Source organism: Magnolia sinica, chromosome 1 (assembly GCF_029962835.1).
Source record: "Magnolia sinica isolate HGM2019 chromosome 1, MsV1, whole genome shotgun sequence".
NCBI classification, from domain to species: Eukaryota; Viridiplantae; Streptophyta; class Magnoliopsida; order Magnoliales; family Magnoliaceae; genus Magnolia; species Magnolia sinica.
This window is the reverse complement of record NC_080573.1, coordinates 126,268,824-126,340,912: the sequence shown is the minus strand read 5'-3', so window position 1 is coordinate 126,340,912 and position 72,089 is coordinate 126,268,824. Positions and strand designations below refer to the sequence as shown.

General features: G+C 39.2%; 3 protein-coding genes across 5 annotated transcripts; 1 reads left to right on the top strand and 2 right to left on the bottom strand.

Moving 5' to 3' along the window:
* The first annotated feature begins 12,581 nt into the window (after positions 1-12,581).
* On the top strand, positions 12,582-26,836 carry LOC131257635 (probable lactoylglutathione lyase, chloroplastic). 2 transcript variants are annotated; one of them, XM_058258417.1, is made up of 9 exons: positions 12,585-12,855; positions 14,876-15,080; positions 15,179-15,303; positions 15,525-15,589; positions 17,018-17,230; positions 17,371-17,418; positions 22,651-22,758; positions 23,008-23,148; positions 26,368-26,836. In XM_058258417.1, the coding sequence occupies exons 1-9, from the start codon at positions 12,690-12,692 to the stop codon at positions 26,407-26,409; spliced, it is 1,113 nt and encodes a 370-aa protein (XP_058114400.1). In that variant the 5' UTR covers positions 12,585-12,689; the 3' UTR covers positions 26,410-26,836. The 2 variants fall into 2 exon arrangements, with proteins under 2 accessions (XP_058114405.1, XP_058114400.1); XM_058258422.1 differs by lacking the exon at positions 23,008-23,148 and having other exon boundaries at positions 12,582-12,855.
* A 1,408-nt stretch (positions 26,837-28,244) lies between these two features.
* Positions 28,245-34,234, bottom strand: LOC131257648 (VAN3-binding protein). The gene is made up of 8 exons (XM_058258429.1): positions 33,962-34,234; positions 33,284-33,370; positions 32,528-32,596; positions 30,536-30,908; positions 29,911-30,075; positions 29,260-29,309; positions 28,611-28,668; positions 28,245-28,529 (listed from the first exon to the last, which is right to left on the bottom strand). The coding sequence occupies exons 1-8, from the start codon at positions 34,232-34,234 to the stop codon at positions 28,318-28,320; spliced, it is 1,287 nt and encodes a 428-aa protein (XP_058114412.1). The 3' UTR covers positions 28,245-28,317.
* Positions 34,235-49,107: 14,873 nt separating this feature from the next.
* LOC131257621 (uncharacterized) lies at positions 49,108-67,759 on the bottom strand. 2 transcript variants are annotated; one of them, XM_058258404.1, is made up of 4 exons: positions 67,544-67,759; positions 67,331-67,465; positions 66,997-67,170; positions 49,108-49,596 (listed from the first exon to the last, which is right to left on the bottom strand). In XM_058258404.1, exons 1-4 carry the CDS (start codon positions 67,685-67,687, stop codon positions 49,513-49,515), a joined length of 537 nt encoding a protein of 178 aa, XP_058114387.1. In that variant the 5' UTR covers positions 67,688-67,759; the 3' UTR covers positions 49,108-49,512. The 2 variants fall into 2 exon arrangements, with proteins under 2 accessions (XP_058114387.1, XP_058114392.1); XM_058258409.1 differs by lacking the exon at positions 66,997-67,170.
* Between the last annotated feature and the right edge of the window lie 4,330 nt (positions 67,760-72,089).

Here is a 72,089-nt window from a genome sequence, read left to right as displayed (position 1 = left end):
TCGTTTTGAGGCATTTCGCGGTCAATTTCCTTCACTCCACGGTCATTTGTACGCATTTCGCGGTCAAATCGCTTCAAACCATGATCATTCCCATGCATTTCACGGTCGTCCCAAACAATTCCGTGTTGATTCACGGTCGTTTTGAGGCATTTCGCGGTCAATTCCATTCACTCCACGGTCATTTGCATGCATTTCGCGGTCAAATCGCTTCAAACCATGATCATTCCCATGCATTTCTCGGTCCCAAACAATTCCGTGTTGATTCACGGTCGTTTTGAGGTATTTCGTGGTCAATTCTCTTCACTTCACGGTCATTTGCATGCATTTCGCAGTCAAATCGCTTCAAACCATGATCATTCCCATGCATTTGACGGTCATTCCAAACAATTCCGTGTTGATTCACGGTCCTTTCGAGGCATTTCGCGGTCAATTCCCTTCACTTCACGGTCATTTACATACATTTCGCGGTCAAATCGCTTCAAACCATGATCATTCCCATGCATTTTGCGGTCATCCCAAACAATTCCGTGTTGATTCACGGTCATTTCGAGGCATTTCGCGATCAATTCCCTTTACTTCACCGTCATTTGCATGCATTTCGCGCTCAAATCGCTTCAAACCATGATCATTCTCATGCATTTCACGGTCATTCCAAACAATTTCGTGTTGATTCACGATCGTTTCGAGGCATTTCGCGGTCAATTCCCTTCACTTCACAGTCAATTGCATGCATTTCGTGGTCAATTCGCTTCAAACCATGATCATTCCAATGCATTTCACGGTCGTCCCAAACAATTCCGTGTTGATTCACGGTCGTTTTGAGTCATTTCGCGGTCAATTCCCTTCCCTTCACAGTCAGTTGCATGCATTTCGCGGTCAATTCACTTCAAACCATGATCATTCCCATGCATTTCACGGTCGTCCCAAACAATTCCGTGTTGATTCGCGGTCGTTTTGAGGCATTTCGCGGTCAATTCCCTTCACTCCACGGTCATTTGCATGCATTTTGCTGTCAAATCGCTTCAAACCATGATCATTCCCATGCATTTCGCAGTCATCCCAAACAATTTCGTGTTGATTCACGGTCGTTTCGAGGCATTTTGCGGTCAATTCCCTTCACTTCACGGTCATTTACATGCATTTCGCGGTCAAATCGCTTCAAACCATGATCATTCATGCATTTCACGGTCGTCCCAAACAATTCCGTGTTGATCCACGGTCATTTTGAGGCATTTCGCGGTCAATTCCCTTCACTTCACAGTCAGTTGCATGCATTTCGCGCTCAAATCGCTTCAAATCATGATCATTCCCATGCATTTCACGGTCGTCCCAAACAATTTCGTGTTGATTCACGGTCGTTTCGAGGCATTTCACGGTCAATTCCCTTCACTTCACGGTCATTTGCATGCATTTCGCGCTCAAATTGCTTCAAACCATGATCATTCTCATGCACTTCACGGCCATCCCAAACTATTTCATGTTGATTCACAGTCGTTTCGAGGCATTTCGTGGTCAATTCCCTTCACTTCACGGTCAGTTGCATGAATAGATTGGATGGAAAATAAATGTTATGGTGGGCCCTACAAATGTTTCCACGGTGAAAATCAAATTTCTGCTGCTCTTTGTGGTGTGGTCCAGTTGCTCTTTGGATATGATTTTTTTTGCTTGGATAATGCTCCGAAATGATCTCGAAATATGGATGAACGTTGTGGATATAATAAATACGTAACTGTGGGGCCCATGTAACTTTGATATCTTTTGAACCGTTCGTACAACTCGGAGTTCGAGGAGTGTTAGCGCTCGTCTTCGAGCACCACCTATCCGCTTGAAGGAACAAGCAGGGGCATTTTTGACCTTTGGCAAGCCATCCGTACAGCTGGGGCGTATTCTCGCAAAGGAAAACGAGGTGGGCTTAGTCTCCTAAATGGGCCATAAATGGGTCGTACAGTCACAAATTTCCCAAACACAAATATCAGCTTGATCCAAAACTATTGTGGTCCTAAGGAGCTTTCAATTGTGGATGTTCAATCACCACTATTTCATATGGTGTGGTCCACCTTTGACTTGGATCTGCTTTATTCTTTTGAATCATACACTAGAATGAACTTGAAAAATGGATGAACAGTACGGATATAAAGCCATTACATCAAGGTGGGCCCATGCCGGTCCACCGCATCCCGTCCTCACTATGCTATAGCATACTCGGGAACCATGTGGGGCCCACCGATAATGTGTATATATATAATCGATGTTGTCCATCTATTTTTTCATACCATTTTACTCAGTGATCCCAAAACTGAAGCATATCTAAAGCTTAAGTGGACCATACCACAAGAAACAGTGGGGATAACAACGTCCACCATTGAAACCATCCTGTGGCTTAAAGTGATGTTTATCTATCACCCAACCTGGAGAAATTTGCGACAGTGGACCCCACCTTTTATCCAATGGTTTTTTTGATACAATACAAACTTAACTTGTCAATCTTAAACCTGCTTATAAGGATAATGAATTTGAGGATGAAAACACCCCCGCTTTTTAAGTAAGTCAGTTTATAGGTACGGATTTGATGGCCTTTTATAGCTACGAATGATAACCGTAGCCATATATAACATAAATCTGTAGCTGTAGACCTGAATCAGGGCGCGCTCAAAGAATTGGCTAAGCCCCCGCCACTTACTGCCCTGTTCGAAGGGGCCACGCTGGCTGTGGCCCCCTATGGCTACGCAGTATAACCGTAACCATAGGTACCTTGCTATCCAAACAAAACAAATAGTTTTTCTTTTTTTGGGGTTAGCTTGTTAGTACACACCTATGTCAGTACACACACTCTATGTTAGCCATCCTCGTTAGGGATCGATGCCAAGACCTCAAGTGTTGAAATGAGGTATCTCCACTCAATTTGCCAGTTGAGCTATGGATTTGGGTGTTAAAAAAAAAAAACAAAAACAAAACAAAACGAATAGTCACATAAAAGAAAGTCTATTTTCGTTTTCTACTATTTGGCATTGAATTCATGGTTTCTAAACATGGCCTAATGGAAAGAAGGTAAAAATAATAATAAATAAAATAAAAAGTTGCAGTTCTTTAAGATGAGATAGTGTTGTTGGCTTTCCAGAACAGCCGAGTGACCTTCATTTTCATGGCTCGTTGGATATTAAGGCGCTAACTTTCATTTGAAGATGGCTTTTATTGCCTGATTTTCTATAGAAAAGAATTCAACTCGTGAGAACCTCTTGTATTTGAGAAAATGGCTGATGTATTACCATTTGAATTAGTATCAAAACAAGAATGTATGGTTATCTTGTCAATATTATGAATCTTTTTTTCTACCGGCTCAACTATGTCTGTAAGAAAATTTTGGCTATATGATGAAAACTTATCTTAGTGAATAGTGATTATTACTTCAACTTTGGAATGCCTTTTAGAATTGAGCGAGACAACTTAGGACTTGAGCGAGACAACGTAGAAATTAAGCGAGGGAACCTTGAATTGAGCGAGGCAAAATACAAAGTGAACGAGGCAACCTAGGAATTGAGCAAGGCAAACTACAAATTGAGCAAGGCAAAGTAGAAATTCAGTGGAGCAAATTGGGAAATAAGCGAGGCAACCTAGGTATTGAGCGAGGCAACGTAGAAATTTAGCGAGGCAAACTACAAATAGAGCAAGGCAACCTAGGAATTGAGTGAGGCAAACTACAAATTGAGCGAGGCAATCTAAAAATTCAGCGAGGCAACCTAGAAATTTAGCGAGGCAACTTAGGAATCGAACAAGGCAAACTACAAATTTAGCGAGGCAACCTAGGAATTGAGCGAGGCAACATAAGAATTGAGCGAGGAAACCTAGATATGCAGCGAGGAAACTTAGAAATTGAGCGAGGCAACCTAGAAATTGAGTGGGGCAAACATGAAATTCAGCAGAGCAAACATGAAATTCAATGGGGTAACCTAGAAATTCAGCGGGGGAATCTTGAAATTCAGCGAGGCAACCTAGAAATTGAGCGAGGCAACCGAAAAATTCAGCGAGGGAAACTTGAAATTCAGCGGGGCAAACATGAAATTCAGTGGAAAAACTGAAAATTGAGCAAGGTAAACACGAAATTCAGCGGGGGAAACATGAAATTGAGCGAGACAAACATGAATTTCAGTCCGAATTCTTTCTCTAATCACGATAGCCTTGCGAGGGTTGATCCGAGGGATGGGTTGATTGCAAAAGGGCCGATTAAAACTATATTGGGTTATCTTGCTGGTATAATAATTTCAGGAACATTAAGAAAACCCAAACAAATAGTTAGTGAGATGGACTGTGGGCATCAAACAAATAGACTACCATCTTCGCTAGCTTTCATAAACACTTTCTTTAGTTGAGCTGGGCAAGCATGAAATTAAGCAGGACAAATCATGAAATTCAATGAAGGAAACATGAAATTCAGCGAGAAAAACTGAAAATTGAGCGGGGCAAACATTAAATTTAGTAGGGGAAACGTGAAATTCAAAGAGGCAAACTAGAAAATTAGTAGGGCAAACATGAAGTTAAGTGGGGCAAACTACTAACTCAGTGGGGCAAACATCAAATTCAACGGGGCAAACTAGAAAATCAGCGAGGCAAACTTGAGCCCAACAATCTAAATGTATCCAATGTTCAAATTGACCACATTACATGAATTGACGTGAGACCCACATAGCTTTCAATAGAAAGGAGTTCCTACCCTAGGTTGTTGTGAGCAATCTGCATCCCTTTGGATTATAGGGAATTCATATAACCCTAGGTTACAAGCAACTTGTATAACTTTTAGATAATTGAGTTTGCATATGGCTCAATTGAGTTTCAAAACTCCCTATTTAAGTAACTTAGTTAGAGTCAAACAGTCCTACTAGGGCATTTTATAAAGCCCGCTATAATATTCGTGTTTTATTTAAGTTGTTCATTCATTTTGAAAATCATTTTAGAACACAAGCTTAAAAAGAAAGTAGATAAAAAACACAAGTAAATCACACCCACATCACAAGAATCAGTAATGATGATGATATTGCTGTTGAAATCTTCTTAGAGGCCGTCGTAATATATATTTGTCATTAAACCTATTCATAAAATAATGTAAACCTGGTTAAAAGGAAAATATAAAAATATCAGCTTGGTCCAAAACTCCTTGAGCCCTTGAAAGAGGTTTTTGGCAAGTTGTGTTTAAGCCCCACCATGTGGCGTGATCTACTTTAGCACTAGAGCTTCTTCATTTATTTTATCATCAAAACCTTCTTAGAAATTGAGCAAGGCAACCTAGGAATTGAGTGAGGGAACCTAGAAATTGAGTGAGGGAACCTTGAAATTCAGCAAGGCAACTTAGAACTTGCAACAGGCAATGTAGAAATTGAGCCTGGGTTTGGGGTTACAACAGAATATTCGTCATCTTTTCAAACCACCATTTTAGTGCATACCTAGAGCTTAGGTCTGGGATTACAGTAGAATATTCGTCACCTGCAAAAATGAATTGAAAAACATATCAAACATAAAATTCACAAGATAATCATAATGTACAAAATCAGAAATAATCGAAAACAATGTAGTGTTTCATGAATTTGAACAAGCTTCATATGAAATCAATATAAAAATTGAGCGAGGAAATACTAGAAATTGAGCAAGACAAACTATAAAAATAAGTGAGGCAAACTATAATTTGAGCAGGGCAAACTGAAAATTGAGCGAGACAAACTAGATATTGAGCAGGGCAAACTAGATATTCAGAGGAGCAAACTAAAAATTGAGCGGGGCAAAATGAATTTAAGTGGGGCAAACATGAAATTAAGTAGGGTAAACTAAAAATTGAGCGGGGGAAACAAGAAAATCAACGGGGCAAACATGAAATTGAGCGGGGCAAACATGAAATTGAGCGGGGGAAAAGATGCCAACATTCAGTTTGAATGCAATGGATCAAGATAGCTGCTGTGTATATAGAATACCTCGTAGACCTGATGCAATGGATAAAATAGTGTCGATATGGGAGAGTTTGGATTGTAAGTAACTTAATATAAGCTACATATGCGTTAAGTAGCTTATCTTGGTTCCTACTTCTCAAACTGAAGCGATTAAGTAACTTTAAGTAAAAAAGTAACATATAATTGATCTTAAAATCAGTAGGGCAAACATGAAATTGAGCGGGGCAAACTAGAAATTGAGCGGGGCAAACTAGAAATTTAGTGGGGCAAGCTAGAAATTCAGTGGGGCAAACATGAATTTTAGCAAGGCAAACGCAGGACAAAATATAAAAACAGTGGGGTAAACATGAAATTGAGCGGGGCAAATTAGAAAATCAATGGGGCAAACTGGAAATTGAGCCAGGTAAATTGAAAATTGAGCAGGGCAATTATAAAATTGAGCGGGGCAAACATGAAATTGAGCGGGGCAAACTAGAAATTGAGTGGGGCAAACTTGAATTTCAGTGGGGTAAACTATAAATTCAGTGGGGCAAACTAGATAATTGAGTGGGGCAAAGTAGATATTCAGCGAGGTAAATTGATGATTCAGCGGGGGACACTAGAAAAACAACATGACAAATTGAAAATTGAGCGAGGTAAACTAAAAATTTAGTGGGGTAAACTAGAAATTTAGTGGGGCAAACTAGAAATTAAGCAGGGTAAATATGAAATTGAGCGGGGCAAACTTAACGGATAATTTCATGGCTTGATTCCAAACATCTAAACTTATCCAATGTTCAAATGGACCACACAACATGAAAATTTTGAATTGAACTTCTACTGTTGATCAAATCTTAGGGGCCACGAAAGTTTTGGATCAAGCTTATAATTGTGTTTTCTATTAATCCATGTTTGTATGATCTTATGAACAGGTTTGATAACAAACAAACATCACTGTTGGGCCTACCATGGTTTCGTGCTTGGAAATCATTATGCCCACAGTTTCCCGTGGTATGATCCACTTGATCTTTTGATATGCTTCAATTTGAGGCTAAACCCCTTAAATTAGATGGAAAAACGGATGGACGGCGTGGATATACTGCATACATTCAATGTGGGCCCTATTGAGTTTACTCAGTACGATGGGAGCGTACTGATTAACTCAGTACGCAATCCAATTACGCTTGCTACTCCCCACAATGATGTTTTATTTGTAATACATCATGTTCATCGGAGTGTGGACACTACACATATCAACATGTCACATGGTTGCTATATCAGAGCTGTCCATCAGATGAGTCCCGCTCTGCGGATACCCTAGCCCAAACGTATGGTGGGTTCATTGGAAAAGTATGATCAGAAACTCCAGTTTCTTATTCATTGCAATGCATTTCACTTCCATCATCTACAAACACAAAAGATGGGGTGGTTCACTCAAGTTGTCACGGTCTTGAGCAGGGCAAACATGAATTGAGCGGGGCAAACATGGAATTGAGCAGGGCAAACATGAAATTGAGCGGGGCAAGCATGAAATTGAGCAAGGCAAACTAGACAATCAGTGGGGCAAATATGAATTTGAGTGGGGCAAACTGGAAAATCAAAGGGGCAAACTAGAAAATCAGCGGGGCAAACATGAAATTGAGCAAGGCAAACTAAAAAATCAACAGGGCAAACTTAATAGATAATTTCATGGCTTGAGCCCAAAAATCTAAACGTATCCAATGTTCAAATAGACCACGCTGCATGAAAATTTTGAATTGAACTTCTATTGTTGATCATTTCTTAGGGGCCACGGAAGTTTTGGATCAAGCTTATAATTGTGTTTTCTATTAATCCATGTCTGTATGATCTTATGAACAGGTTTGATAACAAACAAACATCACTGTTGGGCCCACTATGGTTTCAACGGTGGAAATCATTATGGCCACTGTTTCCCGTAGTTTGTCCACTTGATATTTTGATATGGTTCAATTTGGGGCTAAACCCCTTATATTGGATGGAAAAACAGATGGACGGCGTGGATATACTACATACATTCAATGTGTACCCAATTGAGTTTACTTAGTATTATGAGAGCATACTAACTTAGTACGCAATCCGATTACGCTTGATATGCCCTACAACGATGTTTTATTTGTAATACATCATGTTCATTGGATTATGTAATACCCCTCCGTTTTCATCGGATTATGTATACACCAAAAGCCCATATGCAAGCTTAAAATATACCCGTGGTATGTGCTTTATTTACTGGACCAATCATTTTCAAAAGAAGACAAAATGCTGATGTATATGGAGGATGCAATCCAATGTTGTTAAGGAAGCGGGCCCCACAATGATGTTTTATCTTTCTTATTGGAAACGGAGTGAGGAAAGGGGTGAAAGAAACGAAAGCAACAGTGAAAAGGGGTGAAAGCAACGGAATCAGCAGTGGAAGGGGCGCAATGAAAAGAGGTGTATTTTCGTCCTAAATTTAAGTGTCCGCACGTGCAGGTCTAAGTGCTTATATGGATCAAGGCTTCAAAGATACGAATGACTTCATGTGGTGCTCACTAAATTCAGCGATGCTGTCTATCATGGAATTGCGTGAGGCAAGTATGAAAATTGAGCAAGACAAACATGAAAGTTCAACGAGACAAGCTAGAAATTGAACTGGGCAATCATGAAAATTGAGCAAGGCAAACTAAAAATGGTGCAAGGGAAGCATGAAAATTCAACGAGGCAAGCTAGAAATTGAGAGAGGGAACCTAGACATTGAGCGGGGCAAACATGAAATTGAATGGGGCAAACATGAAATTTAGCAGGGGAAACATGAAATTCAGCAGGGCAAACTTGATTTTCAGCGGGGGAAACATGAAATTCAGCAGGGCAAAACTGAAAATTGAGCGGGGCAAACATGAAATTCAGCGGGAAAAACTGAAAAATGAGCGAGGCAAACATGAAATTCAGCGGGGCAAACTAGGAATTGAGCAGGGCAAACATGAAATTCAGCGGGGCAAACTAGACAATCAGCGGGGCAAACATGAAATTGAGTAGGGCGAACTGGAAAATCAGCGGGGCAAACTAGAAAATCAGTAGGGCAAACATAAAAATTGAGCGGGGGAAACATGAAATTCAGCGGGATAAACTATAAAATTAGTGGGGCAAACTTAACAGATAATTTCATGGCTTGAGCCCAAAAACCTAAACGCATCCAATGTTCAAATGAACCACACCACATGAAAATTTTGAATTGAACTTCTACCGTTGATCATTTCTTAGGGGCCATAGTTTTGATAACAAACAAACATCAATGTTGGGCCTACTATGGTTTCAACGGTGGAAATCATTATCCCCACTGTTTCCCATGCTATGATCCACTTGATCTTTTGATATGCTTTAATTTGGGGCTCAACCCCTTAAATTAGATGGAAAAACGGCGTGCATATACTACATACATTCAATGTGGGCCCATTTGAGTTTAAAATATACCTGTGGCGCTTGCTATTTTCACTTGACCGACCATTTTCAGAAGAAGACAAAATGCTGATAAGGAATGGGGGGCCCAGAAAATGGTTTTTTTTTTTTGTCTTTCTTATCGGAAACGGAGCGAGGAAAGGGGGTGAAAGCAACGATAGTGAAAGCAGCAGTGGAAAGAGAGAGGAAAAGCAACAATAGTGAAAAGAAGGGGTATTTTCATCCTGAATTTCGCTGTCAGCACGTGGAGGTCTAAGTTTGCAAGTGAAGTTTGTTTTGCTAAAAAAAACCATTAGATAAGGTGAGGTCCACAGTCGCAAATTTCTCTCCAACCTGTAATAAGGTTGCATAGACATGAATGAAGGGAAAAAATAAATAGCAGCTTATGGGCCTTAGGTTCAACAGTAAGAATTTAATTCACATTGTTTCCTATATTGTGGTCCACTTGAGATTTTTATACACTTCAATTCGGTACCGTGCCCTAAAATGAGCTGATAAAACGGATGGATAGTGTAGATAAGACACATACATTGCGATGGCCCCTTAGACTTTACCCAATACGCAATCAACTTCCGTTCTCTCTAAAATCGACGTCCATCCACAACGTCGTACTGAGTAGCTATGGTGTGGATATGCCTCTACGTCTTTTTTAAAGTGTCCTCACTTCACTTTATTAATAATAGCACGTAGCATACTTTTACGTTGGTTTAGTTGATCTAGACCGTCCAAACCGTATTACCCTTTACGGATAGAGAATTCAATTAAAAATAAAAATAAAATCCACATATCATCTGATCCACACCATCAATTTTGCAACCATAAAAAAACTGTTAAAATTGAATAGTCAACGATCGGGATTCAAATAAAAAAATCAGATGCTTAAGGGTCTGTTTGGATGCCTGTAAGTTGGGTAAGTGGGAAGTGACTTACAGGGAAGTCACTTACAGGTGGTGTTTGGGGGAGAAAATTCACCTGTAAGTAACTTATAGCCTGTAAGTCACTTATAGGAAAATCTACCAAAAAACTGTAGGGCGATGGGGGTGAGAAGTCACTTCCCTGTAAGCCACTTACAGGCTCAACGGTCGGATTTTAAAAAAGAGAGGAAGATGGAGAAACGCGCTCTCCCTCTCTGCAATCTCTCGCCTTCCGTCTTTGCAATCTCTCTCCGTCTGCAATGAGCACCCTCCCTCTCTGCAAGCTCTCTGTCTGCAACGAGCACCCTTCCTCTCTGCAATCTCTCTCTGTCTGCAACGCTGCCCTCTCTCTCTACTCCTCCCCAAAACGGTAGGGTTTGATCACAATGTTACTTTTCTACTTTGAAAACGGGAGCAGATTAGGTGTTACTCGTACGCATGCTCACCTGTGCACGTGCGCACGTGCGTTCCTTTCCACACGTGTCATGGGACTCTAATCCGAACGGTTCATGTGATGAAACATCCCACTAAAACGTAGGGACTAATTTTCACCCTGATCTAAAACTCCGGTGGGCCATAGAAAAGTAATATAAAAATCAAGGGAGGAAACTGTTTCTTTTTTCATAGCCCATGAAAGTTTTGGATCAATGTAAAAGTTGGGTCCTGTGGGTTTCATGGGATGCTTCGTCACGTGGACCATTCAGATTTTGGACTAATATCACGTATCACGAGTTCTCGAAAAGTTCTGACAAGAACCCGTGGCAACTACGCGGCTGAGCATTTTGATGGCAGGGGATTGCGTACTGAGTAAACTTGTGGGATCCACCCCATCCATCCATCTTAATAGTAAACTCCATAGATGCTTTAAAGTAAGACATGTCCAGTGGTATATATACAAGAGATTTGGTCGTATAGACCTAATGTATTACCAACTTTTTTTTATTGGACGGAAAAAAACCTTAAGCATCAAAGTAAACCTTTGTTCATATGCACGAACCTAGAAAGATGAAAATATTCCTATTTTTTCCAGCTGCTTACCCTAACGAGTAAGGATATTTTCGTCAAAAAACCAATGTCCGCACCCTCAAATTTGTCTTTGGTGAGATAAGTTTTCGGCTGGTGAAAAAAAAAAAAAAAAAGCGTTGTAGGAACTCATCTACAATGCTAATTTTTTCTATATACAATGGTACAATGTACACTCATTAGATGGCTCGTTTGTTTGATGGAGGTTACCTTCATTCATGATCCATTCATAGTGCACCAAAGATATGATCTAGATCACTAAAAGGTGGGTGCACTTGCATCATATGCGACTTACATACTATGTTGCTGCTGTCGTTTGAGAACAAACTGCCAATTTACCTTAAAAAAGTCATGTGTTTTTTTCAAGTAAAAAACACTACGGAACGAGTGTATGCTCATTTTAGGATGATCCAAATCTCATGTGAACCCCACAACAGAAACTGTTGTGACTAGTTTAATGAACCCATGGGCTGTTTGCCTATTTCTAATAGTGTGGTCCACCTAAGATGGATTCTTTTTATACATTTATTTATTAATGTATTAAGGTGGGCCACATATGAATTCTTTTTATGCATTTATTTATTAATATATTAAGGTGGGCTGCACAGATCTTATCCTAAAATGCTCCCTTGAATTCTTTTAATGCATTTATTTTTTAATTTTTATTTAATTATTTTCATGCATTTGGATTCTAAAAATTGGACATCAATGAATATTCTGATTTTGTTATATATGGACCATTTATGCTTAATGGTATGTATTTCATTCACTTTTATGATCCACTTGATAATTAGTTTGGCCTGAGAATTAGCTTATATATTCATTTTGATGGGCTTAGTAAAATTACATATTTCATCTCATGCATTTTTATATATTCATAACACTTTGAAACAATTTCCTAATTCAAGTTCTGCTTGATGTGAATATATAATATTTTACTTATAAGTAACTTACAAGTTACCTAAACAAAAAACACTAACTTACTTATTAGTGACTTACAACTTACATCTAAACAGATTACCTGTAAGTAACTTTCACATGTAAGTAAGTCACTTACAACTTTAAAGAACTTACAGGCATCCAAACAGGCCCTAAGGCGTTCAATCAGCTAACTTTATGGCTAACCTCTCTATCGACGAAGAATCTCCTGATTTTTGTACATGATGAGTTGATTTACGTGTATGCGGCGCGTATGGTTTTCTACTTTGTACGGAAACGGTAACAAAAAAACTCACACTAAAGGGTGGCTCATTCTCCTTCCATTGGATTCCATTACCTGAAAGCAACAGGCGAGTGAGAAGAAATCAAAGCTCCCCTCTCTCTGAGGATATAAACGGCAGTAGCAGAGAGAGAGAGAGAGAGAGAGAGAGTGAGAGAGTGTGTGATGGCTAGTGCTTTTCCCAGTCCCATGACTTCTTTCTCTCTACAGTTCTCATCATTCCGCCCTCTTTCAATCTCCTCTTTCGCATTCTCAGCATCCTCTCGATTCGGCGTCTCTATCACAGCCTCAAACCCTTCTCGATGTCTCTCTCTCTTCCATCTCGGCAGTGGTTAGTTCATCTCTCCTTTTCTCCATCTCTATCTCTGCCCCAAAACTCTATCTACAAAACCTCAGATTTCCCCTCCTTTATGGAGAATTTGACAATAGAAATCCACACACACAGCCCCATCCACTCATCCGAAAGCAATGCTAAACGATTGACGAATAACAAAGTACAAGTGTCGTCCACGTGTTGAGCAGATGTGGCTGATTTTTGCACAAGGTGATTCTTGTGATGGGCCAACCTATTGGACGGGTTGGATATTGTATGCATATAAAAGGATGGGTGGTATTTACTGGGTGATGATTACTTACTGTCAGTTAGGATCCCAACGGTTTAAAGAGCCTAGCTTGATGCTTTCCATCAGTCGTGGGGTGTTTGGTGTATTGGTTCAGTTCTTAACAATTGTGTTCGAGTCATGGAAGGGGTGACCCATGTAAAGGGCAACCTGGACCAGAGTGCCACAGTGTAGAAAGGGCTACCTGGACAACCAGAGTGCAGCCGCCAAGTGGAAAGGGCTACCTGGATAATTAGAGTGCAGCCACCATGCCCTGGAAAAGAGGCTAGAGTGAGTGCCGCCACAGAGTGGGTCGCCACGGATGTCGGCTGCGGACCGTGGTGGACTGCTATGATCCCAACGGTTTAAAGAGCCTAGCTTGATGCGTTCCATCAGTCATGGGGCTTTTGGTTAGGTTCTTAACATGATTTCCCTCCGGATTGTGGCCATAGGAAAGATTGCATGAAAGTCACTTACTTTATACAAAAGGTGCAGAATTTTGGTCCTGTCAAGGTACTCATACACCTCAACTTGAATCCAAGTTTTCATACAGTCAATTGTGACCGTCTAATGTGACTTCAAGCCCTTCCAATAGCTTGGCCCCACCATGAGGATCACCTACTGCAAAAATCAGCCCTATTTGCTTGTTAGGATGGGGCCAACCTATTGGACGGATTGGACGTCACACACGCATGAAAGATTGGAAATTATCCACTAGGTGGACCATAACTTATACTCCACCTTCATGGGGATGTTAGTGATGTTCCCAAAGCTTCTAAATGACACATGGGATGCCTAATCATCAATTTGAACCATCCACTCTTTCATACAACTAGGGACAAGAATCACACTAATTGGTTGATCTTAAACATCATATTGGACAGTCAAGATTGAATGGAGAAACAAAATAGTTTCAATTGTCGTTTTGAAACATCCATCTGAGTAATGCTTATGATTAGAAAGAGCACTTTGGTTTGATGATTCTGACCATGTGATCTATGAATCTTAAACAACGGGCGGTTCTAACAAATCAGCCTCATTCGAAGGGTTAGAGTCATCCAATTGAGCTGGCTCCCAATGGTACTATTGAATGAACCATCCTAATTGATGATTGAGTGTCCCTGTCCCATGTGGCATTCAAAAGGTTAGGAGATGTTTTTAATATCTCCACAAAGGTGGGGACATTTCCAAAACCCTACTTATATGTATGTCAGTATGTGTGTGTGCGCATAGAGGAATGGAGGGAGGGATTCTTTAGCAAAACCCTATATATGTGCATGTGACAGGATCAAATCATTCCTCTATGGTGTGGACCCACTCGATGAGCAGAAATGGCTGATTTTTGCACTAGTTGGCCTTCATTTTGTGGCCAATCTATTGGGAAGGTTGGATACTTGGATTTCAAATGCACTTAATCTATTGCATATGATAACACTGGCTTTGACCCATTGATAACCTATATGGATGGGCAGGTCGCCTTGGGTGGGGTTCAACTGGAGCTGACCCATTTACTTAAACGGTTCACGTTTCTGGCCCAATCCCAATCCCAATCCATTTTTCTTAAATGAGTCAAATTTCTAGCCTGATCCCGACCTACCACCTGTTTAGCTTGGCCCGAACCCACCTCAAAAGTGGGTTGGGCCAGTTAATCTGCAGGCTGACCTGACCCTTTGCCAGCCCTAATTAGCAACTGCGTTTAAGGTAGGTAGTAAGTGCATGTCTTGCTTTGACATATTTTTGGTTTCTATTCAGCTATTCCACAGGCACAGTTATTTGGGGCAAAAGCTTCTAAGTTGATAAGAACAGTAGGAAACTGTATAGAGGCTGGTGCAACCTGGAATACAGTACAGGCAAGCACAACCATCAGTGAAGAAGATGGCCTAGAGTGGGTGAAAAAGGATAGAAGGAGACTGCTTCATGTTGTTTATCGTGTTGGGGATTTGGACAAGACTATAAAGCATGTCTTCAGTATATAACGTGCTACTAAAGTGATCTTGTCTTAGATTTATGATGTTTGTTTTGCTTGAAGCTCATTTATGTATCTGGTAATTGCAGATTCTATACAGAGTGCTTAGGAATGAAGTTGTTAAGGAAGCGTGATATTCCTGAGGAGAGATACACAAATGCTTTTCTTGGATATGGGCCTGAAGATTCCCATTTTGTAGTTGAGCTCACTTACAGTAAGCCATCTTGTTAAACCCTGCAACTTGACCTTATCTCACAACTCGAACCTTCTTTTGAAGATCCCCCCCAACTCCCTCCCCCCCCCCTCTTAAGTTCTGTTGCTAAAGCTTTGAATGAATGCTTGAAGGTTCACTCTACCTCATCGTTTTGTAAATCAGATAATGCAATTTAATATATTGCTATCTCATTCGGCTTTGTTACGTATAAACTTTGGCAGATTACGGAGTAGACAAGTATGATATTGGGACTGGTTTTGGTCACTTTGGTATCGCAGTTGAGGATGTAAGGTTCTGTTACCTAAACAGGATATACTTTGGCATCAGGTTCTTCATTACATAATTGCAGTCATAAAAGATGTTGTATGGCATTGTATTTTTGAAGAAGTATTTGAAAACTATCACATGCTATCGTCTGCAAGTTTCAAGTCAAGTGTAATGCATGGCATGCTAATTGACTAGGGTACTTGGTAAATTTGTTATGCTTCCCACATGTTTCTGAAATCATGAATGTTTGCTTTACTGATGGAAAAATGGTCTTTTGAGATTGTTGGTGAATTGAGTTATACTTTTGTTAAATTTGTTAATTGCATTAATAGGAACATAAACTCAACTTGGAAAGGACTTTCGATAACCATCATTATGAAATTGATTGAGTTATTTCCATAGGACTTGTTTTCATTCTTTATTTCCAACATAAGCTCATCTTTGGTTCCTATTTGTTGTTGTTGTTGTTTCTGTCATTACCTTGGATTTGTCTTCCGTATGGTTATTCTTGTAGCTGTTTTTCCTTCTTAATAAATTTTGATTACCTTTAAGAAAAAATCAACCATCCCCATTGCTCATAAATGGCACATCTTTTGAGGAAAAAGATAATCATTCTGATCCTATATCAAGCGACTTGTGTAATCCACTCTACAGAAGGGAGAGAAAATGAGTTGAGCAATAAAGATATCATTGTCTTTTTTTTGATACTTCCTTCAAATGGTGTCTAAACAACCAGGATCTCCAGTTCTGGGGCATGCCAGTGTTTAGAGTCTTCAGACTATTAAAAAAGTGCAATGTGTGTTTTGTAATACAAGCCTTTGGAATTAGTCCCATTGGCAAAATAGACTTTAAAACTTTTGGCCCAATGTATAATTGACCCATCCATGCATATGGACTTCTCAATACGCTTATGATGCACAGTTGCAATTCAAGTTGTGACACCAAAGATGCCCTTCTCCAAGCCAAAGGTATGAGTGAAGTTTTAAATATATGTGAGGAAGTTTCCCCAAACAGCATGGTTATGTCTATGGAAAACCTATGGTTAGCCAGACAGTCAAAACTTCATGCATAAATGCAAATTCTAGTGCAAGCATGGTTCTACTTGGACACGATTATGGAAGTCAGATAGTGATGTAACAGGAAAGAGTAAATATCGACTACATCTGGTCCACAATGGCATTGATTTAAGTATGCCACTTTATGCTTTCCTGAAGAAATTTTATTTTGTGGAAAATTTATCATGCAATGTACCATTAACCATGCACTTAACAAATTTCTGGATCTGTCTGGTTTGCATTTCTTTGCTTATTTGCAATCTTTTTATTGCAGATAGAATGGTTGAATCATCACAATACAATTTTGCGGATTATTATTATTATTATTTTAAATCAATTATTAACAATCTTTTCAAGGGGGTGGATTTTTACTTGATTCTCCATCATCATAGGTTTCAAAGACAGTGGATCTTATAAAAGCTAAAGGGGGGAAAGTAACGAGAGAACCTGGTCCTGTCAAAGGTGGCAAGAGTGTAATTGCTTTTATTGAAGATCCCGATGGTTATAAGTTTGAGCTTTTGGAAAGGGGGCCTACACCAGAGCCTTTGTGTCAAGTAATGCTTCGTGTAGGAGATCTAGATCGTTCCATAAGGTTCCACGAGAAGGTGAATATTATTCTGCTAGGAATAACGGATTTTGTAGTTGGTACATAATAGTCATCCAATCTCACTTCACGGTTTGCTCTTCTACCACATCTACTTATTTATCATGCCTGACGGAATCTATACCTATTTGGAATCCGAAGGCTTTCGGTATGGTGCTTCTTTGCAAAAGGGATAATCCAGAGTACAAGGTAACTTCACATCTTCCAGTTATTAATAGAGCACATTGTTTTCATTAACTACTCTTGTATTTCTATCCGCTTCTCTGTCAATTCATATGCATGCCTGTATATGCATAGGCCCCTTCTACAACAGTAATGGTGCATAATTATTGCCTTGTTTTTCTGCTTGCATGTTTGTCAGCTCCAGAAATTATGGTTTGATCCACTGAATTTGAAGTGCCCATTTATGCTTGCATGTAATGTGAAATCATGGAGGTTGTGTATATAAACACTATCTCGGCATTAGAATGTTGCCTGCTTGTATATGTTTGTGCCTCTTCTTTATGTATAGAACTTGTAGGTGTATGTCTAAAATTTATTAAGCACAATTCCTCAAGGGAGAAATCTGGGTCTTTGGTCTCAAGATATTTGCAAATTCTACAAACTAGTGGTAAAAGCCAACTAAATCAATGAATGTGAAGGAGATTTGTTTATCCCCAAAATCAATCTTCTTTTGGGTTTTCCTCCATGGAGACTTCTTGATCAACAAGCTCTATTATCTTTTCTTTGTCAACTATTTTTCTTTACTTTTTCCATATTATGATGCAGGACATGAAAATTAACTATGATATGCGAGATTTCAGGCTTAAGATCACGTTAGTTCAGAAACAATTACACAAATTCCATATCCCACATGAAAGTCCAAACATTCAATTAAGGGGAATCTATACGGGTCCAGGCCGACACATGATAGGGCTGGATCAATAAAAATTATAAACCAAACAATACTCAAAGATAAGAAATAATCATCCACGTATGCATAGTAATCAGTCCCTAATCCAAGGGATTCAGAAATTCCAATTCGGGGAACCCTAGGGTAAGAAAATTGGCAAATAATTTAGGAAAAACGTAATCTAGGGCTAGAATTCATGAAAAATGGCTATGATAGGATAAAAACTTGAGCCAAAAGACGATCCCGCGTGTGGACAGAAACAATGGCCAAACGGACGTGCGTATGATCCTGGCCGCATGTGTGTGGGGCCCACTATTTAGAAAAAGGCCACCTTGGCCTTGGTTGGCCAGAGATGGTCTCCAAAACCCCCAGATCTCAGCTCGATCCGATATACGGTTTGTGCATAGTGCTTCGCCGAAGTTTCAACTCGCCTGCGGGCCGAAATCTGGAAACTTGCTGTAATGAAGAAATTTGATGCAACAAAAGGACGAATTCGAAGTACGGATGGTGGGGGAAGATGGAAAAAAAGATGATGGAGAATGGGGGTGAATCGGGATCGATGTGGCTTCGCACCACGATAGTTAGCCCTTCGAAAAGGGAGGGCTTCGCACCCACTTTTGAATTCTTCCACAACTCACGAAGAGAGTAAAAAAATAAAACAGGAATTTTTTTTAATTAACTTCAATGAATGAAAAGAACTACAATGGGTGCCTATTTATAGGGAGAACCCTATACCCAAAAACTCGCACCATGTGCGACACCTATTACTTGGCGATGAAGTAAACTAAAATAAAAACCAAACAAAGAAATCTAAAGCGTTCACGATATTTTAAATAATAACAATAAACAAAACCTAAAATATAAAACCAATCCGACGAATGGGCCACGATCATGAGATCCCATGGTGGGCTTTTCTTGACTATCGGACCACTTTTCTGAACCAAAACTTGACTTCTAGTTAGGAGGCCCTCCCTGGACGTCGTCATCGAGCCAGATCGATGGTGGGGTCCTCCTACGTACGTACATGCGTAGGGGGGGCGGCGTAAGTGCGCGTGATGTCCCCATCAATTCTCCCCGGCTGCAAAGATTTTGCCACTGGCGAAATAAAACTCCTGAACCGCTCTAGGATGTCAGGATCAAGTCTCTAAAGCTCCCCAGTGAGTCACGTGCTGTCTGAAGTTGGCCGTGACTTCCATTTAAACACGTACTTTTGAAACCTGGTGTCCAACGTTGAAACTATCTGATGGTCCAGGATATCCTCTATTTCCTTTTTGGGTGTGTGAAGGTTAGGTATGAGAGATAAAAGCTGGAAAAATGAGTGGGGAAGGATAGGTATGAGAGGTAGAGGTTGGGAAGATGGGTCGGGATGGGTAGGTATGAGAGGTAGATGCTGGAAACATGGGTCGGGATGGGTAGGTATGGGACGTAGAGGCTGAAAAAATGGGTTGAGAATGGTAGATATGAGAGGTAGAAGCTGGAAAAATGGGTCGGGACGAGTAGGTATGGGACGTAGAGGTTGGGAAAATGGGTCGGGAAGGGTATGTGTGGGAGGTAGAAGCTGGGAAGAAAGGTTAGGAAAAGTAGATATGGGAGGTAGAGGCTGAGAAAATGGGTTGGGAAGGGGCCATGGATCAAGGGATAAATATGGGGAATCATGATGGGTGGGCAAAGGGCCGGACAAAGTATCAGTGGTTCCTTGAAAAGTAACTAAATCTTCCACATCGGATGTGAAACTAATTCCCATGGAAGGTGGAAGATCTACCTCATACACATTGAGACCGTTTCGTTTTATAATTTTGACGGGTCCAGTGCTATACACGTGTAACTTACGAACGGCCCTCGAAGGATACCGCTTGGGCCTGATGCAGACCATCACAGAGTCCCCGATATTGAATCCTTTGAAACATTTATATTGGTCTGTAGAAAATGTGCAATGTTCATTATTAGTCATGATCTTCTGCCTGATTTCTTGATGCCATGAATGAATGTGATATGTAAAAGATTCTGCAGACTCTAACGGCCTATTGGACAGTGACATAGGGACAAGATCAATAAGTTTCCTAGGTTTATAATTAGTAACGACTTCACGAGGACTAAGACCTGTGGACCTATCGACAAAATTATTCAACGTAAACTCGGTTGTAGGTATTATGGTGTCCCATGTTCTGGTGTACTCTATATCCCTCCTAGGGGACTCATCCGGTAGATCATTAGGACAAACATTACGAAAATCATCAATTACCGGAATGACCTCAGTGGGTAACTCTACACTAACATCTGGTGCACTTTCTCCAGTCACAAGGCTGCACATGTTGTACCCCTCAAAATAGTGGTCTTGATGTCTCTCATGAGGTGGGTACAAGGGTGCATGCCCATAACTGATTCCTTGGCCAACTCCATTCATTGGTCTATCCTTCAGGCCACTTGCCTGAGATTGGACATCTACCCCAATGGTGGGGTTTGTCCTGGTGATGGTCTTTAGTCGGGCAATGCATTCATCAAGATGCTCAAAGCATTAGTCCATTTCCAAGCGCTTAATCATAAACTCCAACTTCTGGGATAACTTGTTTAGGGACTCTTGCAATTGTTCCATGTTTAGTGTAGGGTGCCAACCAGAATTCAGCAATATAGTTGTCAACATATAAGAGAGTTTATTTTTTATTTTTTATTTTAAAAAAGAATCAACCTAGTTTCTAAAAAACGAAAAAAAGGAAAGTTTCTAAAGAAACAAATTAGGAAAGCTTCTAAAAAAAAACAAATTAGAAAAGTTTCTAAAAAAAACAACCTAGTTTCTAAAGAAAAAGAAAAAAGAAAAGTTGCTAAAAATAGAAAGTAAGTTAGTTTCTAAAAAAGAAAAAGGAAAGTAAATTAGTTTCTAAAAAAGAAAAAGGAAAGGAAATTAGTTTCTAAAAACAGATTAAGAAAGTTTCTAAAAAAATAGTTTATAAAAAAGCAGAAAAGGAAAGTTTCTAAATCTAGAAATAGAAAACTAAGTTAATTTCTAAAATAATTCAAATAAGGGGATAACAGAAAATTTCAGCAGCTTATTTCAGGGTTTATAGACCTCTAAACAGCCATATATGATGAGAATTGATGCGTAATGGACATAAACAACCAAACCCTAAACATGTAATGAATTCCCCTACAAGAACCCTAGGCTCTGATACCAAATTTGATGCAGGACATGAAAATTAACTATGATATGCGAGATTTCAGGCTTAAGATCACGTTAGTTCAGAAACAATTACACAAATTCCATATCCCACATGAAAGTCCAAACATTCAATTAAGGGGAATCTATGCGGGTCCAGGCCTACACATGATAGGGCTGGATCAATAAAAATTATAAACCAAACAATACTCAAAGATAAGAAATAATCATCCACGCATGCATAGTAATCAGTCCCTAATCCAAGGGATTCAAAAATTCCAATTCGGGGAACCTTAGGGTAAGAAAATTGGCAAATAATTTAGGAAAAACGTAATCTAGGGCTAGGATTCATGAAAAATGGCTATGATAGGATAAAAGAGGATAAAAACTTGAGCCAAAAGACGATCCCGCGTGTGGACAGAAACAATGGCCAAACGGACGTGCGTGTGATCCCGGCCGCATGTGTGTGGGGCCCACTATTTAGAAAAAGGCCACCTTGGCCTTGGTTGGCCAGAGATGGTCTCCAAAACCTCCAAATCTCAGCTCGATCCGATGTACGGTTTGTGCATGGTGCTCCGTCGAAGTTTCAACTCGCCTGCGGGCCGAAATCTGGAAACTTGCTGTAATGAAGAAATTTGATGCAGCAAAAGGACGAATTCGAAGTACGAATGGTGGGGGAAGATGGAAAAAAAGATGATGGAGAATGGGGGTGAATCGGGATTGATGTGGCTTCGCACCACGGTAGTTAGCCATTTGAAAAGGGAGGGCTTCGCACCCACTTTTGAATTCTTCCACAACTCACGAAGAGAGCAGAAACATAAAACAGGAATTTTTTTTATTAACTTCAATGAATGAAAAGAAGTACAAGGGGTGCCTATCTATAGGGAGAACCCTATACCCAAAAACTCGCACCATGTACGACATCTATTACTTGGTGATGAAGTAAACTAAAATAAAAACCAAATAAGGAAATCTAAAGCGATCACGATGTTTTAAATAATAACAATAAGCAAAACCTAAAATATAAAACCAATCCGACGAATGGGCCACGATCATGAGATCCCATGGTGGGCTTTTTTTGACTATCGGACCACTTTTCTGAACCAAAACTTGACTTCTAGTTAGGAGGCTCTCCCTGGACGTCGTCATCGAGCCAGATCGATGGTGGGGTCCTCCTACGTAAGTACGTACGTAGGGGGGCGGCGTAAGTGCGCGTGTGCGCGTGATGTCCCCATCATATTATTTTCTTGAATTTATTCCTATGGAGTAGGATGGACTATTTTTCTTGGTCGCCTTTCCTTCTAATGCTTAATCATGTCAGTCATCCTTAATATTGCTTGGCTATTTTTGTAGTTGATGTTAATTGTGCTGATTGCAGTATACAATAGCCATGATGGGTTATGGCCCTGAAGATAAAAATGTTGTGCTGGAGTTGACTTACAACTATGGAGTTAAAGAATATGACAAAGGAAATGCTTATGCGCAGGTAGAGACTTCGTTTAGTTTTGAAACCTTCAAATGATTTTGAGCAGAAACACATTAGGACTAAATTCCATCAAGGACATTAACATTCTAAACTTCATGATACCTATTTCCATTTATTTGGCTGGATTATTATTATCATTCCTCATTAAATTGTTTTTACAGCACTTCGCTCATTTTATTGGGTCCTGTTAAAATGATTGTTTTTTTTTTTTTTAATATTAAAATTTTATTTTTATTTTTATATAATCAGATTGCAATAGGCACAGATGATGTCTATAAAACTGCAGAAGCAATTAAGCTCAATGGGGGGAAGATTACTCGTGAACCTGGACCTTTACCTGGTATTAACACCAAGATTACTGCCTGCTTGGATCCTGATGGTTGGAAATCGGTATGGTGACTTTTGAGTCTTCCTGATACATTTTTCTTGAAGAGTTAAAAGAGAAAGGCCCCAATACAATTATCACTAAAAAAATCATTATGATGACTGTATATATTATTTATGTTTATGCCTTAAGCTTGTCTAGTTCTGCACTTTCTATATTGTCAACCATGAGACCCTCCTAGACATCTTCTTTGATGACTTGATTTGTTCATGATTTGTCTGTCATAACTTGATCTTATGGACATTGATGAAAGACACCGAAACTCACTGCTAGTTCCTTGCCACAGGTTATTCGTACATATGGGCAATTTTTTGGGCAATAATATATTCGATTAGTTGTGAACATGTAGCTCGAAAACCAAGAAATTCAAGTTGCTTATTCTTGTGCATTCAGGATATGAAACAACACAGACACTAGTTGATTTTGTAGATTTGTGTGCACCCTAGGCTAAGCCTTTTAGTAAGCCTTGCTATCAAGGCAGACCAAGATTGGCCAAGAGGTGCCATTGGGGGTATTTTGGCCTAGGGCATAGTTGTGTTAGAAAAATTGTGGGGTCAACTTAATCAGCTGAGTTGAGATAGGCCTGGCAACAGACGCCCTGGGACTCATCGAGGCCTGGATTTTGAACTAGCTAGGTAGGGCCTGTTCAAAAAAAATAAAATTGCCTGGTTGAGGCCCGACCCATTGCCAACCCTAGTCATAAATAGTAAAGCCATTTATTGCACTGAGTCAAGCCTTAAATTCTTAGGTTCAAATGCTCTTTAAATGAATCATTTGATTTGGGCAGTGTAAAACCTTAAAAATGAAGAACAAAGAAGAGAAAGAAGAGAAAGGAGTGTAGAGGCAGAAGGGCTTCTTAATATGCTCATAGGACCACCACTCTCCTCTCTCTTATTATATTATGGCTTTCATTATTAAAAAGAAAATTTCAAAACTGCCCCTCACTTAAATGTTACATAAACTAAGCCCATGGTCCCCAACTCTCCCTAGTATATATTTTAGCCCAATAACTATGAGAGACGACAGGTGAGACCAAGCTGATCCACTTGAGTGTCATAGCGTTCCATTTAACACTCCAGCTGGAGCATAAATATTGTACATGTCCAGCTTGGAAAAAAGCTTTTCAAACTGAGACTTCCTAAGAGCTTTAGTGAACAGATCTGCAATCTGATCATGAGACCAGATATATGGAGTAGAAATTTCTTTCTGAGAAACCTTATCACGAATGAAGTGGTAGTCGAGCTCTATAAATTTTGTTCTTTCATGAAACACTGGATTGTCAGCTATATGCATAGCATTGCAGCTTGATCATCATGGTATAAAAACTTTGGAAGTTGGCCAGCAGATCCTAACTCTTTGAAAAATGATTGTAACAAGATGAGTTCACAAGTTGCATGTGCCATAGATCTTATTCCACTTCAACACTAGACCCGACAATAATATTCTGCCTTTTGCTTTTCTAGGTAACTACATTACCACAAAAAAAGAAGAAGTATAGTAACCTGTAGTCGACCTTCCATCAAATCTTGACCTTGCATAATTTGCATAAGAGTACTTTCCTATTTTAAGATGGCCGTGAGATCTATATATCAGATACCTTTCCCAGATGTACACAAGTATCTAAGAATCCTCATTACTGTGGCTAAATGTGAAACTCCAGAATTTTGTGTAAAATGGTTAACCACACTTACAAAGAAGGCAATATTAGGCATAATAATGGTTAAATAAATGAGTTTCCCGACAAGTCTTCTGTACATACCAGGGTCTCTCAATAACTCTCCTTCCTCAGGTCAATTCTAAGACGAGGATCCATAGGTGCATTTGTGGGTTTGGCACCCAACATTCCTAGCTCTTTCAAGAAAACGCCAACATATTTCCTTGGGTACAAATGATCCAAACTTCAAATCTCACCACTTTCATATCTAGAAAATAGCAAAGCTAAGGTCTTTAATCTAGAGCTGGGAGTGATGATACAATTTCAGTTTTTCAATATCCTCCAAGTCATCACCTGCACCTACAGTGTCATCCATGTATACAACAATCACAATACAACCTAATGTAGTATGCTATGAGAAAACTGAGTGATCTACTTTACTTCTCTTCAAGACGTGTGATATTATGACATCGCTGAATTTCAAGCCAGGCTCTGAGCGGCTGTTTCAGCCCAAATTACAACCTAATGTAGGTGTATTTGTGGGTTTGGCACCTAACATTCCTATCTCTTTCAACAAAACACCAACATATTTCCTCAGGTACAAATTGATCCAAACTTCAAATCTCACCACTTTCATATCTAGAAAATAGCAAAGCTAAGGTCTTTAATCTAGAGCTGGGAGTGATGATACAATTTCAGTTTTTCAATATCCTCCAAGTCATCACCTGCACCTACAGTGTCATCCACGTATACAACAATCACAATACAACCTAATGTAGTATGCTATGAGAAAACTGAGTGATCTACTTTACTTCTCTTCAAGACGTGTGATATTATGACATCGCTGAATTTCAAGCCAGGCTCTGAGCGGCTGTTTCAGCCCAAATTACAACCTAATGTAGGTGTATTTGTGGGTTTGGCACCTAACATTCCTATCTCTTTCAACAAAACACCAACATATTTCCTCAGGTACAAATTGATCCAAACTTCAAATCTCACCACTTTCATATCTAGAAAATAGCAAAGCTAAGGTCTTTAATCTAGAGCTGGGAGTGAAGATACAATTTCAGTTTTTCAATATCCTCCAAGTCATCACCTGCACCTACAGTGTCATCTGCATATACAACAAGCACAATACAACCTAATGTAGTATGCTACGAGAAAACTGAGTGATCTACTTTACTCCTCTTCTAGTCGTGTGATATTACGACATTGGATGCAAACCAGTGGTGTAAAGTTGATCTAAAGGATCAGGACCATGGCTAACACAACAATTTGTGGGAAAAAAGGAAAAAAAATCTTTTTCAACTATTTTGTTATGAAATTTCCGAAAGAGTAAACTCAGCATCAGCATATCAGGTCTAAGTCTTGTTGGTTCAATTAGGACTGAAGAGAGGCAAGTTAGAACTTACAAGATAATGCATCCTCTCCAAATTTGTATTGTTTTAATTCTTTTCTTGAAACCTGTTCTTCCATCATGAGATTGAATTGGGTGATTGTTGCTGCATTTCTTCCACGAATTATGATTTTGGCCTGATTTCACTTCATCTGATTCTTTTTTCTCCCACAGGTCTTTGTTGATAACATAGACTTTGCGAAGGAATTGGAGTGAGTAGAGACAGGCACTATATGCCCAAGCTTCTCATGGACATATCTGCAGAGCTTTCAAACTGTTTTTTCACTTAACCAGGCCCTTTTGCAAATTGATTCCACCAAAAGTCTCATAAGAGAATTTGCCGGTCCCAGCTTGTAGATAGGTTATTTCCCTTACCACAGTAACAGTATTAGCAAGCATCTTTCCTTTGTTTCCACAACAATTTGGGCATATGAGATTTTCCTCACCTGTTATTTGATTTAAATCTTGTCTGTGCTCCATCATCCTGATTTCTTTATCATGTTAAGTACAAATAGGATTTCAGATGTGCAATCTAATGGGTGGAGGCATATCAAGAATAAATGGTATATAGACCTTCGATCTATTTGCTTGGGGCACTCTATGAATAAATAAACAGGGTAAATCTGCAATCTAATTTGGTTCATTTTGGGAGTAAACGCTGTGATTACTTGAACAGGTTTGGTGGGCCAATTCTGAGGATGAATGCTGTAAATACTTGAACAGGGCTGGAAGCCTAGGAACTATTTACAGGTGTGGGAGCATTTTAAGAACAAATGGCATCAATAAAGTAGAGAACTTGCAATGTGACTGGTGAGGCATTTTGGTTATGCATGTTAAATATGCGAATTTGTAACCTAATGGGTGGGGACATTAACATTTGAAGAAATGAGAAATTGCTTAATAGGGATGGGGAAATTGTAATCTAATGTGGCACGGAAGCATTCCAGATTAGATTGCATTAATGCTAATATAGGGTTGTCATGTGCAATCAGCGGTTCTGCGCTTTATCAGGGATGAATATGCAATCTACTTTATGTGGGCATTTCTGGAATAACGGTATGAATTGGGCAGTAATATCTACAAATGAACAGTTGGGGTTCTCAGGGAATGGTAAATTTGGTTGCAAATTTGGAATGTTGTAGGAGGTCAGTGTGGGAACAAATGGTGTAAATAGTCTTGTTGGATTGCAGTCCAATGGGCCTTGAATTTATTTTATTTTTTTTATTTTTTGAAAGGTCAATGGTCCTTGAATTTAAAGTGTATTTTCTATATGGCATTGGTTACTTAGATTTCTTAACTTTAGGTTGCTAAGTTTAGGTTTTGACTTTTGAAGATGAATCCAGTGTCAGTGGTTCCATCCCCCTAACTCAAAAGTCCATCCAATCTATAGATCAATCTGGAGTGCGATAAGCGACCTGATAGGCCACTACTCAAAATTTTGAGAAATTGGACATCATTAACAAGAGAATTCTTGTTTTGAATGTTGTGATTGGCGAAACAGGATTCATAAAGCTGACACCAAATAGTTGGGATGAGGCTGTGGTGATGATGTCTGTAACTTAGTTGCACAATCCTTGTAACCAGGTGCCTCTCCTGTTTTGGGTCACTTTAGACTTGCGCTCCCACTTCCTAGCTTCCCTGCTCCTTCACCCAAGTCTATTGCTGCTTCAATTCATGTTTGGTGAAGCTATATTCTGTAACCATTTCAGTAGACTTCTTTTGCACTGTTTCTCTAGACTTTTTTTGGCTGTCCAAAACTGGGAGAATTTTTTTTTCCCCATAAGATGTGCAAAATTTCTTCTGGATGTCCAAAACTGGGAGATGGTTCAGGTATTTATGAATGTTCAATCAGCATGGTTTCCGGGTTATGGCGTATCCAAGATACGGTTGCTAGCATTTACCCAGGGTATGGATGGACACTTTCTCTTAAATCTTAGGTTTATTTGGATAGAGAAATTGAAATTTTAGTAATTATAATATACTAAGAGTGACGAGGAAGAGGAACTTTTCCCTCTTATCTTAGTATCATGAATTGACCGAAGAGCTTAACATGCAAGAAAATGAAGTGTCTATTAACAAATGGCTTGTAGTCTCTATATATGCATATGGTAAAGAACCTCTTATTTACAGTGAAAACATATTATTCATGTGGGCACGGTAATGCAGCATCTGCAGAATGCCTTCGGTCCACATCTTTTTCTCGCGCTCATTTCTGCATTCAAATTCAATTAACCTGTCGGCTGTTTTGATCGCAAAGTAGGCTCTGTGCTCACTGCCCTCTTCTCCATCTCTAGCAGCCCATGTTGGGATATCACAAATAACATTGAAGACAACACCTGAAAATGCAGCATGGTTCATCTATCAGATGGTGGCCAGTGCAAGACACTGCAAAGTATGAGGTGTTCTGATACACATACTCTTTTTCTTTTTCACAAAAGTCCCAACCATGTGCTTGCTTTTCATTTTAATGACCACCTGCAAATTTCCTTGAGATTTCATTTGAGTAGAAGTAAAAGGCATATGAAATTAGACAGATCAAGTTGATCTTTTGTTAGGCTGATGTGACATGGAAAACTAACAAGGATTTTTATGGAAAATGGAAAACTGAGGATTCCAACAGTAATCTGTGGTTCATTTTAGAGTTATTTATTTATTTATTTATTTTAATGGAAAACCCTTCGAAAAGTAAAAATGAGGGAGTAGTTGGCCTGCTGCAAGGAAATCCTGATTAAACACTTCCCTGCTTCTTCTTTTTCTTCTTCATCCTTTTTTTTTTTGGCCCCCCAAAAGACATGGATTCTTGTGATATTGAGTAATATCTTGGAAAGGGAAACCCAATTCCATTACCACATTTTTTTCACTAACAAGGAATAAGTAGAATTCCTTGGAAAGCCAATTCATTTTCAAGGTATTCAATGTTCCCAAACACCCTCTAAATGTACAGAAACACCCGTAAAGCCTAAATCTGTAAATATCAACATGTTGTGTTGACTGATTAGAATTCCCTTCTCTTAAATGCATGCGAATTCATTTTGACTACTCAAAGCTAACACACTGTAGTTTTACCTGCCAATTGGAGTTGATGCAGAGAGAAACTTGCTTCCAATGAAGAGCGCCTGTTAGAAAACAACCAATGATTAATAACATGAGCATCTTCATTATGCTGGTAGTTTGAACGCTTTGATTTAATTACTCAGAAAGACCTCTGAGCCAAGTCAACTAGATCAAGACTTGGGTTGAGTTATGGTTTGAGTAATCAAAACTTGAGACCGACTCAATTGCGTTTCTATGACTAGGTTGACTGTTTGGCAAAACTCAGTTGTGTAGAATACAATTCCTTGAGTTTTGCGACCTGATTAGATATTACTTCTTGAAAGAACTGAATGATTACTTAGGAAGCTATGCTCAATCCTGAGTCCACACATTCTCCATGTGCTCGCTGAGTTGAATCGAATTAAACAAATTTAAACTGTCATTGGTTAAAACCTATCATCTTGTAGCACAGATCCTGGCTCACTTCAGCTTTAATGACTTAATTTTTGGTATACGAGCATTTTGAAATGCATGGAGGTTAAGGAGGAGAGCATTTTGAAATGCATGGAGGTTAAGGAAAACGAGGTTTGTGATATGGAGTTTGTTTTCAGCTGAGTTGATTAGTTTACATGACTAAAATGCCCCTTTGTTATGAGTGAAAGTCCCAGCTAGATGCTTTGCTACCTTTCCTTGTGCGTTTGAGAAGCTCTCCCCCTTTGGTGACAAATTTCAACGCTGTGCAGATCTCAGATTGTCTTTCTTCGCCAGTTGATTCCTCACTTGGACCCACGACTGCTGTCTGTAGCCCCTTGTGAAGTCGTGCTCGTAGAGCTGCAGCACCTCGCAAGGCTGTGCAAATGACATATATAAGCACTGGACAATTTCAAAATGAAGGTCCAAAATACTAATAGCATGGCTGTTTTATCACTTCAAAATAGGTGAATTATCACGCTATCTGAAAACTGAACTTAGCCTCGCCTTCGAGAAAATTCCAACTTTAACTAACCACGTGTTCTCGGTACATATTATCATTTTGGGGGGACATTTTAATCAATTGCAGGACATAGTATAGTTTTAACATTTCCATCAAGTTCCCCTTGTGCCTTCATAGGTTTGTTATTCAACCAATCTCACCTTCCTGAATCATTTAGAATGACCAAAACAACCCTGCTAATTACTCCAATGCTCTCCTCTTTTGCGAGTGCAAAAGGGATTCCTGGTCGTTTTGGAAGCATTCCAGTCACAGCAGTTATCGGCCATTTGATTAAATATAAGGGCTTCTTGGTATTTTCTGTTAAATAGAAATTACCAGTTGCTGCCCCAGCAGTTAGGGTCATGATGTCTCCCGATGTCTTCACATTCACTGCGGAGTTGATGGCTGTCAAGATCTGATCGCGATCTGCACCCATTTCCTCAGCTATCTCAACACAATGTGTTGCTACCAATGCTGCGGCTGTTGCGATGGCTGCTGATGTTTTGGAAGGCCCATCTTCTGGGGCTGCTGATGTGTCTGATAATGTGGCAGTGGCTGCAATAATGGCAGCAACTGCAGCTGCAACCCCGGCCACTGATGTGGCTGCATGTAGTTGGGCGTTGTGGGTTCTAATCTCCTCCTTTTTCTTCTCTTTTTGATCTTTCATCCATCTTCCCATCGTCTTACCTCCTGTGACACTTTTGTATAGCTGAGAAAAGAAAACTGCAGTTAGAAAGGGAGGTAAAGATAAACATTTCGATTTTAATCTGGTGGTTGTCATGTGGGGAGGAACTTCTCCTGGGTTGAAGCATACCTTGAAAACCTGAAAATTGACTCGACTCAATGTTCAGCCAGGTCGGGTCAACTCAAAGACTTGACTCGAGTCAATATTGATGTTAAAAATATTAGAAATACTAATATATATGCAATATAGTTAGAATTAATATGAGTAATATAAGATTGTATCTTTTGTCATCAAGCCCCTTGTTGATTTGCTGGTTATGTCTCACCTTGCAGGGGTTTTAGGTTTGATTCCTACCTTTTCTTCATTTCTTTTCATTAATAATGACATGTGACTCACTGATTGACTCGGTTCGAGTCATGGCAAGTCAATGGAGTGGTTGATTTGACTCAACAAGTCTTCTCAAGTCTCAATCAAGTCAGGATTAGGACTGAGTTCCAAGAAACTCGGCTCAAAGTCTCACCTAGCTGAGTTGACTTGGCAGAGTTTCGAGTCGAGTCTGCAAGTTTTAGAATTATGGGTTGAGGAGCCACACAGTTGGTAGATTTAGGCGATGGTTCCCTTCAACTGCAATAAGGATTTCTTAAAATGATAATCCTGCACATACATGTTGGAAGAAAAATGCATTGGCTGCATAGGCAGTTGACCTGTGGAAAAGGGGCTCCATGTTTTCACAAGCTGGCTCCACCTCCTTGGTGGACCAATCAAAGAGCATGCTCTACACTCTTTTCCTACATTCTTGCAAGATTAACCTTTATGGTTGTAAAATGCTGCAATCAGTGACCATTTAGCTAAGGAATGCCCCCAGGTAGGGATCAACATGCCACTGTAATGCATCTGCTGTTATAGCCATGTAGCATTCCTCTTAGCATACTAATGCTGAAGTTCCAGGTGGAGTAGATAAGGGGATTTTGTTTGTGTGAGTTTGGAGGACTTGGGGATCTTTGTTCTTCTCCAGGAGCGTGACATTGTCATTGTAGAATGTTGTTGGGTAGGCAGCTGATCCTGAATCCAAGTCATAAAAACATGGTTTTATTGTTAATGATATTTACAATCTCTCCTCTGGTTTAAAAAGCTTGTTTCATCAATGTATGTAGGGAGACTGAAATCTTGGTTACTTTTTTATGGAGGGCGTTTCAAAAGCAGATCATTGTAGTAAGAATCCATCGACACCCGAGCCCTAAGTCTTGGAGTCAGGGTGTCTCACTGAGGATTGCCCTGGTTCTTGTAGCCCTGAGGTATTCCCCTAGCTAGTGCAGTTGTAGAAATGAGCTAAAAAGACTGAATTTTATGAAAGGAGTCCCTAAAGCTGACTGCAGTCTACAGAAGTGTTCTAAGGAAAGCAGTTGTGGGAGTAATTAAAGCTGCGTCATGCTGAGCAAGTCAGGTAGGTTCTGCGCTTGGTATAACACTGGTGAGATATTCCCCATGTGGGTTTGTGCTTGCTTAGATTTTTCTTTGGAATAGAAAATCTGTCATTTGTTAAAATGAAAGGCAGGAAGTGTAGGAATTTGCATTTTGAAGGGATAGGGAAGGTATTAAGGAAGCAGATTCACAATATATAGTTGCATGTGGGGGAAGCCTACCCCATTCCCAATCAAGCGTTGCTTCAACAGAAATTCTGGATCCAGTGCTTGATGCCGTACAAGCGATTCCTGCACGATAGTAATAGTCAGAAGATATTCATGTGGTTAGCAAACGTTTCCAATGCTCAATGGGCTTGTTAATAACAACCACCAATACCACCAGAGACGAGAAATGCAGTTCATGATGATAATCCAAACACAACTATCAAGATAGCAAATCCTAATCTCAGTGCGTGTGCCTATATGGCATGTATGTGGCATCCTTAAGTGGGCCATGCTAGTCTTCTCATGTTCCAGTGCGTGAGATCATTAAGCAAGCTTGTCCATGTTTGCACTGTGGCCCAAAAATCCCAAAAATCAGGCCGGTCCATTAGGTGGGCCATGTGTGAAAAATGGAATGTTGGGAAGGATCAATCAACAGCTTGCAAATATCGCAAATCATAGAAATTGCCCCGAGGGGTATTGTTTGCATAAGGGCATTCTTGCAACTTTCGGACTGAGTCAAGGGCAACTTTTTCATAAAAGCAAGCATTATATTTTGTATGTGAGGGATTCCAACAACGAATTGTTTTTCTCTCTAATCATGAATAGCCCGTGTACATGGCAATTCATTCGCATCAAAATCAACAACAATCATGAAATGTTTAAGGACCTTTTAGCCATGATGAAAAAGATATAATAAAACACACTACTTAATGTTATGGGAACTGTATTGGTTTGGACATCTAAAGCTGTGATATATTCAAATTAACCTGCCTTTATGTCTTCAGTCTCTTTTGTACTAAGGGGAGGGATGCCTCCGTATAATTCCGCAGCTGCTGGTGATTGAATTACATGTCCATCCTGCAAAATTGTTAGAAAGAAGCAATAATGTTAGATAATGCTGCCGTGGGTTTTTGCACCTGTTGACTTGCAGGCATGTCAAACGTGTTGGTCCGTGTTTCAATATGGTTGAATGGGAGCCCACATGCCAGTGATGGGAGCTTGCAACTGCTGTCAGTGGCACTCTTTGCAGCATGCGGTTCCCACCTCGGTCAAGGCAACCATATCTCCACTGGGGAAGCCCGGCTTTAAGCCGCTACCCTGACCCACAACAGTCTGCACTCCTTGCCGAGTGGCTGACCCGCTCATATCCATTCCACATCGGAATGAGACGTGCTGGCCCCCATCAGCTTTCCTCTATACAATTTCAACCACTTATTGATTCTGAATCCTTTTCATTGTTCTCTTGTGGTGCTTTTTCTCTATCGGTTTCTTGTCAGTATTTAGCCTTGGACGGAATTTATCGTCCAATTAAAACTGCATTTCGAATAAGCCTACTTTGTTGAACAATGAAAATTGCTGATAATTGTTTTTTTTCTTTTTCTTATTTTATCTAATTAGGAACTAGGTAAGAGTAAGACTTACAGATCCTGCTGGAACTTTCTCAGCTACAATTGATGCGGTCGAACTTGTGTCCCTCTTCTTCAAATTCATAGAACAGGAAGTACCACTGGTGCCAAGAGATTGAGGAAAGGAGTCACCAAGAGCTCTTGATAGCTCCAAGGCAGATAGGCTCCATGAACGGGCAAGAAACTCCATGGGTTCTGTGGGAGTCTCTGGAGGAGGCAACGAAGAAGACATTGGGAGCCAACTAGCAGGCTCCTCTTCTTCTATGTTCTCCAATCGATGCAACAAGAATTTGCGGTGATAAGCACAACGGTCCATCTCCTAATGTAACACTTGAACACCTGAAAATCACATATCACATACTGAATATTGACGGTTCACAACTTTGTTCACCAACATGTGTCAACCTATATCGCCCACCTGCAGAGATGATATGACTATTGGAACCATCCATCTTCAGGGTGCTACCATGGATGGGCTATGTTCCATTAATCACACTTAAAGGCTGATACATCCCTTTGATCTGTGATGTTGAATTCTAATCTCAACTATCTACATTTGGCCTATCCACAGTAGTGCATGAAAGATGGACACTTCCGATCATGTGATCATCTGGGCGTGTGGAGCCAATGAACGTGAATAACGACCTGAGTAAAATGAACTCAACTTAGATTAACAAACTAACAATGAGATAAGCATATAATCCTACTATATATATATATATATATAAATCCAAATGAAAGAGAAATAAAAACCAAAATGAAAGAGAAAATATGAAGACCTTTATAAACATTAGAAAAAAAAAATGAAGAAGAATCATACTATTTGGAGCCCTGTCTTCATCCAATTCAAGCTGTTGTGTAGAACACAAATGCAGTCTTTAAAGTTACATCTTTAACGTTGAAAGGATGTGATAAAAAAACATCCTGACAAACCAAAGTGCAACTTTTCTTTTGTAAGCGTGAAAACCGAAAGAAAGAAAGTGGTGTTATGTTTATTCTACTTAAAGCAACTCATTAAAGTTCGAGCGCTATCTTTGTCTCACAATTTATGTGCTTTTCTTCCTCCGACTCTTCCTTTTTCCAAATAAGTGCTCCCACCATTTTTTTTGAGCGGTGGGGATTTCATCATTTCGTGGGCCCATTGATTACCCACTATCAATAGAGAGTATCATGTCTGGGAGCCCACCAATATATAGGACAAGTGGAATACTAGGCCCAGTTAGCCTTTAGTCGTTTGATGGAATGCTGGGCCTCACATCATATCTACCATTCTGGGCTCATTAACACCATTGGATGGCATGCATGCAAGAGGTTTGAACCATTCGTTAAGTGGTATACGCCATGAACATGTCCATGACCACAAAATAACATTATAGGCCCACTGGTCAGACAGATCGCACTTCAATCAAGACCCTTAGATCAATCGTCTGCTTGGGTTTTTTTTTTTTTTTTTTCCACAGTTACTGAGTTGTGATGCATGCATACAGTATGCTAACGGTTCATGGTGTTGGTTTTCCGCCCAACATAAGTCCCAAAACCCACGAATGATGGTCTGGGCTCGGGCTTACTTCAGCTCGGCCCATCGATGGATCCATCTAATGTCACAATCACGTCATGTAGAAGGGTAGGAGGAAGATTTAGGTGTTTGACTGAGGAGGTACATGTAGTGGCCCCCCCTAAGATAGCACTAACTATGTAGATTTATCTGCTCTCCTGGTGAAGCAATAACTTAGTTAGGTTATGCAATATCTGGTCTAGCTCTTAGTTAGGTTATGCAATATCTGGTCTAGCGAACTATTAAATAGGGTAGGGGTATGGCACGTGTGGTACATATGAAAATAGGAGAGGAGAGCGGGAAAGAGGAAGAGAGCGATTGAGGAGAAAGTCATGATCGGGAAGAGAGAAAATTACCGCGTTTTGCTTTTGAAAAGCAGGAGGAATTGTTAAATTACGAAATTACCTTTTACTCTGGTACAAAACCTTCGTATGTCCTGCAGTTCTAACTGCTCCCGCTGGGTCGTTTGAATGGGAGCAATTCAGGTAAGATGCCCGTTTGGCTGGAAGTAAAGTTAAATAGTATTGAAAGTTAATTGGTCTGATTTAAATCCTGAGGAAGAGGATAGATCTTGGAGTACTTATTGGTGTGAAATGCTATTTTTTAGCTCTTTCGGAGAGTTACACGCATAAACAAATGTGCAACTATGCGAAAAAATAATTTAATTATCAGCCACATCACTAAAATTACACCTGTAAAATTATTTAAACCATCCAAACATGGCCACCTAAATGGACGGTTTAGAAGACACTTGCAGGTTGCTTCATTTTTTGCCAAAATGGATATTCATATTAGCTTATTACAATCATCCTGCCAAATCTCACATATACACACTAATTTGGAATACCACCTATGTTCTTGTGAATATATTGAAGTATTTCAATGCATTCTTCCTACTTACTCCCTTCTAAACAGACTATTTGGATTTTAATACATTTTATTTACAAGCTATAAAACAAAATTGAGAATTTTATTTATACTTGATTGAGGGCTTGTCTTATTTTCTAGTTTTTGATGAAATGCCAAGTAAATGAGCCATCATTATCGTTTTCATATGTTTGTTTAAATAGAAATTATGGTTTATAAATTGAGAGTCAAATATAGTTGTAAAGAAAATAGATAAATAGATTGTAATTATTACATTTTCACACTATCGAAATATTATTTTTGCAATAATCATTGAGTGAAATAAACAATGTAACAAAATTATCATTATAGTCAAATTTAAGTTAGGTCACCACATAGTTGTAAGAGTAAATAATTATTACCTATTTACAAGCATTTACTATTGTAATTGAAAATTCTTAATCATTTACTAAAGTAAATCTAGTAAATGGATAATAATTATTTACCTTTTTAAATTCATGTAAGCATGCCACACAACATTGACAAGTGCACTAAAATTGTCGAGGAGAAAAATGAAACACAATTTTTGGAGCCTCACTTTAATGTGTGAGTTTGATCCACACCGCTCATTTGTTTTATTAGCTCATTTTAGGGCATAAGCTTAAAAACAAGACAAATCCAAAGTACATATGGACCACACCACATACTACAATAGGAATTGAACACCTAACATTGTAAACTTTATGGGGGCCATGAAAGTTTTGGATCAAGCTAATATTTGTGTTTTCATCTCATCAATGACTTTCTGACTTTATGAACAAGTTGGATGATAGATACACATCACCATGGTTCCTGCATCAATTTCAATTTTTAATGGAGGATGCCACTATCTCCCTTGTTTCTTATGGATTGGTCCACCACGGTGTGGATAAAAAAATATACATCACAATGGGGCCTTTGGATTTTTCAAAGGCAATCTCATCTAATATAGTTGTGGTTTCCGAGGCAGAATTACCTCCTTATTTTTCGTTTGATCCAAATGGATTTTAAAAGTAATCATTATGGTATTTTCAGAATTTATAAATAATTACTTGAAACAAAAGAAGCCCAGAGTATAATTGTGAAATGGATTTCATTTACTTCCAGTGACAGCTCCTAAACAAGCCCTAAAACTAGTTGTGTGGGTAAATTTATCTTTATAGAGGTAAAGTGTAAGTTGCTAAAAGGCTTTTGCAAGTGAAATCTAAATGGTATGGTTGGACTGACCTCATTTTTTGGGCTTCTCATTTTCTCAGTAAGAAAACCTTGCTGGATGGGAGAGATGTCATCAAACGCCATAGTGGGTCCCACACTCCAACTTTTCGGAAGACGTACAACTAATTGTTTGGGAGCATTTTGCACATGCACACGCAAACTACTCACACACCAATTACATAACCAACTAGTTAGTGTGTGGGGCCTACTGTTGTGTTTATATGAAATTTCACCCGTCAACAAGGTTGTCCCACTATGAAAATAGGATACCCTAAAAGTTAAGTGCATCCAACTATCGGGGGGCACCCAATAGAAAATAGTGAACAACCATCCAAAAAACTCCACTTTCACCTAGGGTGCATTTAATGGTCAAATCAACTTGATTTTTGGGTATCCCATTATTTCACCTAGGGTGCATTTAATGGTCAAATCAACTTGATTTTTGGGTATCCCATTATCACGGTGGGATGATGTTGTTGAACGGGCAAGTTGTCATACAAACACCATGGTGGACTCATATGCCAACTAGTTGGATACACAACAGCTAAGGGGACCATCCAGCAGAAGGGCGTGGTAGCTTGGGTAGGCCCCACCATGATGTGTATATGAAATCCACTCCACCCAACAGATGCTATACTAAAATTTTGGTTTAGGAATCAAAATTGGACCTATCTATGATTTCGGTGGACCACATAATTGGAAGCAATATACATGGCCATGTTTCACCCTCTAAACTATTTCCCTTGGTGTGGCTTACCTGAATCATAAATGGGCCTGATTTTGGGCTCTAGGCCTAAATGTTGGTGTGACATGTTATGGTTACAATGGGTTTCATATACTTGTCATAAAGGGCCCTAAAAAAATCGAGGACATCTCTCCCTCAACTGTTTGCTTTAGTGGGGCTTACCTGAATCATGAATCATAGGTGAACTGCTTTTTTAGGCCTGGGGCCTACTGTAGGATGGCACATCTAATGGTCAAAGTGGCTTTCACATACATATCATACTAAGCTCTGTAAAAAATCAAGGATAGATGTCCCCCTCCCAATTGTTTCCCTTAGTGTAGCCCACTTGAATCACAGATTCTCTAGTTTTTTTTTTTTTTTATTTTGTAAATAAATCCTTGGGCCTAACGCAAGACACACACCTAATGGTTGGACTGGATTTTAGAAACACATTTATGGTGGGGGCTATTTTAATTGCTCGATTGCTCACACTTAGAGCTGGGCAGAATCCGACCCAATCCGAACCGAACTAAAGGCCTGAATTGGTGCAGATCGAATATGACCACTCAGATCCGGTTGTACATCGGATCGAGTTAGGATCGTGGTCAATCTGGACCGATCCGATTCGAAATCCGATCCGAACCGATCTGACCCGATCCGGTCGGATCCTATATATAAGTTTTTTACATATATCTTTTTACTTTTTACTACCCATATCTCTACCCGTTCCAAACCGAACTCTAACCCCTCTTTCTCTACCCGAAGGAGGCGCCACACCCACCCATCTCTCCTCCTTTCTCTCTCCCTCTCTCTCTCCCTCTCTCGATTTTCCTCATCTTCTTCTTTCTCTCCTCCTTTCCCTCCTTTCTCTCCCGGTTTCCCACATCTCGTTCTTTCTCTCCTCCTTTCTCTCCCGGTTTCCCACATCTCATTCTTTCTCTCCTCCTTTCTCTCACTCTCTCTCCCGATCTTGATTCAACCCAGTCCGAATCAACTGGACAGACTCAACTTGATCCGACTCGATTCGGTTTCCCAGACTGAGTCAGACTTTGTTCAGGTCAGGCCATTAGATTCGGATCGGATCGAGTTAGCCCTAATGGACTCGGTCCTGGATCGGATCGAGTTAGCCTTAATGGACTCGGTCCCGGATCGGATCGAGTTCGGTTCAGGTTCTTGAAAAATCGGATCGAGTCGAGTTGAACCCAATCCGATCCGACTCGACTCGATGCCCACCTCTACTCACACTAATGGTCTCGCGTCACCGCTAGGTGAGACCATTTATATTGCAGGGGATTTTATCACAAAATTCATCACAAACTAAGATTTTACTAAATAATGCCTTTACGAAAAGAAATGTTACCTAAGTGCTTTTTGAGTGGTGAAAATACCATAATGCCTAATTGTGTACTTTTTCTTTAGAAAGTGATAAAGTAGAAAATTATGAGAACCTACCTGATTTTTTTATGATATCCAACATGTCCAATGGATGTAATCCACATAAAGCCATCATAAACAATTTTGATCTTTGTAATTATCATGGTTGGGTATAAATGTTTGCATTATGAATGTTATACATATACCATGTGAGCTTAAAAGTTTTCTAATTTTATTACTAAAAACAACTCACAAAGGTAGTTAGATAAGAAAAAGGATATATGAGAATATAATAGTAGATTTTTTTTTTTAAAATTATTTTTCTCAAAAGCATTACTAATGTATTTTGTTTCTTAAAGGAATTCTTTGGTAAATTTCATATTTGTGAAGAGTTTTTTCATGTACGACCCTATATTTTTTCACCTTATATATATATATATATATATATATATATATATATATATATATATATATATATATCTTATATATATATATATATATATAGAGAGAGAGAGAGAGAGAGAGAGAGAGAGAGAGAGAGAGAGAGAGAGTCATGCTTACCTAGGCATCTAGCATGTGCACACCTTTCCACATGTGTCATGGGTGTTTAATCTGAACAGTCCATGTGATGCAGAATCCCATGAAACCCTACGGGACAAATTTTAACCCTGATCTAAAATTCTGGTCGGCCATAGCAAAGAGAAATGCAAATCAAGGTAGGAAACTGTTTTCATTCTTCATTGCCCACTAAAGTTTTAGATTAAAGTAAAAATTGGGCCCGGGGGTTTCAAGAGGTGCTACTTCACATGGACTGTTCAAATTTTGGACTCGCATCACGTATGATGGGTTCTCAAAAAAGTTCACGCGAGCTGAGCTGAGCTCTCTCTCTCTCTCTCTCTCTCTCTCTCTATATATATATATATATATATATATATATATATATCTACCAAATGTTCATGTGATATTAAAGTGGGGCTTAGAGTTTTGCACCCAACCATTACTATGGTATATGGATTGCATAGTAACCCTGCCATTACAAATGTCTGAGATAACTTGACATGACAGGATTTAATTAGGCCACGTACCACTACTAGAAATGGGTCCACACAAAGCATATTTGAAAAAGTTATTAAGTCCAAAAGTAATCTCCGACAACAACATATTCGGGTCACCATACAATCCGCATCTACACATTTGAGATCGATACTTGAGGTCAGACCAATGCTAGCTCTTACCAGGCACACGATGGATGAGGCATTTCCACACCAGGACACTTCAGATTTACATTTTGGGTGCCACACCATTGAAAGGTGTAAAGTGTGGTCCACTTGTATGTATCAAGCACATTAGGACTGTAACAACCCATTTTTTCGTGGGAACCAACCCCACCGTCCGCTTGTGTGTGGCCCACCTGAGTTTTGGATCAGCCTCATTTTTGACCTTATATCCTCTCATGGCCAGATCGAGATGATGGACAGAGTAGATTTATATCATCGTTAGTGGGACCTACCATATCTAAAAATAATAATAAAATAAAAATAAATTTTTTATCTTTTGCACGTCTCCGCTGCCTAACCCACATTCTCCATTCTTCCTTCCTTTTTGTACGGTAATGGGCACAAATCCTCCCACGAAACGAAACTACTTACATTCTCCATTCTTTCGCCTCGTTCCTCACATCCATTAAAAATGAAGGAAAAATATAAACAAAGATTCAATCATATCGAAAAGGGGGAGAGAAAACCCGGTAGATCAAGAGAGAGAGGGAGAGAGAGAGCTTTGCAGATCAAGAGAGAGAGAGAGCGATTAAAGCGGGGCCGGATCATTAGACTTTTAAGGTAGGTGATTTTATCTTGAGGTTTATCGTTTTCAATTAATTATTATGCATATTTATTCCAAAATTTTGATAGGAATATTATTGTCAATTGATTATTATATAGGAAATTCTACTCATTTATGAATTTCTATTTTATATATTTCTGATATTTAATGTTGAAATAATTTATATATATATATATATATATATATATATATATATATATATATATATATATATATATATATATATATATATATATATATATAAAATAAAATAAAATAAAATTAGACCAATCCAATGTTTAAAACTATCCAACTATATATATATATATATATATATATATATTATTTGTTAATATTAAAATTAAAATGAGTTATTCCTAAATTTTAAAATTCATTTATATAAAGGTAAATTATTAAAAATAGAATATGTTCAATTAAGTTATGAATTTTTTTAGTCAGATATAATATAGTTGTAACGCCCTGAAAATCGAGGGTCGAGCAGATGCTCAACTAAGAATTATTTTTAGAAAAAAATAGAATTAATAACTTAAATTAATTTGTAAATTTTAAGCCTTGTTTAATATATGTATTTAATTTCATAAGTAATAATAATGTAATTAAATTAATCTAGATCAAGTGAAATTTCAAATATTAAAATGATTTGTTAATTTAATTTAAAGTAAAGTGGTTACAATTAAATTGTTAACAAGCAGTTAAATTAAAATTTTAATTTTTAGAGTTTGAGAATTAATATTAATTATGCTAATTGGGAATTAAAAATTATTATTATTATTATTATTGTAAGAATTAAATTAATATAGATCTAAATTTAAGGTGACTTTGAAGGGTTTAAAAATAATTAATTACAATTCAAAATTTTAGTTATTTAGTAAGTATCATGAACTCTGAGTTGTATGATTTCTTAAATTAATTAGGTCAAAATTTAATATGATATTAATTCAAACTTCTAATTATTATTCTAATTTAAACTTTAGTTTAAGTTATAAAAATAAAATAATAATAGTAATAATAATAATTTAAATATAAGGTACAACTTAAATTTTATAAATTAATAAATATAAATTTAAATTTTGAATAAAATAAATTATTTACATTGCAAATAAGTAAATAAATTTAAAATTCAAATTTTAAGACAAAATTGGTGTTTGTTTTTTTTTTTTTGTAAATAAATCCTAACGCAAGACACACACCTAATGGTTGGACTGGATTTTAGAGACACATTTATGTTGGGGGCTATTTTAATTGCCCGATTGCTCATACTTAGAGCTGGGCAGAATCCGACCCAATCCGAACCGAACTGAAGGCCTAGATCGGTGTGAATCGAGTATGACCACTCAGATCCGATTGTACATCTGATCGAGTTAGGATCGTGGTCAATCCAAACCGATCCGATCCGAACCAATATGACCCAATCCAGTCGGGTCCTATATATAAGTTTTTTTACATATATCTTCTTACTTTCTACTACCCATATCTCTACCCGTTCCAAACTGAACTCTTAACCCCTCTTTCTCTACCCGAAGGAGGTGCCGCACCCACCCATCTCTCCTCTCTCTCTCTCTCTCTCTCTCTCTCTCTCTCTCTCTCTCTATTTTCCACCTCTTCTTCTTTCTCTCCTCCTTTCTCTCTCTCACTCTCTCTCCTGATCTTGATTTAGCCCAGTCCGAATCATCTGGATAGACTCAACTCGATCCGACTCGATCCGGTTTTCTAGACCGAGTCGGACTCTGTTCGGGTCAGGCCATCAAGGATTCAGATTGGATCAAGTCAGCCCTAATGGACTCGGTCTCGGATCGGATCGAGTTCGGGTCAGGTTCTTGAAAAATCGGATCGAGTCGAGTCAAACCCAATCCGATCCATCTCGACTCGATTCCCACATCTACTCACACTAATGGTCTTGGTTCACTGCTAGGTGAGACCATTTATATTGCAGGGGATTTTATCACAAAATTCATCACAAACTAAGATTTTACTAAATAATGCTTTTACGAAAAGAAATGTTTCCTAAGTGCTTTTTGAGTGGTGAAAATACCATAATGCCTAATTGTGTACTTTTTCTTTAGAAAGTGATAAAGTACAAAATTATGAGAACCCAAGTGATTTGTTTTAATGATAGCCAACATGTCCAATGGATGTAATCCACATAAAAACATCATAAACAATTTTGGTCTCTGTAATTATCATGGTTGGGTCCGAATGTTTGCATTATGAATGTTATACATATACCATGTGAGCTTAAAAGTTTTCTAATTTTATTGCTAAAAACAACTCACAGAGGTAGTTGGGTAAGAAAAATGATATATGAGAATACATCGGTAGATTTATTTATTTATTTATTTATTTTTTAAAATTTTTTCCTCAAAAGCATTACTAAAGTATTTTGTTTCTTAAAGGAATTCTTTAGTAAATTTCATATTTGTGAAGATTTTTTTCATGTACGACCCTATATTTTTTCACCTATCATATATATATATATATGGAAAAAGGTTCTATACAGTCGAGCTCACGGGAACTCCCCATGAGGTCGAGCTGTGTGGGCCCCACCATAATGTACGTCAAACATCTATCCCATCAGTCAGCACCGTTCCATAGTGGGCCCACATAGCTCGGCCTCATGGGGAGTTCCCATGAGCTGGACCGTATAGAACCTTTTCCATATATATATATATATATGTGAGAGAGAGAGATAGAGAGAGAGAGAGGCATTTAATCCGAACAGTCCATGTGATGTGGAATCCCATGAAACCCTAAGGGACAAATTTTAACCCTGATCTAAAATTCTGGTCGGCCATAGCAAAGAGAAATGCAAGTCAAGGTAGGAAATTGTTTTCATTTTTCATGGCCCACCAAAGTTTTGTATCAAAGTAAAAATTGGGCCCAAGGGGTTTTCAAGAGGTGCCGCTTCACGTGGACCATTCAGATTTTGGAGTCGCATCATGTATGATGGGTTCTAAAGAAAGTTCTGTGCGAACTGGTGCGCAGGTGAGCACTCTCTCTCTCTCTCTCTCTCTCTCTCTCTCTCTCTCTCTCTCTATATATATATATATATATATATATATATATATATATATATATATATATATATAAGACCGCAATTAAAAGTTCATGTGATATTAGATTCAGAAGATACATGAAAGTGGGGCTTAGAATTTTGCACCCAGCCATGCATATGGTATATGGATTGCATAGTAACCTTGCCATTACAAATGTCCAAGATAACCTGACATGGCAGGATTTAATTAGGCCACGTACCACTACTAGAAATGGGTCCACACACAGCATATTCAAAAAAGTTATTAAGTCCAAAAGTAATCTCCGACAACAACAAATTCGGGTCACCATACAATCCGCATCTATTCATTTGAGATCCATGATACTTGAGGTCAGACCAATGCTAGCTCTTACCAAGCATACGATGGATGAGGCATTTCCACACCAGGACACTTCAGATTTACATTTTGGGTGCCACACCATTGAAAGGTGTAAAGTGTGGTCCACTAGTATGTATCAAGCACATTAGGACACTGTGCATTGATTCTAGATGCGTTAGAATGAGGTGGATTGGGACTGCCCATGCCAGTATCAAGTTTTCTCCACCCCTGGCATGGTGGGATTTGATTGGATGATTAAAGGACAAGACGATGTTAGATGTGAGGCTCGGCCAAGTACATACTCGACTGAAACAACTTCTTAACATTCTTTGAGTGGGTTCTATTTCTTACATCCGTCTATCATTCAATTAAATCCCGCTACTTTAAGCTTTAAAGGAGTTCAATCTAGAAAATGGTAGTATTGCCATTGTCAGTGTATGGCGGATTTGATTGGATGGAGACAGTTGTTAGAGATGAGCCAGTTGAGCACACATTCAACCAAACAAATTCCACACATGCTTTGCGTAGGCTTCATCCTTGACGGCGGCTTGTGGTATAACCACATCGCTAGTAGATGGGTTGGACTTGACAATATAGAAGGGCTTCTCTCACATCGACATGGCAAGTGACTCTAGCAGCCCGGTGGACCTATTCATGAACAATGACAGCACCCCAGGCTGGGCCCATTGGTATCTGTGGGCTAAAATCTCCCGCCTTAAGAAGCGGGCCACCCTCAGGATCTTCTTCATGCCAAGAGAGGCAAATGGAGTGGCGGTTGGGCTTGCCAAATTTGGAAGTCGTGTCCTAGGCCAGATTGAGTTTCAAATCGCAGCTGATCTCCCACCCCTTGCTCGGGGTTCTTATTTCCTTGATAGGGTGGGAATTGGTACCATTAGGTTGGGTTGAGGTGGATAGTAGTTCTTCCTTTCTTTTTTAGTATTTGTAGATTTGCTTAGATAGGATAGGTGAGGTGTTCACCCCATTTTGTGAGACCCACCCGAATTACTTGTACTTTCTACACATGAATATTGTTGGGAAAAAATATATAAGTACATAGACCGGCTTATGAAATGGACCAACTCTACTAAACCAACTCGGGCCCATTGAGCACCGAGCCTAGTGAGGCCGCCACGTTCAGAGACAAAGTAACCTCTAAGGAGGGTGATGCAGTTTTAAGGACACTCAAAGAGCCCACCTACGAGCCCTCTCAGGTGACTATATGTTACCGACCTAATTTATAGGTCGGCAATAGGTTGATTACGGATCAACCATTGATCGGCCACAAGTCGATTACAGATCAATTATAGATCGACCATAAGTTGATTACGGATCGACCATAGCTTGATCATAAATCAAGTATAAATCAGCTGCTGAACGATTCTCGTAAGGCCAAAGCACGATCATGGGTCGATAATGCTCCCAACTGGCTTATAGAGATAATGAAGGCTAATTCGTCGATTAGGTCAAGACTCGCCTTGGGTTCCGACCTACGACCGACCAAAAGATTTAGGGAATCCCCTAACCTCTTAAAAGATCCCTCTTAAGATCTTCTAAGGATAATATCAGATCCCAATGCCCTTGGGAACCGATCATCTCATGGAAATTCTGGATTACAGCCAAGATATTAAGAAAGAATTCACTTGAAACGGTATTCTGGTTCTCCTATAAATATAGGGGTACCTCTCGCCATCTAAAGGTACGTTCAGTGAAAAACTCTAATATTCGACTGATATCTCTTTCCTGGAGATCCTACCATACTCTATAAGACCTCGATCTTGACTTAGGCATCGGAGAGTCCCCTATATTAGCTAGGCCTCCTTTGTCCCTCTTTTATGCCTGTGCGCAAAGGTCAATACAAAGGATCCGTCGGAAAACCGCATCAACAAATATACCATTTAAGCTTTCGTGAAACAAAAAAAGGTTTAATAAACTAAATTTACAGAAAAAGAATAAAAATAAATCAAATCATGAGCTAACGAGGCAAGTACTCAATCAACGACACCTAATATCCGTCCAATCCTCTTATTGATGGCTACCGGATGCATATTCACGTCATTTCTGTTATTATCACTTCCTTTTCCCTCGGTTATTATCACTTTCTTTACCTTTTAGATCAAGTAGAAATGCTTTTCAGTTTTAACATAAATCTTCAATCTGCTTCTTGATAAGTAAACTACAACTAATCACCCACAGGCAAGGTATATATAAGAACTTGCGGTATCACTCCTCCAACATCCCACTCGTACAGGCACCTGCTTTCAGGACATCTGTGCCATGAAAGCAGTAAGTCCCTCCATGAAGATCACTAGCACAAAAAATCAGACCAGTCAGTTCATCAGGTAGGCCACAACGTTGAAAATAATGGACAACCAGCAACCTAATTCAACATACAAGTGTGGCCAATCTAGCCAGTGGATCATCAGCCTGATTTCTAAGAAGGGTCATCACATGATGGGGTCCATGTTTTCATGGTACCGATTTCCTGGACAAGTGGGGACGTTGACAAGGTAAGATGGCATGGTACCACAAGTTCTGGTACGGTTACCTAGGCGATCAGTTAATCGATTTTAAAAATAGGGTAGACCAGTTGCTAGTGATACAGCAATCATGGCAAGCATTTAGAAATCACAGGCTGATTGGGTTTTGTAACTCGGATGAAAATGAAGTCAGGAAAGGTCTTCTCCACTCGTTTTGACCCCTCTCACTATAATTGCAGTGTCTGGTGACGTCAAAAGTAAAGTTTGTGGACAGCTTTTTCCGAGGGCCACAATAAAGTTTCATTATAAATCTATATTACACCCATCTTATTGATTTGCACACACTCATTTTCCAATTTCCGGAATTGAAATGGTACAATACAAACTCAAATGCATCAATCAATCCCCAAAAGGTATAATGGATCTAATTAGCTCAGAAAGTTGGGGTGTCATTCATCAGTAGTGATTTCATTTTATTTTATTTTATTTTTATTATTCATCATGGTCAATTCAAATCTTGATAGGCAAGTCTCTAGTGTTTGGCACGATTTGAAAAACGGTGGTGTCTTATCCTCATCACATGTGGCATTGATGTACAGCTATCTGATCCATCGAAATTGTAGTCCCATTTAGATGGAGCATATCTTTAAAATCACATCAATCAAGCAATCCTAGCCATCCAATTATGATTATCAAATGGATGGTGAAAAGTAAAATAGTGGGGTTGTCCAAATTCAAAGGGAAAATCATATGGTTAATATTATCTCCTTGGTGTACTTTTCAGTAACGCTCCATCCAAAGTTGGGTCAGCCATTTGGGCGGTTTGGATTGCTTTACAATTATGCCATGTGTAAGTTTCGAGAGTCACCATTAATTTGTAAATGGTGCAAAACTAACATACGAGTGTCGTGAAAGACCTATGGAAGTAGGTGATGGTGGGATCTCACTGTATGTCAACCGGCCGGGTTAGGGCCGAGCAAGCGCAGTCCAAGCCTAGCCTGCATTGTTCAACATAGGCCCGAGCCTAGCTTGAGCCGTGACAAGACAAAATAATCCAGTTCGAGCCTGGCCAGAGACCGAGCCCAAGTCATTGTTAGGTGGATCACAGGCTACAAAATAAATATGAGCGGAGTGAAAGAGTAAATGAGGATTTTTATATTCTATCCATTACAAAATTACCTTTTGCACTTTGCAAATCCTAATGGGCCTGACTGAACACCGTCCGAACCTGACCCAATTGAAAAACAAGCTTGAATTTTAAGCCGAAGCCTGATAATCCAACCCAAGCCCAGCACAAAAGTCCAAGGGCTAGCCTGGCCTGTTAACAGTCCCAGATCTCATTGTTGGATTCATGCTGCAATGGGAAGCTGGTTAAAAAGCAAAATCACTTTGAATGTAAGCCGGCAAATACTCCTAATCTTACCATAAGTGGGTCTCTGCACATAGGTGCATGGTAGCTGCACAATCTTAAGAGCTGCCATCTTCGATGTGTTCGGATCCTTAGTCTGTTCTTTGAGTGGAATCAAACTTTTTCTGATTTGTCCTTTTGATCTAAAAATATGAAGTTTTTGTAGGGTTTATCATCATGCCGATATTCTTTGAGTTTATCCCTAGCATGTATCATGTAAATAGGTCGCAGTTTCGTTAAACACATGTATCAAGTAATGCATAATGGCATTGATCAAACATGACCAATCTTACAAACTGCCGTGATATTGACTAGCATGGAGCGAATCCCCTTAGACGTTGGTGAAATATGGTTCTGATTGAATTAATAATCAAAGCTAAAGGTACATTTCAACATGAACATTCATGCATCTATGCTCTGATACCTCTACATTGTGGGAGGGATGAACCAAACCTCGATGTTGAAACCCGCTGTCCAATGTTGAGCCATGGGCTCAAACATAAAACCCATGAACAATCTAACAATATTGATTCACAAACATAACATGATAAAAAATAAAATAATCTGAAAGCGGCCACAATCCAACGTTTGGATTCTAATGTGGCTCGGGTTACTGGTTACTACATAAAGAATGTGTACTGCACATGATGGCATGACGTGGTCCATCGGTGTGCCGTTGCCGTTGCTTCTGAATCCATCACTGTCCTCACTATCATCACAAATATAGCTCCACTTTCAAGGATTTATGGGAACAAACCTGACCTCCTGGCTGCACTGATGACAAGATGTTGGAGCTCCTCTTCAGTCATTCCCATCTCTTTCTTTACCTTCAGAAGCCCATTTAAAAGAAAAGGATAATGAATTAGTCTTGCAAATGAACAATTTAAAGAAAATATAATTGCACTAATCCTTCCATATTTGGCGTTGAATTATCGAATACTTATGATGATATTGCTAACTTGAATAACTCTAGATATTAAGATAAAATGGTCTGATCTAATGGAGAAAACTGCTCGGGTGAGTTGTGGAGAGGTTTAAGAGGTGATTCCTGAATAAGAGGCCAATGCACCTGGATGAATTTGAGAGAAATAGAAAGTAAGAGAAAAAAAGACCCATGGTCGGTCTATGTTCGATGTAAACATGTGGCTTTTTTGGTATAGGGGTTCATGATAGGCCTGATGAATGGCTAGGATATCTTACATATTTGTCCCACGATTTCCGCAATCATTGCACACATGGAATGCATGTACCCTATAGTTGATGGAGAACGACTCAGAAATACTCTACAAGTTTAAGCCTGGAGGCCAAAAGACAGATTTCATCAATGTTCATAGGATAATACCTAAGGATTGGAGGAAACTTATGGGCCTATGTAATCGATAACCATTATCCAAAATTGATTTTCTTTAATGTATATCCCTTCCATTGATTTATCTTTTCTTGTACACACATTCCTTGTACATACATTGTAAGTTTATAAAAACTCTGTTAAGGGTAAAGCTAATATACATAATGTTGGAGAATTTTCCAAAATCCTTTTGTGTTTATCCAGTTATCATCTTGTTTTTCATGAAAGGACAAAGCACATTGAAGTTGATTGTCACTTTATTCACGAAAAGTTTCAGTAAGACATTATTTTGCTCCCTCATGCAGCGTCTCAGGACCAGATTGCTGACATTCTTACGAAGACTTTGCCAATCGCTAGACATTATTTCCTTGGTTGATCACCTACATCAGTTTGAGGGGGGTGATAATCATTATCCACAATTGATTTTCTTCCATGTATATCCCTTCCACGTATATTCATTGATTTATCTTTACTTCTATGCACATTCCTTGTATACACGTTGTAAATATAAACCCTGTTGAGGGTAAAGCTAATATACAGAAATCTAGAGAATACTCCAAAATCCTTTTGTGTTTATCAGGTTATCATAAATAAGTTTTCTTGAGTTACCTTCTATAATAACTGGTTTGGAGAATGTTGAAGAGAAGAGGACAGTTCCATAACCATGTTCAATGGAAGAGGAAAATGGTTTTCCTTTAACGTGAAGATTTGTGTTGATCGAATAGCCAAAAATTAAAAAAAAAATAAAAAAATGGATTCCATCCAACAACCATTATACTTTTGTTCATAGTGAATACTATGAGAGGAATATAAGACTGCAATTTGCAATCCAAACAAGAACTTAAAATTGAAATCCATGTTTTTCTGTTAGTCCTCATAGAAAGCATCATTTGATAATTCTGTTATTTCTTTCCTCTATTTTTTCCCCCCCTTAGATTCCACATATCTAGACAATGCTTGAACCAGTTGGCCTTAAAGGCTTCACCGTTCGCAAGGAGCAAAGAACAGGGACCAAGCCTGAGAGCAAATGGGAAGGGAGATAATGAGGTGAAGGATCCACGAGACATCCAATTCAAAATGCGCGAGTCTTCCTTGCAATGCATGAAGAAAACAGTATTCAACAAGCATTGCAAACCTGAGGTATCATCTCTGCCACTTTTCATCGTTGAGGCCTCTCTTGAATGTGATGTTCCATTAAATATTCTCACTCATGACTTGGTAACAATCTTTCTCAATGGCTCCTGATGATGATGCTATATTATAAATATATATATATATATATATATATATATATATATTAATTTTAAACAAGAGCTTCGTCCCTTATCCTTGCATCTTTCCAAAACTAGATTTTGTTGCCCATTTTTACTTTGAAACATGTTCTTTCCCTACTATATATATATATATATATATATATATATATATATATATATATATATATATATATATATATATATATATATATATATATATTCTTTTTCTGCTTTCGTTTCTGTTTTCGTGACAACATTCTTCCATTTGCCAGTAACCTTTTTTCCTATTATTGACTTTGGGACAGACCGATGATCCTGGCCGCATTTGCTTGCAACAGCCCTTCTTCATAATGCTTCTTGCTCATTCCTGAATCTCCACGACCATTGAAGAAGACTTCAATTTCTTTCCTTAATATTTCCCACAACCAAGCCCTCTTCTTTTTCACTTCTTTGAACTGTCCCCCAACTTATCAAATGATATTTGTATTTTTCCTCATTTTCTTCTCCAGCAACCAAATTTGGAATTTTGAGAAGAAAAATGTAATCTTTGGGAAGATTAGCGAGGGAGAGAATTGAATGGGACACAGGACCGAAGGTGACTGTTGGCCCCCACCCCTATGCTACATCAATAGCTAGCTCTAGATAGTCAATTATGAGGATCCATTGTGAGATGTAAGGTGTCATTTGCAAATCGCAAATGGAAAATGTGGAATTGGGAGTTCCAACCCTAAAGCCTTTCACCATGTCCCTTTTTTCTTAAGCCCTTGGCCACAACCATAAGAGGGGGAAATGGGATCTCCTTGGCGAAGACCTCTGGAGCTTCAAGAGTAACCTGTTGGCACGCCCATTAAGTAGAATCAAGTATGACAAAGTAGTGATGCATTCCTTTATCCACGACCTCCAGTTATCAATTATACATCATAAACTCTCATCCAACATGGTTATAAAACTTCTCCATGTTAATTATCCCAAGGACGCCAAAAATGCTAGAAGATTCTCTAGAATGGATGCACCCATTTGTAACAAGGATCCCATCTATTATTTATCGGCCACTAACAAAAAGCACCTTGATTCTGAGAGATGAAAGAAGTGCCTGACTTAATTGCCATGCTAGGAAGATTTTGTTAGAATTTCATATATACTCCCCATGAGGCTTGTAGGACAAAAATCTTTAACCTCTAATGCCCCTGTTTTTTTTTTTTTTTTGGAATAAGCATGATAGAGGTTGTTGGAATATTTGGTTGAATTAAATAGACTATTAAAAGCGAGAACCAAAAAAGAAAATAAAATTTTGAGAAAGAAGAACTTATTTAATTGAGTCGAGGCGTGAATGAGTCACTTGGCTTGAAATCGAATTTGCTCCCCTTGGACAACGTCCCAAGTGCAATAGGTTTCCAGAGCAATCGACCTCCAGGATACAATGACTGCCTGGTCCTAGCGGTGCACTTACTGTACGCGGGCTCTAACTACTTGCAGTTTAATTCGAAAGTGCTGAGTTGACTTAGCGATGAACTCAGTAAAATTCTTAAAACTGTACCAGAGAGAGTTTTATAAGAGAGATAATATTTTTGTATATTTGAAACTGAAATTGGTAGTATTTATATAGACTCCGAAGTGGTGCATAAGCACCCTTTACAAAAGGTTAGGTTCGTTGGGTTTAAACCCAACAGGTGCGACCAACTGGAAGGGATGCATCTCTCTGGTTTAAAACAAAAAGGCGCAAGTGCGAGTATACTCTCGCAAATAAAGTCTCACGAGTACCCATACACATACACCCATGCGAGTACACTCACATCACACCCACACCCGCGCCTGCGCCCAGCCCGTCCCGTCCCGTCGTGTCGCGTCGTGCATGCGCACACGGACACGGACTCGGGCTTGGCTCCGTGCGCACACATGTGTGGTCATTGGCATAGATTAGAGCTATTGACATAGCCCCTCCATAGGACCAAATTCACATGTCCCCTGAATGGGGCTCAAGCCCAAGGCAAAAAGACTATCTTATATACAAGATAGTTTTCTTTGTCAAATTCGATGTGGGACAAAATCCACAATTCAAAAGCACCAAAACTTTTCAAAATTTGGAGGGAAACTAAAAATTTGAAAACTAAAATTTTTAAACATATTTTGAAACAAAATATAACAGAGGTCGGGTTCATGCTTTTGCGCTCATTCGCCTTTCAGTGCAAATTCCTTTAATGTTTCAAGAACATCCTTTTCACTACATCCCAACAAGACTGAAAAAAATATAAAAAATGCTGAAGAGAATCTGTTCAGGCCTGACTCCTTAGCTTTACCAAGAGACAACCACATCTCTTACTTCTCATTGAACTCAGCTTCCAAAACCATCCAATTCTTTAGGACTCCGATGAAGTGAAGATTGTCAAGGGAAAGCCTATTCAATTTTCATTCTCCTTATAAAGATTTCAAAAATTTTAATTACCCACATGAGGTGGGTTGGGTTTGAGTCCTTCGATCTTGGTTTCAACGATGAGGCCTCGAGTAAAAACCCAACTTTCATGTAAAGGAAAGATATTATATGGAATTAGCATTACTCAAGATGTGGAATAGGATGATCATTGACTGGAGGACATCCGTAATATACTCTTATTAAGTTTCAGTTTATAAAAGTGGAACCCATGGTTCAGTGATCCAGTCACAACAACTGTTTAGGGACCATGCCCTAAAAAGCTCCTCAATATGATAATCTTAAAGTTTTAATAGTTGTTTTGCAAGTAGATGTAGGGAAGCGCGGAAGGTGAGCCCTTAAGATTTGACGGTCTACACGAGTTTTGGAACCCTCACAAAGCAGAAGATTGACGCGCCAACGGTTCGCCTATCTATTACTAGAGTAGATGGATCTATTCATACCTCTGATCTTACGGTATAAGTGGTCCTGGATTGTGATCTATGGATTAGATCATCCCAAGGACAAGACAAAAATGGACAGACTATTGTGCACACTATATCTCTCTCCGTATACTCTCGGTATTTCTTATCATGCATTTAACGAGAGAGAGTCTCATCCATTTTATAGGAAGGCATAAGAGTTTGGATGAGACCATATCATCCGGTCTTATCCCTATCTCCTATCATAAATCAAATTCAAAGTTGAATTTGAAATATAACAGAAAGGGAAAAAGCTGGAAGAAACATGGGACGTACCCACTAGTGATTGCTCACCAGTGGGCCCCACTGGCCTAGGTCCAACATCTCTCACTCAATCACATTATGGGATAGGCACAAAAGATTTGTCCATCTGACATGTCTAATAACAATCAAAGACCAAATATCGCGATCAAAAGAATCAGAGGCGTGGGACCAACTGGATCACCATAATCTTCTCACAGGTGCTTAAGTACTAAGTGACCACCTAACTAGTACTCAATAATCCAAGCTTTGCAATGCCTGTCTTAGTCCGCATGACCATACCGGATAGAGTTAACTCCTGATTTGGAGTACTCGGCCAACATACGTACTTATCCAACTTATCAAGTTATTCTGAAAACTTGATTTTTCACAAACTTCGACTGAAACCAATTTAAAGCAATACTTATATATATATATATATATATATATATATATATATATATGTTTTTTAAGAAAAATATTGTTTGCAAAAGTCTAATAAAAACAACTCAATACTGCCGGCGGATAAGTCTTTAAGTGTGTATTTATAGTTCTAGAAACTTGGTGTAGCTGTCATAGGATCTTCCCCACGTAGATGTGTAATTTGGAATTAATTAAGCCGCTTTCCTAGCGTAACTGAGTCTGGCCAATCAAGGACCTTTCGTCATAGTACACTAAAGGAGCGACACTCAATCTCATCCTTATATACATAAGAGGAGGGTAGCTAAGAACACAAAGAGTCACCTACGGGATTGGCTACTCGCACGTTGCAATGATTAAATCGAATCAAAACAATCTGTAGGTAAAAGGTCCCAGCACTTGGCTATAATTCACGTCGTAAAGTAGACAATACTAGGTGAATGTCGAGTCTACAATACACAGGTCATTCTACATGAGGTACTACTCATCTCATAACCTCATAACCTGGCTTTAAATTTAGGCCATAACATTGATCGCATAAAAAAAGAATGGTGCGATTATGTTATTCGACTTTATTAGTCTCATCTTCAATCTTAAAAGATTTTAGGCGGATACGACTCACTCATATCTTCATCCTTTATTATTCAAAATAAAGAGAAGTTCATACCTCAATGTATAAACATGACCTCAAATGTACCTCTCTTGTACATTCAAGGTTGGTCAACCCGTGTGAGTGGGTGACTGGCCTGCCGACAAAGATAGAAATCCTACATGATCTCAAGGTAAATGCTGATGATCTACTTACCTAGTTTATATTAGTGTTCAATACTGAATAAATGGAATATATTATTCATTAATGAAAGATCGAATGTATTACAAAACAAGTACATTAGTCAAACTTTCCTCAATCCCATCTACTGGACGTGAACCTGAAATAGATCTCTAGCTATAGGTTTCGTCATGAGATCAACCATCATCTCCTTAGTAGGAATGTAGCTGAGGGCGACCTTCTTATCTCTTACTTGATCACGGACGTAATGATACTTAATCTCAATGTACTTAGACTTCTGGAAGTGTTTAGGGTCCTTTGCCAAGTCAATGGCAGAAGTATTGTATATCTTCAGCGATATACGCTGACGAACACTCGGTACAACACCCAGACTCAATAGAAATCTGCGAACCCATACAAACTCCTGAACTGCAACACAACATACAATGTACTCGGCCTCCATAGATGAAAGAGCTGTAGATGTCTGTTTCTTACTCGACCATGAGATAGCTCCTCCTCCAAGTAAGAATATATACCCTGAAGTAGACTTTCTCTCGTTGGCGTCATTACCCCAAGCAGTATCAAAATATCCTTTGAGCTCGAGGCTTGTGCCTTCATAACACAACATTAAGTCTTTTGTTCCTCTGAGATAGCGGAATATACGTTTGACAGCCTGTCAATGAGACTGTCCCAGGTTACTCTGATAAAGGCTGATTATGCCAACTGCATAGCTAATATCCGGTCTGGTGCAAAGCATAACATACATTAAGCTCCCTACTACGCTTGCATAAGGTACTGAGGACATAACTAATTTCTCGACTTCAGTCTGGGGACACGATTTCCTGTCTAGCTTGGTAGCTTTATCCATAGGAGTTTCAACAGCTTTTGAATTTTTCATCCTGAACCGCTCTAAGATCTTTTGTATATAGGTTGCTTAAGACAAACCTAAACATTTCTTAGAGTGATCCCTGATGATTTTTACCCCAAGAATAAAGTTGGCTTCACTAAGATCTTTCATCTCAAAGTTTGAGAATAGCCAATCTTTAGTTAATATTAACAATTGCATGTCATTACCAGCTAACAGGATATCGTCTACATATAGAGATAGTATCAGAAAAGATCTTCTAGACCGTTTCATGTATACACAATGATTTTCTTCACTCATCGTGAATCCAAAAGTGGTGATGGCCAAGTGGAATCTCATGTACCACTATCTTGAAGATTGCTTCAGCCCATAGATAAATTTCAATAACTTGCAGACTTTCTTTGGATGCTTTTTGTCCACATAACCCATGGGCTGTTGCATATATATTTCTTCATCCAAGTCACCATTTAAGAACGCGATTTTTACATCCATCTAATATAACTCTAAGTTTAAACTTGCGACAATGGACAAGATCATGCGGATTGAGGAGAACTTTACAACAGGTGAAAAGGTCTCTTCGTAATCAATGCCTTCTTGTTGTGTAAAACCTTTAGCAACTAATCGTGATTTATACTTGTCCACTGTACAATTTGCCTTTCTTTTGATCTTTAGTACTCATTTATTATCCATCGCTTTGCGATTGGAAGGCAGATCAACAAGTTCCTAAACTTTATTTTTTTTCATGGAAGCGATCTCTTCGTCCATAGCATTCACCTAATCGGCTGAGTTAGAAGATAATAATGCATCTTGATACGAATCAGGTTCATCATCATCAACCGCAACGCAAGAGAATGTTTGCCCCTCAATATTGAAGTATCTTTAAGGAATCAATCCTCTTTCACTTCGACGTAACTCAAGAGCCTGCTGAGATGTCCTCTCATTGTCCCGACGAACTATAGGAGCATCCTCATCTTGAGGAGCAGAACTCCCACTCTCCTTAGATACATCGGGTATTTTAAAAAGTTGTATTGAAACCTTTTGCTTCATTCGGCTTGGGTATGTATCTTCAACGAAGGTCACGTCCCGGAATTCTATCTCAATCTATCGTCCATGGTCCTCATAAACTAGAACGTATCCCTTTAAATGCATAGGGTACCTAATGAATACGCATTCAATGGTTTTACTATCAAGTTTACCTCTATGAGGAGTAAGTAGCAAAACATATCCCAAAGATCCCCAAGGGCGTAGGTTGACTAGAGAAGGAGTCATCCCAGACCACATCTCATATGGGGTCTTAGGAATAGATTTGGATGGGACTCTATTAAGGACGTAGATGGCTGTAACAGTGCCTCTCCCCAGAATGTGTAGAGAGATTGCTTGTGCCATCATCGATCTAACCATGTCCAATAGTGTCCTATTCATTCTCTCTGTAACACCATTTTGTTGTGGAGTGTAAGCTATTGTGTACTGCCGAACAATTCCAACATTTTCACAGTATGACTTAAATATTTCAGATGTATACTCTCCACCTCTATCAGATCGAAGGATTTTAATCTTTTTCTTAAGCTGATTTTTCACCTCAGCTTTATATTTAAGAAAACAATCAAAAGCCTCAGATTTGTGTGAGATGAGATACACATATCCATGGCGCGAGTAATCGTCGATGAAAATGACAAAGTATTACATCCGTTTTTGGCATGTACATTAAAGGGTCCACAGATATCTGAATGGATTATCTCTAGTGTGCCCTTGGACCTAGCCGCTTTGGGAAATGGTTTCTTCGAAGTCTTCCCGGACACATAATGTTTACAAAATGACAAATCAATTTTGGATAAGGAGTCTAACAAACCAGAACGTACTAGTCTTGTCATACGATCATTTTCGATGTGATTTAACCTCGCGTGCCATTTTTGAGATTCAGATATTACAGTTTTATTCAACATAGCAGATAAAGCAAGAGGTGCATTATCACAATCTACGTCCAGAATAAATAAATCTGAAATTAAATTTTTCCATGCAAAGATGATGTTATTCAGTCTTAAAGAAACTCTTGTCCCAGAAAATCGAATATTAAAACCATCAAATAATAACTTAGAAACAGAAATTAAATTCTGACGCATCCCCGATGCATAAAAAGTATCATGGAGGATTATTGTTTGCCCTATGCGCATACGGAGATGGAAAACGCCAATCCCTAGTACGTCTTCAATAGCGTTATTGCCCATGTACAGCTTGTAACTTCCCTTGGTTATAGGCCGAAATTCCTCGAGTCATCGACGACTCTGTGTCACGTGCTTTGTTGCGCCTGAATCCAAAATTCACTCATTAGATATAGTATTAACGGAAAGGATTTTAGAACTAATGCCTACATACAAAGTATCTAGTAACTGAGAAATTACCATCTTTTTATGGGCACACTGCCGAGCATAATGGTCGGAATTTTCACAGACAAAGTAAACTACATTTGTCTTTTTCTGCTTCTTCTTTTCATTTCCTTTCTTGAGATTTGGAGGAGGTGCTATGGACTTCTGTTCTTAGTTATTCTTTTTCTCCTTCTTTCGAGCTTTGAACCGTTTCTTGTTAACTTTTCGCTTATGGGTCTCTGCTACAAAGGCCTTAGCTGAACTTCGCTGAATTGCATTCATTTTAACCTCACGTACCAAGTGGCCACAAAAGTCTCTGAACGTAGTGATTGAATCAGTATGATTCAGGATTCTTTTAATTTGGGCTCAAGATTCAGGCAAGGAATGGTGCATGGCTATAATCTTTTAATTTTCAGTCAATTTAAACCTAACATTCCTAAGAGTGCCTATCATTTGCTCTGTCTTACGCATATGATCTTTGATGGGGCAGTCGACTGACATCCTATACTCTTGGAATTCTAATTCCATTGCCCGAACTCTCGCATTTGACTTCTGTGCATAAGCATTTGTTAGTACTTCCCAGATTCCCTTAGCAGTTTCATGTACTTCATACGTAGGTATGAATTCTTTGTGCATAGTGCTAAGAAGGACATTACGAGCTGAACGATTCTGTTTTCGCTACTTATTATAGCGAGTCATCGCAACCCTATGTTCTTGTAAATTTTCATTTTTAGCCAATATAGGTTCCTCTTGAACTTCATCGAGTGTGTGCGATATGTTGTCCTCGTCCAGAAGACATCACACCGCGCGGGACCAGTCTTCGTAGTTGTTGCCGTCGAAATGTTGTCCTTTCAGCTGTTCAGCGATTAACGCTTTAGTGACCATCTCTACATTGCATAAGTATCACTACTTAGCTATGGTCTAAGGTATTGACACTAATCATCAGCATTTCTACGTGTTATACAAATTTTCAGAGTATAAAAGTAGTCAATACATCTTAATGAGATCTAAAAGTCCACATACCTGAATAGGCGGTGTAGAACAATCAAATTCTCTATTTAGGATGAAATTGATGCTTTTAAAAAATTATAATTATATAACGTGCAACCATCTATTACTTAGTTGCATGTATCATTTGGTGGAGGAGAATAAACTCCTACTCAGGTTATGCATAACCTTTATTTATAGGAAGTTCCTAAACACTAAATTTTTCTAATTTTCCAATGAAAAATAAGGAGGGCTTAGATTTAATCACATCAAGCTTGATAATATCACACATATATAAACATTATCATCAGAAAAAATAATGAAGTGCATAGCCATAAAGAGAGTTCAATTATCACCTGTGATAATGACCATTAGTGATGGATCCGATCATTACCGTTAATGTTCAATATTGATGATTGATCCTATCATCAACATTGATCATCATAGTTAATGATCGTTTCAATCACTAATGATATCTGGATCAACAGCGAATAGTATGATATAAAGAAAATCATAATCACACATATGTATATGTACATGTATATGAGCAGTATTGCAATCCCAGAGCTCATCATATCACAAGCATATATGCATCCAATGCATACAAGACTTCACTTGTCCGTACTTGCCTAAGTTTCCTGAGAAATCCACTCAGTTGGTTGTTATCCACCATTGGTTCGAAGGCCACGCCACTCATCAGTTGGCTAGGATTGTTAGATCCATGTAACTTTCAAGCTGTAGCCAATGCAAGGTAGGTCTTTGAAATGGATAGTCAAGATAAAAGAAGCAAATGTCTATCACATATGCCTCATCATGTATTTTCCATAACAAGAAGCGTAGGTTATGATTTTCCGCTCATGTTAAATTTCTATTTTGAGCGCATCATCAATAAAGCGTGGTATCGTATGAGCGGAATTTATCTCATGTACATGTGCCTTATTGCCACAGGTGACATGTATATCGGATTAGTAAATCAGAAGTTTTCTCATATACATGTGCCACATCGCCATTTGGATGGACGGTTTGGATATGTGCCACATCGCCATTCGGATGGACGGTTTGGATATATTACGTACATCGTGATTAGACAGACGTGAATACAACAGCTATATGATTTTGTGTACTTCACCTATACAACAACTATTATAATTGTGTACGTCAGCTATACAACAAATTAGCTAGTTGTGTACGTTAGCTAATATACAATAGATTAGCTAGTTGACGATACACATATTAGCTAGTTGTGTACATCAGCTAATATACAACAGTTAGCTAATATACGTGTGAAGCAGCCAACATGTGTGAAGCAACTAACACGTGTACAGCAGACCCACCATGTAACAGTCAACACGTGTATAACCAACACGTGTGAAGCAGCCACACGTGTACATTGTATACGTGTACAGCAGCCAACACGTGAAATAATCAACACGTGTACATTGCATATGTACACGTGCAACACGTGTACATGTGCACATCAGCCAACACTTGTACACACGTGTACAGCAGCTATATGGAGAGATGTCTCCCAGTACACACGTGTATAGCAGAAGTCAACACGTGTACACACGTGTACAGCAGCTATATGTCTTGGCGCGTGATATGTCAATACAAGTATGGAGAGATGCGTCACCAGCAACAATGTTTAAGTGGTGTAGTTCAATATAACTACTATTGCTTGGATATATTGGGTGAGATGTACACGTATGTACTTCAATACAACAACTTATGTAAAGTACCAGAATGTATACATCCATGCCGTCTATCCGTTACGACAGCTTATTTTAAGGCATTTTAAGGCATGCTTACAAAAAAAAAATCATATCCAAAGTTAAAGTGCCAGTAGATTATTTTTAGTTCAAGCATTAATGGCTAAGAAATTGTCCATTCCGGAAATCAATTAGGCCACATGTTAAAATTTTGGTATACATGAGGGGCCCACTCCATTGATATGGGGAACAAGGGCAAGATCTTAATCATTCATATGAAAATCTGCCGTTGATATAATATGCTGTGGCCATGAATCAAGCATGACAGCTAATCAAGTAATTTAGATTTCATATACATCAAGTGCACCATTGTTATCTGAATTCTATTTTTCTTCTCAAGCCTAAAAATAAGCACGCCGAATGGATGGACGTCAATACAGAAGCAATATATCTAACGAATAACAGCTATATTTCTCACGTACAGCCTAAAATCAAGCATGGATTGCAATCCAAAAAGAAAGGATGAGCCACTTACCTTTTTAGATGAAAATTATAATCGGAGATCCGCCGTTGAATGCTCTGCTATAGGGAAGCGCGGAAGGTGAGCCATCAAGATCTGACGGTTTACACGAGTTTTGGAACCCTCACAAAACAAAAGATTGACACTCCAACAGTCCGCCTATCTACTACTAGAGCAGATGGATTTATTCACACCTCGATCCTACGGTATAAGTGATCCTGGATTGCGATCTATGGATTAAATCATCCCAAGGACAAGCTAAAATGGACAGACTATTGGGCACACTATATCTCTCTACGTATACTCTCGATATTTCTTATCATGTATTTAACGAGAGAGAGTCTCATCCATCCTTCCTAAGAGTTTGGATGAGACCATATCATCCGGTCTTATCCCTATCTCATATCATAAATCAAATTCAAAGTTGAATTTGAAATATAACAGAAAAGGAAAAAGCCAAAAGAAACATGGGACGTACCCACTAGCGATTGCTCACCAGTGAGCCCCACTAGCCTATGTCCAACAGTAGACACTAAGAAAAATACAAGGGTCCATATTCAACTGGTAGGAAAGAAGGCCCCAAATTCATAGCTAGGATCTAGTCAATGCATGGAAGGTTGCATCACCCAATCGTCTGGGTAAATGAAATATGGGCTTCACTTGTATGAACCATAGTTGGTAAATTGCCATTTTAAACTTTGTGCTAATGAAAAAAAAAAAAATCTTATAATTGCTCAAATGTTTAAAACTCAATATATTTAAAAAGATAGGAAAAAACTCATTTCTTGAAACTGAATTAATTTTGTTTTTTTAAGTTTTATCAAAAGGAAAAAAAAGATAAAAAATCTAAAGCCAATTCATAAGGCAGAGAGTGGTGGTTGTCATCTATTGGTAGAACTAGCGATATTGATCTAGAGTGAAAGTGGGAGCAAATGTAGCAGGGCCGACAGGACTTGTATTGCCATGGAGTAGTAGTGCGCCTGATTTGGTAGGAGTTGAGTTGGGGAGGTGATGACCAAGTGGATAACCATGAAGTGCATAAAAATTTTCATTTGTGATACAAGTGGGTCGATGGCGACACCAGTCATGGTTGTCTTTAGAAAGGTTTCTCCTTGGATCGTGAGAATGACTCACATTGTATCGACTGTTCACAGCGAGCAAAGTTGTGGCATTATCGGAAGGTTTGTGGGCAATAGAAACTTCTTGCTATTTTTATTCTTGCAGTAGTAAAGAGTACACTTTACTGATTGTAGGAAGATGATTCATAAGTAAGAGTTGTCCTTGAATTGCTGAATAAATTTCATTAAGCCCCATAAGAAATTGCATGAGATATTGTTATTAGTGATGAGAAGTAAGTTCCTTAGTAGCCCCCTAAGTGCACAAAAAAAGAAAAGAAAAAAAGAGAGAGAGAAGGATAGTTCATTCCAATATGATTTCAACTTAGAAAAATATGTGGGAATGGCCGATTGGCCTAGTGTGTGAGAACTGATGAAGCACTCAAGTTGAAAGATGGGTGGAACATTGCTTTGAGAAAATCGATTAAGTAGACCAAACATCATAAGTATTGTCCATGTAGACTACATTGTTTGATAACTTTTTAGTTAGGGCATTGAGATTCCAAGATAGGACCAAATGGTTGCAACGGATGCATAAGGCAAAAGTAGACAAATCAATAGATGGTTGTGGTTATGACCATCAACAAAGCACAATTTATAAATTTATTTATTTATTATTATTATTATTATTATTTACACTAAGGGCAACAATGCCATGACTCCAAGTGGCATAATCATCACCTGTGAGCAGTTGAGGAACCCGGCTGATCAGAATGATGAAGATACAGGGGATGTGATGAATAAATTTGGAGTTTCCTGAACATTGCCTGAATCAGATCGACATAAAAGGATCTAAAGAGGCCTAGTCATTAGAATGATGGGAGTGCGATGTTTTGATACTCTCTATCCGTACAATGCACCAGAACGTAGGGCTAAAAGTTGAGCGCTTTCAACCCGACCGACCCGACATTGGGTAGGGCTCGGGCAGGATGTATTAGGTCTGGTCTCAAGCTTGGGCTATATAAACACCAAGGCTCAGGTTGAGGTCTTGGGTTGCCTGAACCAACCTGAACCTGATTGATATATATATAAGTTATAAATTATAATTAAGTGTGGATTGTTTGTGTTGAAGGCACAGGAAATTTAAGTGCATCGGATTTCATTAGTCCACGCCATTTGCCATGACTCAAGCTACTAAGATAGGATAGATTTCTCTCCCAAATAGATTGCGTGCTCCATGACACGACTTTTAAAGTCGTCCTATATTTTAGCTTGTTTGTTTAGAAAAAAATATTCTTTTTTTTTTTTCAGTAAATAACTATGCATATAATTAATAAAATCATAGGTACAAAAAATAAGACTGTATTGGGATATAATAGACTAATGTAATAATAAAAATATTAGCATGTATCCACCCTATCAACCCGGCTAACCCCGCTTGGATTGGGCTTGGGTCGAGAATTCCCAGCCCCAAGGTTGGGTTAGGTTGGGGCTGAGGTATTGGAACTTTTGGTTGGGCTAGGGTTGAGAATTCCCAGCTGGGTTGGGTTGGGCTAGGGTTGAGCACTAACCTGACCCAACCCCCTAACAGCCATGTGCACGCACACCGTCACTAAGACAGTGAGGAAGATTACCAAAGATAGGTTCGACGGACGCGATCTGCCGGAGAAGAAGTGTGCAAAGGCAATGGTTTTCAGCCATTGTGCACGCACATCGTCGTTGCTTGAGTCTAGAAAGTGGAAGTAGAAATGCGGAGATGTCGGATAAATAAAACGGAAGAAATTGAAATCGATTTGCTCTTGTAATTTCTAAGTGTCTGCGTATCATCCGTGACACTCTGCCAGAGTATCAAAGTTTTTCTCCACAGACAAATGGACGACGTAATCATATAGAAAGAATTTACCAAAACGTAAATAAAAGAAAAAGTAAGGTACTTGCTCGTGTTGCCAAGGTCATGAAATTCATCCTTGCCTGGCCTTATTCCAAAAGTCAGTTTGATTCAACACAAGGTGGCCCACCTCATAAATTTAAAACTAAAACTTTAAAATGCACCTGGTATGGTCCACCTGAGTCCTGGAATACTGAATATTTGGGTAATTCATTTGTGCTCAACGAGACACATCAAATGAATGGATTGGATGGCATATAAACACCAGGTGGGTCCTACACGTAATTATTGTGGGCATCCCGTCCTAACCTTTTCTTATGGTGTGGCCCACCTGATTGTTGGATTATCATGATCTTGGCTTTCAAGGTAAACATGAGGCAGTACACCTGAGACGGCATGGATCTTATGAAAGTTCCACCCACAAGGCTCTCAGTTTGCTAAAGTTACCTACGGGTAACCTAGGGCGAGGTATAGGCTGGCGCTGTTCAAATGAAATATGGCTCGTCTCGATAAATCTGAAAGAGTCTGCCATTCCTCGCCGTTCAATTAAATCCAAAACGCGATTGTGTAAGATGCACGACTGGTAATTTTTTAACATGTGTGCTATCCATTAAGGACCTAACTATTGGACGGTCTTGATCACCAGACAGTGGCCGCCTCTAGGGTACCATGAAAAAGAAAAAGAAAAACAAAAGTGAGAGAAATGCGAGGGGATCCTCGCAAGGAGAGATTACGGCATGCTCGCAAACATGGAAAACGTATGCGAGATCTTGACCAATCATTAGGTGGGGTGTTTCTAAATCAGGCCAATCAAAGACAAGATAGTAGCGAAGAGTAAGGCTTTCAACGGGCCCGGCTAGGGGCAGCTAATGTCCATCCGAACCTGGCCTGACAGGCTGAAAGAACAATGCTGAGTTCTAGGGCTGTCAACGGGCCGGGCCTAGGGTCGTGCCGAGCGGGCGGGCCAGCCCTATATAGGATTCTGATATTTCGCCGGAACCGGGCCCATTGACACCCCTAATGAGCTCGAGCCCAGATTGCGTACTAACTCAGTATGCTTTTATCGTCCTGATTAAATTCTGTTAGACCTGCAGTGAATTCATTTGGTTTATCCATGCCGTCCATCCGTTTTTCCAGCTCATTTTAGAGGTTGAATCCAAAATTGAAGCATATCCAAATCTCAAGTGGGCCAGACCACAGTAATGATTTCCACCGTTAAAACCTTTTTAGGGCACACACTGATGTTATTTGCCATCCAACCTATTCATAAGATCACAAAGACATGGATGAAGGGAAAACACAGATATCAGCTTGATACAAAACTTATGTAGCCCCCAAGAAATTTTCAACGGCATACGTTCAATTCACACTATTTACCGTGGTTTAGTTCAATTGAGCTTTGTAATGCTTCATTTTTGTTCTTAAGCCCTAAAATTATCTGGTAAAATGGATAAAATAAATAAACACGGTGGGCCCCACAGCCTGGCTACCTAATTCTGTGCAAGATATGGGCTGTCCATTAAGTGTGCCCACCACGAATGATATAAACAGGTTGATGGACTGTTGGACATAAGCCTGAGATGAGTCCATCATCTCGGTTCTATTAAAATGGCTTAAATTGTAGCCCTGGACCCAGACCAACGGCCATTTTAATCCAGGCCCGACTGAAGCTGGCCAGCCCAGCTTATTGACAGCCCTACTAGAACCCCAGTATGGAAAGAAATCTCTGCACAGAACACGTAGCAATGTGATGTAGGGATCAAGACCGTCCATCTAGTGGGAAATGTCATGGAGGATCCATTTTCCAACAAGCACATATAAAGGAAGATCCTAGCCATATGATTAGTAGATTTAGTTGTGATAATTCAAAATGGCTACACGATGCACTGGATGGACGGTCTGATTGAAGGGAAGAAATTACTTCGACGTAGGCCGTGGTCAACATTTCATCAGGGATGTTTTCGTGGACGAAGACCGAAGTGATCTTCACGTCCAAACCTTCAATCACGCGCTGCACGTGACCCACTCCTCTCGACCCTTTCCTCCAACTCATCTTTATTATAAATCTCCCCTCCGTCAGCTCCTCCGTTTCCACCTACCACACGTGATAAACAACCTCAACCACCTCATTTCAACCCCCACATGCACGTGCGAGAACCATGCCTGAGCATGCATGCGTGACTCAAAAGAAAATGCAGAGATTATGAAATTTAGAAAACTGAAGAAGAATGGAAGAAAGAAATATATTATTGTACTCCTAATATTTGAGGTCCTTGGCTTTCCGACGAGCTCGCATACTTCTCGGGCAATTCCCGCTCGATCTGCTCCGTCTCCTCGTGAATTCTTTGAAGATAATCTCGAGCACCTTCGAGGATTGATCTCTCGTCGGTCTGCCATTGTATACGAGATTTTTATTTTTGTAATTTCAATAATAATAATAATAATAATAATAAAAGAAAAAGTTCAACCTCTATCTGGTTTGGAACAAGAGAGTGTAGATCTTGCAGCAGTTGGGCTCTCTTCGTGCGTGCCCAACCACCAAGACCACCATCGTTCTCTTCATCATTGTTTGAAGAGCTGTGATCATTGCTTGAGCTCATGTTTTCTGACATGGCCAGTTCAGAAATCGATGGCAATGATCGTCGGAAAGTGCATCTTAGAGAAATGGTGATAGAAGGTTGATATGGAACAGCTCTTGGTACATGCTTCTCATTGTTTGTTCTTATATACATTTTTTCTTTTTATTATTATTATTATTATAATTATTTTCCTTTTTACTTATTTATATTGGGTTTGTTGGGTTTTGCAAGAATAGGTACGGAAGCGAGGATTACACTTTTGGGAAAAGATGTTAGAGAAATGCTCTAGTTCTATCTAGTTGATCGATCTTAAATATCTCTTAATTGTCGCATGGCATTTGAGTTTTGTACCGTTTAAGAATTGTATTTTTAAAAATGGCAAAACTGCTCTCTCATTGCATATGATTCGACTGTAACGGCATTTTCTCCTCGTCTCGTTGATGTATCAGTAAACCATCTATAACCCAAATACCAAAAAACTAATCTTGGATCAGTAAACCATCCATAACCCAAATACCAAAAAAAAAAAAATCTTAGTAGTTATAGAAACCTGAAAGTGATCGCGGACACGGAGATTGTTACTCGTGAAAAATCCGCGTCATCCATCTGTTTTGCATCAACACAGCACGTGAAACTAAAAATCAGATAAATTCAAGAAACTAAAAATCAGAAAAATCCAAAACTCATATGGGCCATACCAGACAAAACAGTGTGGATTGAATGATTGGGTTGACAGAAGTTTCGTATCCCGATGATATTTGTGACTACGGTTTATCAGAATGGTAATAACTCTATGAACGGTTAGGATCGCATATAAACATCATTATCAGCTCCAGAAATATTTTAACGGTGGAAGGACGTTTAATTTCGTTTCCACTATCTCGTTGGTGTAGGCCATCTGAGTTTTGAATTTTCCTGCCTATTTGTGGTCTTTCAAAACAGATGGACGGAATGGATTTGTCACGAACATCACTGTGGACCTTACACAGCCACAGGCCACAGAGATACATCTCTTAGGACCTTATACAGGAATTTTTTACTCGAAAATTACTCGCCGTTTTTTTTTTTCCACATACGCGCGCGCACCCCCACACACTCACCCCATAGTGGGATTTCACGTTGCTCGATCCCTTGACCCGGTGTTGAAACTCGTGAGGGGGTGTTTTGCGCATGGTATTCGGAAGGATGGGATGGGATTATAATTATTACATATGACAGATATTGGGAAACGGATTGGTTACTCCCTGACACCAGCCAATGGCTGATGTTCGGTTCTCTGTGGGCCCCACCATGATGTATGTGTTTCATCATGCTGTCCATCTATTTTTATACATCATTTTATGGTATTCCACAAAAAACTAAGTATATCCCAATCTCAAGGGGACCACATTAAAAGAAATAGTGTTGAATGAACGTAGACCATTAAAAACTTTTTGGGGGCCATAAAAGTATTGGATCAAGCTGATCTTTGTTTTTTACTTTCATCTGGGTCTTTATGACCTAATCAACAGATTGGATGTCAAATAAACAGTACAATGGGCCATAGGACAATTTAAATGATGGATATCCAGTCACTATTGTTTTCCTGTGGTGTGGTCCACTTAAGATTTCTATCCCTCTTATTTTTAGTTTAAAGCCCTAAAATGATCTTTAAAAATGGATGAAACACATACATCATGGTGGGGCCCACAGAGCATCGACCACCAGCCACGGGGTGGTGTGTCAGGGGGAGTAGCCAAACCGTTTCCCTTGTTGCCTTGGGATAAAGCTTAATTACATGTTATATTTGTAATATAGTGGTACATTGAATAGATATACCCATCATTATTTAAAACTCTTGAAGATAACAATATATGTTATATCCAAATCGGTCATATGTTTTGTAACCTCATTTTATGACATGGGCCTAAAAATGAGGTAAATCCAAAACTTATGTGGCCCTAAAAAAGTTTTCAACGGTAGGTATTCAATCTCCACTGCTTTGTATGGTGGGGTCCACTTGAGCTTTAGATCTATCTGATTTTTTAACCCATGCTCTAAAATGATCTCAAAAAATAAGTGGACGGTGTGGATATAACCCACATATTATTGTGAGACCTACACGACTTGCTAACATTGAGTAGAATTGGCATGCCACCCAATGCAACTCCATCTAATGTAATTCCAAGCTTTTCCATTCTTCCCATAGCGGAATTGGCGTGGAACCGAATGCAATTCCATCCCACCTAATCCCATTTAATACCATAAGGCAAACGCCCTGGGCGTGTTTGGCCGGGCAGATTGGATGGAATTAGAGTGGATTGCACGGATTTTAAGATAATGATAGTTGCAGCAGTTGATTGGTGCAAGATCTATGAGATTGCTATATCTGGTCTGTTTGGCACGCCCGGTCAATCTGGGATTAAACTTTCCAATCCCTTTTAATCCCTCGAACCAAACACGTCCCAAGCAATTTTGAAAGGATTAGGGTGGATTGGATGGGATTTAAAGGTAATGATGGTGATATTAGTGGATTGTCTTAAAATCCATGAGATTGCTATATCTTGGGATCAGGATCCTGTGCCTGTTTAGCACGCCTAGCCAATCCCGGGATCTATCTTCCAATCCCTTTTAATCCCTTCCAATCCCATCCAATCTGCCCGGCCGAACAGGCCCTAAGAGTCTACCACCCGAGCAAGAGTTAGGATCCACTCGTGGTATTTACAAAGCATGCATCCAAAGCCTGGTAATAAGAGTAGAAAGATCAATTTTCCGTATTTTAAGAATGGTGAGTGAATTCGGTGCCCTGTGGATAGGTCAGACAAAACTCCATACCAGTTTCTTTCTTTGTTTTTGTTTTTTTTTTTTTTTTGATGTACATTTGTTTTGCAAATTGTAGCCCTTTTGACGGGCTGATCAACCTCGATCTTGGGCTAGGGCATCCATATAGTGGCGCCTTATCTGATGGATGGACTGGATCTCAGACCTATCATGCCATGTTGGCACATGTGTGGCATGTAAATGAGTGGCCCGGGCCTATCCGCGTCAACATGCGTACAGCTGTGTGGTCAAACTAAGAGCGGATTAGATGCGGCCATAACAGTGGGGCCAAGTTGATGTATTTATTCTGTATCCACGCCTTTCATCCATTTTATCTGATCATTTTTAATGCACGATCCCAAAAATGAAGCAGATCCAATCCTTAGGGGCCAAAAGTTTTTAATGGTGGGCTTTAAATCATCACTGCTTCCTGTGGTGTGATCAACCTGAGATTTGAATCTGACACATTTTTGGGATCATCCCCGAAACTGATCTCTCAAAGTGAATGGACGTAGTGGATAAAACACATACGTCATGGTAGGACACGTAGCTTTTGCAGCACCAAAAGGACATCCACAGAGCAGGATAGATTTGCGTGACGGCAGAGCAATCCGCTCCCTTGCGCTCCGAGCTAGGCGCGGCCAGGCGCCGATTGCCTGTGCACCACCACTGCAACTTACTCTGGTCGTCGGAAGGTAGGTAGGGCCACGGATATTATTGCGATAAATCTACTCCGTCCATCAGTTTCTAAACATTACGGGATTCCAAAATACAACCACGTGGAACACTGAAAACCGTTGAAACCTTCCTGGAGCCGAGCATGATGTTTACATGCCTTCCAAACCGTTTATAGATTATTACCATCATGGAAGGTGCAAAGACAGCTATCCTGATACAAAACTCCTGTGGTCCCGTAAAGTTTCCTATGGCGGGCGTTGAATCCTCGTTGTTTGGTTTGGTGTGGGGTGGCCCGGCTATGTTATGGATCGGTCTGTTTTTTGGATTCTTGTTTTATTGTGATGTTTAGAAACTGATGGACGGAGTGGGTGTCTAGATTCCTATCTTATTGTGATATTTAGAAACTGATGGACGGAGTGGATTCATCACACGAATCTCTGTGGGTCCAACATAGTTCTGATCACGGGAACTAGCCAGCCGGGTCCACAGGTAATCGGCGACGGGTGGGATCCGGCCTCACTCAACAATACACTGCGGCCCCGACCGTAGGCCATCTCGATGCATATACTGTATATCCACGTAGGTGTGCCGGACCAAAGGAAACAGTGGGAATATTGAGAGTGGATTGCATGTGCCCCGCCACACGACAGAGATATATGCGTCCTGCGGCTGTGTGGGACGGTCTTTAATAAATCCACTCAAGTCATCTTTTTTAAAGACCACTATAGGAAAAGATTTTTTTTTTTAAAATAAAATCAGGAAGATCCAAAATTAAGGTGGGCCACAAGAAAACGAAATGGTGGGGACGAAAACATCCACAGTTGAAAACCTTCCTGGAGCTGGCCATGATGTTTATATGCCATCCAAACCATTCAAATGGTTATTACCATTTCAACACTGGAGGTCTTGGTATCCATCCCTAGCAGGGGTGGCTAACAAGGAGTGTGTGTACTGACAT

Coding starts and splice junctions, on each gene's coding strand:
- LOC131257648 (XM_058258429.1), bottom strand. CDS start 34,234: ATGGACCGTTGTGCTTATCACCGCAAATTCTTGTTGCATCGATTGGAG. Junction 29,310..29,910: donor TCTCAAACGCACAAGGAAAG/GTAGCAAAGCAT, acceptor GTTTTCTAACAG/GCGCTCTTCATTGGAAGCAA. Junction 28,530..28,610: donor TTTTGTGAAAAAGAAAAAGA/GTATGTGTATCA, acceptor CTGCATTTTCAG/GTGTTGTCTTCAATGTTATT.
- LOC131257635 (XM_058258417.1), top strand. CDS start 12,690: ATGGCTAGTGCTTTTCCCAGTCCCATGACTTCTTTCTCTCTACAGTTC. Junction 12,856..14,875: donor TCTCTTCCATCTCGGCAGTG/GTTAGTTCATCT, acceptor GTTTCTATTCAG/CTATTCCACAGGCACAGTTA. Junction 23,149..26,367: donor ATCCTGATGGTTGGAAATCG/GTATGGTGACTT, acceptor TTTCTCCCACAG/GTCTTTGTTGATAACATAGA.
- LOC131257621 (XM_058258404.1), bottom strand. CDS start 67,687: ATGTCAGAAAACATGAGCTCAAGCAATGATCACAGCTCTTCAAACAAT. Junction 67,171..67,330: donor AAGGACCTCAAATATTAGGA/GTACAATAATAT, acceptor CACGTGTGGTAG/GTGGAAACGGAGGAGCTGAC. Junction 49,597..66,996: donor TGACCACGGCCTACGTCGAA/GTAATTTCTTCC, acceptor GGGCTTCTGAAG/GTAAAGAAAGAGATGGGAAT.